We start from the raw sequence: 72089 nt of genomic DNA on the forward strand, positions 1-72089 counted from the left end.
CTGTGGTACTGAGGAGACCATTTCCATTTTACTGAGTGGACAATTAAGCCAGTGAAATGTTTTCCAAAAGTGACTAAGGAATAAGACAGGAAATACATTTCCAAATAGTAAAATCTTTTGATTCTTTCAGGAGAGATTGGGAAAGGCCCCCAGGCATCTTTAGTTCTTTCCTCTGTGAGCTTTAGCCAGGTGGGAGGCTAGACAAACAATTTCTCCAGCAAGCAAGTGGGCATAGGAAGTTAAGCAGATGGTGTATTTTAGCTGCTAAGGAAGCTAGCCAAGGCAAGAGCCTGAAGTTGAAAATTGAATCACTCCATTCTCAAGGGCAGAATTGTTCCTAAGTTCATGGTTGTCTCCCAACAAATGGATCAAGACAGCCTTTTATGTGTCTGTCAGTTGTGACCTTGCCCTAGCTCTCCCAGCTGGAGTCACTAATGTTCTCTACAGCAGGCTCAGCCAGTCCCCATCCCACCCCCTGTCCAGTCCCTGGGCCAAACCAGAGCAGGGCAAGCCTCGGCCTGTCCAGATGGCTGGCTGTAATTAGAGGGTGAGGACACCATGGCCAAACTGGAAGTAAATGCTGCAGATGCCTTTTCCAAGAGCGGCAGGTACTGCTTTAAACTAAGTGCATGTATGCAGAGTCAAAGGTTGCGTCTAAATGTGCATGTGTATGAGAGGGCTAAGCCTGAAAAGGCAGTTTAAAAGGGTTATCCGAAGATGGGGCAGAAATAGATATGCACAGTTGGAACTCTCAGGCATATAGAGACAGGGAGGAAAAAAAGGTAAGTGAGAGAGAAGTCTGGGACATTCCTGAGCTAAAGACTATTGCCTATTACCTTGGCTGGTACTTTAAGCCAAAGTTACCAGGTGGTCAGCTGCTTGCAAAAGGACACAGGCAGAAGAAAGAGAACAGGGCCCAGGTGACCAGCTGGTAGGGCCTGAAATTAGTCTTGTTACCATGAATTTACTGTCTGGTCTGCCTACCAAGAGCCTAGGGACACATCTGGCCTGTGAGTCCTTCTGAGCCTTTTCTGGTCTTCATCACCTTGGCCATGCTTTCTGCTGCTGTTATCTTGCAAATGGGACTCTAGATCCCAGAGCTTTTGTCTGGTGCCCAGATGATGCCCTTCTTAAATTTTCCAGGAGAAATCAACACAATATTGTAAAGCAATTATCCTTCAATTAGACAGAAATTAATTTTAAAAAATCTCCCAGCTCTTGGCTCCAAGGACCCTACTGCTTTGGTCTCCTCTTCATGGCATATGTTTTAAGTGGGCTGATGACCTGAGTGCTGTCACCTGAATGACTTTGATTGACAACTGTCCTTAAGACTCTAATTTCTGATTTCCATCCACCAGATTAGACCTGCTAGGGTACTGCCTTGGATCAAATAGTGACTCTATGTACACCATGTACTGGATAACTGAGGTCCTGATGGAGCCCGTCTTATAGCCCATTAGCTTTCCCAGCTTCCCTCCACTGCTGCTGGGTTCTTCCTTCTCTCTTCTGAAGAGGGTAATTGAAGTCTCAGTCTATCTTGTGCTTGAAACTGCTCCAGTTAGGATGGTGTTTTCTGCATGCCTCCAGCTCTTCCAGTATGAAAAACTTGGAATTCTCCAGGCAAGAGAAATCTGGAGTGGGTAGCCATTCCCTTCTCCAGGGCATCTTCCCGACTCAAGGATAAAACCTGGGTCTCCTGCATTGCAGGCAGAATCTTTACATCTGAGCCACCAGGGAAGCATGAATAACAATTCCATAGAGAGTCTTAGAGTCATTCCACAAAGAAGGAACTCATAAATGATAGGATATATTAAAGAAAAGCATTTTGTAAATTGAAAAATTCTATGTAACTTAGTATTATTAACGGTGGAGGAGGAGAGACCAATATAAATGAAAGGCATACCACATACACTTGATTCTTAGAGGATATTGGAATATAGTTACTATATTCTTATTTACAGACAGAGCCAATAAGGCTCAGGAAGGTTGAGTAACTTACCTAAGTCACTCAACTCATAAATGACAGATCTGGAATTTCAACCTAGATCTGTCTATTTCCAAAACCCATAATTTTTCTTCCATACAGGACTGCCTCTACATAGCCACCAGCATTGCATAAACTTAAAAACAGAAAACTTATGGATCAAAGAATATATAATAAGATACTAATTATATGGTAATGACAAATTGCAAAAGCAGTTTGGGAAGAGCAAAAGACTGAGATGATTGAGTATCTTTGTGGGTTTCTTAGAGGGGATGGGACTTAAGGTGAGCTTTGAAAATTGGCAGAATTTAGATGAGGGGGAGGGTATTTCTGGGAAGAGAATTGGCAGGGGTGAACCCAATGGGTGGAAATGGTGCTGAGAAGGCCTGTGACATCAGTTTGGTTGAATTGTATGGGACAGACAAGCATAGGAACATCAAAAACCAGGCCAAAGAGTTAGACATCATGGGGTAGCAAGTAGGGAGCCAGAATCACATGGAGACTCTAACTCAAAGCAGCCTCAGTCATTATAACGTTTCTTTTTACTCACAGCCAAGAGGGAAGGCTGCAGCCAGCTGGTGCCCCATCTCAAAACTTTCTCCCACCACATTCATTATGGTGAATCACTCATGAAATTAAGGTATGAGCTATGCGCATGATGATGAGGATGTGAAAGGGATAATGTTACACATCCAATATTCCACACACCAAGTTGCTGAAATTGGTTGTCATCTTCCAAACCAGACTTGGAGTAGAACTCTGCTCTCCCATTTTTACCCATAATTACAATTTTTCTTTGACAAACAGGGACTTCTACTTATTTTTCTGTTTCTATATTCTTTTCCTCTCAAACAAAAACATGATTGTAAAAATGAATGCAGTGTGGTGGAGAGTGGTGGAGAACAGAGAGAAAGGATGAAGCCAGAAGGGACTGGTCCCACGAGACGAACTGTTGGTTTGGCCTTCCTCCCAAAGTGGCAGCAATTCACTTGTGATATGTGAGTCCAGCCAAATGGAATCACATTTCTTGTTCAGAAAGACTGTTTGAGAGTTCTCATTTATTACCAAAGGAACAATCCTACTATGAGCTAAGTGTGATAGCTTTACTTCTAGTATTCAGTGGCAGAAATGAGGAAAAGGTTGAACTCATTTATAAAGCTCTCACTAGAAAGAACGCTCAATCTTGAATCAGCCCTTATTAATGTTGTAGGGCTGCCATAGAAAAATACCACAGTTTCTTACTGTTTTGGAGGTAGGTTTGTTTTTTCCTGAGACCTCTCTTTGGCTTGCACATGGTTGCTTTTTTCACTGTGTCTTTTCATGGCGTTTTCTCTGTGTATACACACACCTGTTGTCTGTTTCTCGACTTATAAAAACTTTAGTCCTGTTGGATTAGAGCCCCACTTTTACAACCTCATTTAATTTTTTTTTTTTTTTTTTTGCTGTTCTAGTATGCCAAGGTTTTCCCTCTTATTATTATTTGTTGTCGTTGTTCAGTCACTAAGTCATGTCCGACTCTTTGTGACTCCATGGATTGTTGCCTGCCAGGCTCCTCCTATGGAGAAGGCAATGGCACCCCACTCCAGTACTCTTGCCTGGAAAATCCCATGGACGGAGGAGCCTGGTGGGCTGCAGTCCATGGGGTCGCTAAGAGTCGGGCACAACTGAAGTGACTCTGCAGCTGCAGGCTCCTCCTATAGTTCATTTACAATGTGGTGTTAGCTACTGCTGTACAACGAAGTGAATAGGTTATACAAGCATTTACTCTTTTTTAGATTCTTTTCCCATATAGGTCATTAGAGTCTTGAGTTCCCTATGCTTTACAGTAGGTACTAATTAGTTACCTATTTTATATATAGTAGCAAGAGTGTTCCAGAAAAACATCTATTTCTGCTTTATTGACTATGCCAAAGCCTTTGACTGTGTGGATCACAATCAACTGTGGAAAATTCTGAAAGAGATGGGAATACCAGACCACCTGATCTGCCTCTTGAGAAACCTGTATACAGGTCAGGAAGCAACAGTTAGAACTGGACATGGAACAACAGACTGGTTCCAAATAGCAAAAGGAGTATGTCAAGGCTGTATATTGTCACCCTGCTTATTTAACTTATATGCAGAGTACATCATGAGAATCGCTGGGTTGGAAGAAACACAAGCTGGAATCAACATTGCAGGGATAAATATCAATAACTTTAGATATGCAGATGACATCACCCTTATGGCAGAAAGTGAAAAGGAACTCAAAAGCCTCTTGAAGAAAGTGAAAGTGGAGAGTGAAAAAGTTGGCTTAAAGCTCAACATTCAGAAAACTAAGATCATGGCATGTGGTCCCATCACTTCATGGCAAATAGATGGGGAAACAGTGGAAACAGTGTCAGACTTTATCTTTGGGGGCTCAAAAATCACTGCAGATGGTGATTGCAGCCATGAAATTAAAAGACGCTTAGTCCTTGGAAGAAAAGTTATGACCAACCTAGATAGCATATTCAAAAGCAGAGACATTACTTTGCCAACAAAGGTCCGTCTAGTCAAGGCTATGGTTTTTCCAGTAGTCATGTATGGATGTGAGAGTTGGACTGTGAAGAAAGCTGAGTGCCGAAGAATTGATGCTTTTGAATTGTGGTGTTGGAGAAGACTCTTGAGAGTCCCTTGGACTGCAAGGAGATCCAACCACTCCATTCTGAAGGAGATCAGTCCTGGGTGTTCTTTGGAAGGACTGATGCTAAAGCTGAAACTCCAGTACTTTGGCCACCTCATGCAAAGAGTTGATTCATTGAAAAAACTCTGATGCTGGGAGGGATTGGGGGCAGGAGGAGAAGGGAGCGACAGAGGATGAGATGGCTGGATGGCATCACTGACTCGATGGACGTGAGTTTGAGTGAACTCCGGGAGTTGGTGATGGACAGGGAGGCCTGGCGTGCTGCAATTCACGGGGTCACAAAGAGTAGGACATGACTGAGTGACTGAACTGAACTGAACTGAGTGTTTATACGTCAATCCCAATCTCCCAATTTATCACCCGCCTGCTCTTTCCTCATTGGTAACCATAAGTTTGTTTTCTACATTTGTGATTCTATTTGGGTTTTGTAAGTAAGTTTGACCTCATTTAATCTTAATAATCTCCTTAAAGACCTTATCTCCAAATATAATCACACTAGGGTTTAGGGATTCAACATACAAACTTTGGGGGAGGGCATGATTCAGTCCATAACAAACCTAATACAATTTAAATGGAAATATAGAATTATGGAAAGATTGAATACATGTACATAATTATTAATTAATTTCTCACATTACTTTGAATTGCAGTAGCTTATGGCTAGTGGATTTTCTTCAAGCCACCTAACAGTGAAAGGAACGTAGGGTGAGGGGAGAAAAGTGTGCCTGAGGCAAAGAGCACTATGGATACATGAGTGTGGTCCTAGACTTTCCATGTGACCTTGGGAAAATCACTTGACTTATCTATGTGTCAATATCCTTATCTCTTAAAGGAGAGTCTCTAAAAAAATAATAATCTCTAGGGTCATTTCTAACTACAATATTTATGAATTTGTGACTTTGCTTTACAATTTTGTCAATCAAAGGCTATTCATTCAGAGATGAAGGAGGCTATAAGTAGTGTCCACTTGCTGAAACTGCTTACACCTGAGCATAAATATTTGCATTTTGCCCAACAGCAATGTCTCTTCAGTAGAAGACAGAAGTGAGGTCTGACAGGTATCAGGTTCCTCTGGTCACCAGAGTCACTTTGGGTCACTGAAGTTGTGACTTGGTATCTGGGTAGTTAGGGTTGAAATTAGGGAGACATAAGTGCCAAATCTAGACTTTATTTGATGACATATATATATATCAGTTCAGTTCATTCGCTCAGTCGTGTCCAACTCTTTTCAACCCCAGGAATCTCAGCATGACGGCCTCCCTGTCCATCACCAACTCCCGGACTTCACTCAGACTCACGTCCATCGAGTCAGTGATGCCATCCAGCCATCTCATCCTCTGTTGCTCCCTTCTCCTCCTGCCCCCAATGCCTCCCAGCATCAGAGTCTTTTCCAATGAGTCAACTCTTCACATGAGGTGGCCAAAGTACTGGAGTTTCAGCTTTAGCATCATTCCTTCCAAAGAAATCCCAGGGCTGATCTCCTTCAGAATGGACTGGTTGGATCTCCTTGCAGTCCAAGGGACTCTCAAGAGTATCCTCCAACACCACAGTTCAAAAGTATCAATTCTTCGGTGCTCAGCCTTCTTCACAGTCCAACTCTCACAACCATACATGACCACAGGAAAAACCATAGCCTTGACTAGATGAACCTTTGTTGGCAAAATAATGTCTCTGCTTTTCAATATGCTATCTAGGTTGGTCATAACTTTTCTTCCAAAGAGTAAGCGTCTTTTAATTTCATGGCTGTAGTCACCATCTGTAGTGATTTTGGAGCCCAGAAAAATAAAGTCTGACACTGTTTCCACTGTTTCCCCATCTATTTCCCATGAAGTGATGGGACCAGATGCCATGATCTTAGTTTTCTGAATGTTGAGCTTTAAGCCAACTTTTTCACTCTTCTCTTTCACTTTCATCAAGAGGCTTTTGAGTTCCTTTTCACTTTCTGCCATAAGGGTGATGTCATCGGCATATCTGAGGTTATTGATATTTCTCTCAACAATCTTGATTCCAGCTTGTGTTTCTTCCAGTCCAGCATTTCTCCATGATGTACTCTGCATATAAGTTAAATAAGCAGGGTGACAATATACAGCCTTGACATACTCCTTTTGCTATTTGGAACCAGTCTGTTGTTCCATGTCCAGTTCTAACTGTTGCTTCCTGACCTGCATACGAATTTCTCAAGAGGCAGATCAGGTGGTCTGGTATTCCCATCTCTTTCAGAATTTTCCACAGTTGATTGTGATCCACACAGTCAAAGGCTTTGGCATAGTCAATAAAGCAGAAATAGATGTTTTTCTGGAACTCTCCTGCTTTTTCCATGATCCAGCAGATGTTGGCAGTTTCATCTCTGGTTCCTCTGCCTTTTCTAAAACCAGCTTGAACATCAGGAAGTTCACGGTTCACATAATGCTGAAGCCTGGCCTGGAGAATTTTGAGCATTACTTTACTAGCGTGTGAGATGAGTGCAATTGTGGGGTAGTTTGAGCATTCTTTGGCATTGCCTTTCTTTGGGATTGGAATGAAAACTGATTTTTTCCAGTCCTGTGGCCACTGCTGAGTTTTCCAAATTTGCTGGCATATTGAGTGCAGCACTTTCACAGCATCATCTTTCAGGATTTGAAATAGCTCAACTGGAATTCCATCATCTCCACTAGCTTTGTTCGTAGTGATGCTTTCTAAGGCCCACTTGACTTCACATTCCAGGCTGTCTGGCTCTAGGTCAGTGACAACACCCTCGTGATTATCTGGGTCGTGAAGATCTTTTTTGTACAGTTCTTCTGTGTATTCTTGCCATCTCTTCTTAATATCTTCTGCTTCTGTTAGGTCCATACCACTTCTGTCCTTACACAACCCACATAACATACCCTTTGTCAAAAGCCAAGATGCAGTCATTTTGGGCCTCTGTTTTTGTTTTTAATTATGCATTTTCCTAGACTTCTTTTTTTCCAATGGGCCTATGCCTCACAATTAGTATATACCAACTTTGTTTAATCAGGTTGCTCATTTTAAAAGATGTCCACTCTGCATGTGGTATCCACAGTGTTGCCGGTAAGTGATACGTGTAATTGATGATCAATATATGTTACCAAAATGTTTATGGTTATAATGAAAGAAAATGAGAGAAACACTCCAGGGTGGAAGGTTAGATGTACAGTGAATCTATAGTTAAGGCAAAAACATAATTTTTGCTATTCTTGTGAGATACACAAGAGGAAAAAAATGACACATGAGAGAAAAAAATATACACAGATAAAATTAAAACCAATACTGTTTAGTTTAGAATATGTTGAACTTGCATTTTGTTTGAAATATGCTCACTAGTACAAACTACTTACAAAATTAACCTGTTTAATGTTACACTTGTCGTGTCTTACTTGCTCCTATATTAATATAGTATAATAATATACATAATATAATGTTATATTTGCCATCACATGAGAATTATGGCAACCCAGTGTTTTATGAGGATAGAGTCCCAAAAGCTTCCTTTTTAATTACTGTAAAGCTTAAAATATAGATTTTCTAAGCAATCTTTAATTTATATTTGTGAAACCACAGTAAAAATGGATCCTTTAATTTAGCTCCAAAAAGTAATGTGCATTCTAGTAGAATTTCCTTCCATATTTCATCCTATTCATTTGTTGTTTACTTATTCAATAGAAACTATATGCCAAGCATCTGGCACTGCACTAGTAACTTATTACACTGCCCTTGATGTTCATAGGACCTAAAGTCTAACAAATAAGTAAACACATGCATAGAAATTAAGTGATGAGTGTAACAAGGGAAATAAGATGATGTGATAAACCAGTGGTTCTCAGAGTGTGGTCCTTAGACCACCACTACAGAACTTGCTAGAAATGGAAATTTCTGGGTCCTACTGAATGAGAAACTAATGTAACAATCTGTGTTTTAACAAGTTGTCCAGGGAATGTGATGAACAAAGCTGAAAAACCTCTATGACAGAAGGATTTCTGGCAGGACAAGAGGGAACTTTAGATAGAGGATTCAGGAAATGCCTCTCTGAGGACTTGGGACTGAGGTTTGAATATAGAGAAGGGGCCAGTTGAGAAAGCAACTTGGAGAGGCATTTTTCATAAAACATGACTAAGACCTTGAGGCAGAAAAGTTCAGTGAGTGTGAGACATAGAAAGAAGGCCAGTGTGGCTGGAACATCACGAGAAAAGTGGCCTGAGACCATGTTGAAGAGGCAGGCAGAGGAGGGCATGAAGCAGATGGTTGGTAAGTGTCTGGAAAGAAAAAACAACTACAGAGAGTGTGTAGCAAGAAGAACAAATCATTTAGGACTCTATATCATGAAATTCTCTTTACTTAAAAGAAAGATGAAGATTCCCTCTAAATGTGAGCCTTTATTTCTCTCTTCACTGACCTGCTTACTCATATATGTAATAAAAACCAAATTTATATAACTGAATGGGTTTGTTTTAATCTGATTCATGTTTAAAGTAGCATTTAGAATTCTCTTGCCATGAGTTTATATCATATATAATATACGGCAAATTTGTGATCAATATTTCAGTTGGTAGCAACTGAAGGTTTATTGTTCTTGAGGAACTCACAAACTGTTGGGACAAAAGTTTAGCAGCATGCATCTTTGGTAATTTCAATGAAGAATTGGATCTAGTTCTCGGTGCTTTTTAGAGAAGCAGCTTCACATATGATCTGTCTCCCCTATTCGAAATATATTCATTAGTGGATTGAGAAAATAAGATAATATGGCAGACAGACTCTACTGGGACTCTCATGATCCTAGTATTCATAGCCTTGTGTGGTTTCCCCTCCTTGAGTGTGGGCAGGACCTGTGACCTGCTTCTGACTAACAGACTATGGCAAAGGTGACAGGAGATTGCATGTATGTGACTCTCTCTCCTTTGGTGGTTTTGAGCAAGCTGCCATGGTGTGAGGTTCTATATGGAGAGATCCATGCAATAAGGAGCTAAGGGTAGCCTTGGGCCAACAGCTGGAGGGAGACTGAGGTCCTCAGTTCAGCAACCTGAAAGGACCTGAATGCTGCAGTAACTTTGTGAGCTTAGAACCCTATACTTCCTCAACCAAACCTCTGGTGAGACTGCAGCCCCATCAGATACCTTAATTGTAGCCTATTATTGGGAAGGCAATGGCACCCCACTCCAGTACACTTGCCTGGAAAATCCCATGGACGGAGGAGCCTGGTAGACTGCCATCCATGGGGTCGCTAAGAGTCAGATACGACTGAGCGACTTCACTTTCACTTTTCACTTTCCTGCATTGGAGAAGGAAATGGCAACCCACTCCAATGTTCTTGCCTGGAGAATCCCAGTGACGGGGGAGCCTGGTGGGCTGCCATCTATGGGGTCGCACAGAGTCGGACACGACTGAAGTGACTTAGCAGCAGCAGCAGTAATAGCTCATATTAGTTGAGTGTTTTCCTGGGCCAAGTGATGTTTTAAATACTTTCAGATCAGATCAGATCAATTGCTCAGTCGTGTCTGACTCTTTGCAACCCCATGAATCGCAGCACGCCAGGCCCCCCTGTCCATCACCAACTCCCAGAGTTCACTCAGATTCACGTCCATTGAGTCAGTGATGCCATCCAGCCATCTCATGCTCTGTTGTCCCCTTCTCCTCTTGCCCCCAATCCCTCCCAGCATCACAGTCTTTTCCAATGGGTCAACTCTTCACATGAGGTGGCCAAAGTACTGGAGTTTCAGCTTTAGTACCATTCCTTCCAAAGAAATCCCAGGGCTGATCTCCTTCAGAATGGACTGATTGGATCTCCTTGCAGTCCAAGAGACTCTCAAGAGTCTTCTCCAACACCACAGTTCAAAAGCATCAATTCTTCAGCGCTCAGCCTTCTTCACAGTCCAACTCTCACAACCATACATGACCACAGGAAAAACCATAGCCTGGACTAGACGAACCTTTGTTGGCAAAGTAATGTCTCTGCTTTTCAATATGCTATCTAGGTTGGTCATAACTTTTGTTCCAAGAAATAAGCGTCTTTTAATTTCATGGCTGCAGTCACCATCTGTAGTGATTTTGGAGCCCAGAAAAATAAAGTCTGACACTGTTTCCACTGTTTCCCCATCTATTTCCCATGAAGTGATGGGACCAGATGCCATGATCTTAGTTTTCTGAATGTTGAGCTTTAAGCCAACTTTTTCACTCTTCTCTTTCACTTTCATCAAGAGGCTTTTGAGTTCCTTTTCACTTTCTGCCATAAGGGCGGTGTCATCGGCATATCTGAGGTTATTGATATTTCTCCCGGCAATCTGGATTCCAGCTTGTGTTTCTTCCAGTCCAGCGTTTCTCATGATGTACTCTGCATAGAAGTTAAATAAATAGGGTGACAATATACAGCCTTGACGAACTCATTTTCCTATTTGGAACCAGTCTGTTGTTCCATGTCCAGTTCTAACTGTTGCTTCCTGACCTGCATACAAATTTCTCAAGAGGCAGATCAGGTGGTCTGGTATTCCCATCTCTTTCAGAATTTTCCACAGTTGATTGTGATCCACACAGTCAAAGGCTTTGGCATAGTCAATAAAGCAGAAATAGATGCTTTTCTGGAACTCTCTTGCTTTTTCCATGATCCAGCGGATGTTGGCAATTTCATCTCTGGTTCCTCTGCCTTTTCTAAAACCAGCTTGAACATCTGGAAGTTCACGGTTCACATATTGCTGAAGCCTGGCTTGGAGAATTTTGAGCATTACTTTACTAGCATGTGAGATGAGTGCAATTGTGCAGTAGTTTGAGCATTCTTTGGCATTGCCTTTCTTTGGGATTGGAATGAAAACTGATTTTTTCCAGTCCTGTGGCCACTGCTGAGTTTTCCAAATTTGCTGGCATATTGAGTGCAGCACTTTCACAGCATCATCTTTCAGGATTTGAAATAGCTCAACTGGAATTTCATCATCTCCACTAGCTTTGTTCGTAGTGATGCTTTCTAAGGCCCACTTGACTTCACATTCCAGGCTGTCTGGCTCTAGGTCAGTGACCACACCCTCGTGATTATCTGGGTCGTGAAGATCTTTTTTGTACAGTTCTTCTGTGTATTCTTGCCATCTCTTCTTAATATCTTCTGCTTCTGATAGGTCCATACCATTAAATACTTTACATAAATTAAATCATTTAATAATTACTACCATTTACAGTCGAGAAAGCTGAGGCACAGAGCAGTTCAGTTACTTGCCCAAGGCTGTATACCTAGTAGGGGAAATAGTTGGGATCCAAACCCAAAGTCTACATTTTTAACCACTGCACCACACATGGCGCCTCCCAGTCTGCCTCTTTATTACACCAGTTGTAACTATTTCGAAAGCTGAGGTTGGAGATGTCAACAGACCCAAGAAATAATTTAAGATATTCAGTGGGAATTTCTCTGAAATCATTTGAAGGTGTCCTATTTTTTCCTTTGATTCTTCAAGATTTATTTGAATTCATACATGTTATTGAGTCAGAAAGTGTCCATTGAGATGATTAGATAAGAATTTAAAATGATTATGATTTGTAAAGAGTGAATAAAAACTATAAATTATTAATGTATCTAATTAATAATAGCAAATTATATTTGCATAGCTCTAATCTTTGTAAAGCACTCTAAGATATGTTATCACAGTATTTCCTCACAGTAACCTTTTGAGAGAGAGTGGATATTATTCTCACCTATGAGATGCTAAAGCCCAGTAGCCATGTGGTCCTGTGAGAGTACTAATTACATAATCATACAATCCTAAAGACTAAAGAGGCTTCAGAAGTTGTACGGACAAGTGACTCAACTAAAATTATACCACAGAGGAGTAAATCATCCTTTATCCTTTTCCTGTCAAGGGGAGGACTTGACCCCTCAAGTCAGGGAGAGCGGAGTGAGCAGTATTAGAGTAAGAGGTACCAAGCCACAGCCACGGAGGCCACAGATAGAGAAGGAACTGGGTTCAAAGCGGTACACCTTTTTCTCTCTTGTCGAAGCATCTGAGATTGGGAATCAAAGATGGAGACCAACCATGCCTCACAGGTGATCACTCAGTCTCTACTCAAACACTGTGTGATCTACTTCCTCTCCTGCCTGGTCTCCTATCACTCTCACCCTTGCTGGTTTCATTTGGCCCCTGTGACCTCCTTGCTGTCTTCAGAACATGACAGACTCTTTCTCCTATCATGGTCTTTGCACTGTCTGTTCCTCTCTCCTAGAAAGTTTCTTTCATCAGACCTTCTCATGGCTTTCAGTTGTCTGCTCAAATATCACCCCCAAGACACATTCCTATCCCAAAAAAGCCCTCCTCTGCATCCTTTTATTCCCTTAATCTGCTTGATTTTCTTTCAAAGCACATATCACTACTGGAAACTATGTTTTTTGTCTGTTTGTTCCACTGGAATATAAACTCTGAGCGTGGGGACCTTGCTTTCTTGTTCCCTGTTGAATTTTCAGTTCTTAACAGCAGTGCCTGTGACATAAAAGATGCTCAATAAATATTTGTTGAGTAGGTGAATGAGTGAATGAACCCAGGGCAGAGTCCTGTGGCAGGACACAGGGCAACTTCTCTCAGCGTGACATGGGCTGATTGCTTAAGCAACTGGAAATCCATCAAAATAATATTACTAATCAATTTTCCTTTCAGGTTTGTAAGAAAATTTCTCAAAGATCTTGGGGAATCAAGATACTCCCCTCGCCTACTGTGTCAGTTTCCTATTGCTGCTGTAACAAATAACCACAAATTTAGTGACTTAAAACCACATCGATTTATTACCTTACAGTTTTGGAGATCAGAAGTCCAAATGGGTCTCACTGAGATAAAAATCAAGATATCTGTAAGGCCACGATCCTTCTGGAAGCTCTAGAGGAGAATTGCTTTCTTGCCTTTTCCAGCTTTTAGAGGCTGCTGGCATTCCTAGGCTCATAGCACCCTTTCATCTTCAAAGGCAGCAATGGCCAGTAGTCTTTTATATAGAGCATCACTCTGACACTGACTCTTCTGCCTCCCTCTTCCACATTTCAGAAGCTCTGTGACTATGCTGGGCCCATCCAGATAAACCAGGGTCATCTCCCCCATTCAAATTCAATTGATTAGCAACTTTCATCCTATCTACAGTCTTAATTTTCCTTTGCTGTATAATCTGATTTATTCACAGGTTCAAGAATGAGGTTATCTTTGGGAGCTATTATTCTGCCTATGGGCTTCCCAGGTGGTGCTAGTGGGGAAGAGCCTGCCTGTCAATGCAGGAGACATAAGAGGCTCAGGTTCCATCACGGGTCAGGAAGATCCCCTGGAGGAGGGCGTGGCAACGTACTCCAGTATTCTTATGTGGAGAATCCCATGGACAGAGGAGTCTGATGGACTACAGTTCATGGAATGGCAAAGAGGTGGACACAGCTGAAGTGACTTAGCACACACAGTCTGCCTGTACCTGCCAATCCATAATGTGATGTGTGTGCATGGGTGTCTCTTTTCAGTAATCAGAAGTTGTTCTTGGCGAATCATGTTAACTCAATGTGTGCTTCTGTCATCACAGGGATTGAACCCAGGTCTCCCACATTTCAGGAAGATTCTTTACTCTCTGAGCCACTAGGGAAGCCCTCTCTCATTACAACGTGCTCACAAACTCTCTAACATAAACATATATTTTTGCTAGACAACAACACTAGGTTCATCATATCAATGCTTCATCTTTCTAACTCTTTAGAAAGTAGGGATGGTGTTTGCCCCTCAGTCATCTGACTCTTCTCTTGTTCTCTGTGGTTTCTTAAGACCAGCGAATCTGGTGCTTTGATCATATCTTTAAGGTATTTCAGCATCCTGGGATGCAGTTCTTCAAAACATATTTTTCTCATTAAGGACACTTATACACTCTCTTCATCTGTCGTGGCTTTGTTTCCTCTTTGCATCGCTTGATCTGCCCACTCAGTTTGAAGATGATTATTCTTAGATCTGTCTACAGGCAAATAGAAGTAATTCCTGTTAACAAAGCAAAAGATTCCCCAAGCAAGGGTACTTGACATTAATCAGAGTCAGACCTCATCACATTCTATATTCCCCATGGTTTAGAGGACGTGTTTACCCGTGCCCTCCACTTTCATTTCCACAACTCTCTGTCTTATTTTTCTTGCTTGAAAGCAACTCCATGTTTCTTAACCATTTTCTTTTTGCCAGTTTCAACTCCTTCAGGTTTCATTTGAATACACTCTTTAGGATCTCTCTTTGGTATATTTGGTATTTATGAATCTTAAACACGGGAGCGAGAAGATCAACTCCAAGCCCTCATGAGCAAGGAATGGTCCATCTCAGGTCCCATGTGGCTGAGCAGGCTGTGGTCTAATCCTGCCACTGTAAGGGCTGGTCCATGGCACTGCCCAGCCAGTGTCTTTCATCCTCATGCTTTCCTTCTTCCTTCTCTCTTAGGAGCCCCTTTAAATACAAGCTCATCAGAGGGCCCCCCTTGGCAGTCACAAAAGATTCTTTAGATGTGCCTGCCTTTATTCACATCGAGATTTTTCATGCATATATGATCAGAATTACATTTTTCAGACTCCCCTCTCTCCTTTGAGCTATGTTCCCTTTTAAAGTCTCTGTCTATAGAATGATGCCATTTCTTTGATTTAGGGGAAGAAAAATGCATCCTCGTTGCCTAAAGAACACATTTGACTGTGCTCAGTCTTCCCTCCTTCAACTATTTTTAATTCTAAAAATTGTGCTTATTTCCTCTCATAATCCCCACCCCTTTCACAGGCCTCCCGTTCCTAACAAAAATTAAGTTCAGAGCAGCAGTAACCTCTGCCTTCTGGAAGATCAAACTGATGGAAAAGCACAGCCAGGTAACTATTTATCTGATTTCTTGATTTTAACACAATAAAACTGCCTGCCAATAGTTTGATGGTACATGTCCCATTTTCTAATTTTGTAATCTTTCTGAACCTTACTTTGCCCATCTATCAAAAAGAGGAAATATCTATCTTATTAGTTCTCTTAGGCTTTCCAGGGAGGATCAAATGAAAAAAAAAAATGTTAAAATGTCTTGGAAAGTGAAAGCTAAATAAACAGTTCTTATTTGTTTTCCCCAAGGTCCAAAGTATGTGAGGAAAGAACTTCAGAAGTATTATACATGAGCTGCCTGTCTGAGAAAAGGCAGGAGAACTGGATCCAAGTGCCTGACAATACAGAAATGCAGAGTTATTGCTTGCAGGTATTCATACCATGCTCTGTTGCGTGCCTACAATTCAGAAAGAATAAGGAGAACTTGGGGAAAGGGATGCAAATGTTGGGAAGTAAAATCTATGCAGAAAAATGAAACTGACAGGCCTCAACCAGGAAAAAAAACCTTTTATAAGATGACCCATTTTTTCAACAAACAGTTACTAAGTGTGTAGGGCTTCAGGGGAGGAGTAAAAATGTAAAAGGGATGACCTCTGCCCTCAATGAGTTATCCACTGAGTAAATACTTATTTTCATATTCCAAACATTTACTCAGAAAATGGTTTCAAGTATCTACTAAAGAAACACGAACATCTAACTTGTTGAGTATGGAGCAGTAAAGATAAAAACATGATATTTGTTTACCATATAGAAATATGTAAATAACAGCATAATGTAAAAGCTTCTACATCAGTCAGGATGGGCTGAGCTATGCTGTCATAAAAAGCAACTCCCAAATTTTGATCACATAAAATAATTTCTCCTTCATGCCACTTATCTTCTGAATATGGAGGATATCACCATCAAACCAAGTTTTAGAAGACTGCATCTCATTCCCATGGTTGCCAATATACAACATGGATAGGACCAATATTAATATGTTTACTATCCATGAATGAAGGGTGAAAAGAAATCACGCTCAATGTTTCCAAGTCAGAGTTTCAGGGTGACCTCCTAGAGCTACAGGAGGTCCATTGTTGAAGGCCTCCCTCTCCATCTGACTCTTCTCAGACCTCTCCCTCCATCCTGCCATGTGTAGAACTGGGCTCTTCGAAGTCTCATTCAGGCTACTCCCTCTGCCCAGAATATATCCCCTAACTCCCACAGCCACACCACTCCATAACTAAATCTAGTACTGGGCTAAGTTGGCAGCATAAATTAGACACAAAGGAGTACTTTCTTAAAAGAAATTCTAGTCTTAAAAAACCAGAAGAGTGGTACTCCTTTTAGCTGGAAAGTTCTAGTATGAGTCCTCCTGAATAGCATTTATCCAACACATCTCTTTGGGGCCCTGCTGGGTACCAACTGCCGTCCTGGGCACCAGAGATTCAATGCTGAGAACACTGATCTATTCTCTGCCTTCGTGGAACTTTGCACAGATGTGGACATTAGTAATTAGTCATATAATTAGACAAATGGATATTCCAAACTGCAACAGATGCTAGAAAGGAGAAAAATGGAGTGCTGTGTGTATAATGAAAATCCTGGGAAGATTTAGGCAAGTGGCATTTGAGCTGAGACCTGAGGGATGAATTGCAGTTAAATGAGGATAGGAGATGAACTCATGAGCTAGGTCAGTAATTTTTTTTTAACTTAAAAAAAAAAATGGAATCCAGACTAATCCAGACTAGTTCTATAGTTGCATCATTCTCAATCACTAGCTTTGAATTCTTCTTCTTTCTGTTGGAAAGTATGGAGTTATTAGCTGTGTACTCTGAACTGTACACATCCTTGAAGATACTTATTAAGGTGGGTTTTTTGGCCTGTGAATATCATTTCTCCCATGTGTCTCTATGACCAAAGGTTGGGAACTAGTGGAGAAGATGACTTATCAAAGGGAATTCCAAGCTGATGATTCTACCACGTGTCAGGAGAAAGGTCATTCACAGTAGAGAGTGTCAAATATTACAAAACATGATTTAACAATCCTTACTGGTATGATGTCAACAATAATAGAAGGATGATTGATTTATTTTTTAAATTTTTTCCATGAAAGATACTTTCATCAGCTTAGTGCTGAGGCAAAAACATCTTAAGTGCTGACATGATACAAATTAAATATCACTTGTTTTTTTAAAAGCTTGCTCTATTTCCTCCTCATATCATAATCCAATGTGTGCCACATGTACATGTATGTGATGCATTTTAAACATATTCAGCCTCATAACTTGACAGTAGGGAGGGATCTTGCAGTCATTTCTAAAAGCAGACAAAAGGCTGTTGGTTCTGCTCCGCACGATGGTTTGTGAAGACAGCATATCACACGCTTCCGTTGGTGATTATATAGCTCCATCTGTCTGACTCCGGAGGTTGGGAGACAAGATACAGCTCCCACCGTCCCCGTAAACAAAGGTAGACCATGCTGTCACCAGTCAGACACGCCAGCTAATTGGAGCTGTCGACAGACACAATATTCTGTGTCAACAGCTCTAGTAACAGTTTGAAACAGCAATGATATGTTGGTTGATGGTGAGGATGACACATGTGTCTCTAATAGCATGCTAGAAATCTGACATAACTGGAAAAGAATTACTAAAACGTGATTCCTGGCCTCTGGTATTCCTGTTGGTACTTCCCAGCCTCCACAGAGGTTGGGCAGGAGGAGTGGGGGTTAGGGGGAGAGGGTGGTTGTAACACATCTCTCTCCATATCACTTCACAGGCTGACAGCTTAATTTGAAACTCATAATGTCTAACTTTAAAATGCATCTTGCTAAAAAGACTTGTTTCAACAAGCCACCAAATCATAACCTCTTTGGGAAAATTAAAAAAGCAAAATAACTTATTTGTACAGCTTGTTAAGTTGAAACCAAAATAGAATGGAAACATTTTGTAAATTTACCATTTCTATAACTATATGTTTATACTGATCATCAGGAAAGTAATGCTTTGAGTTAGATGTATACAAATGCTCATGTGTATAGATGTGGCTTATTCTTCAACCTCGTTTCATGATAGACAAAATAGGCCCAAAATACAAACAGTTTTGACAAGGCTTTAGAACACAAATGCATGATGTACTTTAATCTCTGTGTAAATCTCTGTGTAAAGCTAAGAAGGCTTTACACCAGGTATTATATCAATAAAAAGTTAGAAAGTCCCTTGTAAATTTCTAATAATTTATTTATCCTCTAAATAATTTAATCATATGACTGACTAGGTTTGAACTTTAGCTTAGCCACTTACTAGCTTGGGTAAATTAGTCAACCTCTCTGGGCCTCAATTTTCTCATCTATAAAATGGAAATTAGATAATCTCCCTCATAGGGTTATAAGGATTAAATGGGTTATTGCATTTCAAGTGTGTAGAACAGTACCTTGTACCTCACATAGTAAGCAGTCAATACATATTATTATTATTATTATTATAGGCTCATTTCCAAGGAAGCCCTTTAGTGATTAATGAAAACAAGAAAAGAAATCCAAAACATTTCAAACACCAAAGAACAAAGGCTTGGGAGCCAAACAGGCCTGGATTTAAATCCTTGTTCGGACCTTGGGCAAGTCACTTAACCTTTCTGAACATTTTTCTTTGTCTGCATGAGTTGATAATACCTGCATAAGTGTTGATTTGAGGCAATTTGAAGCACAGAGCAATTCCCAATATATACTGAATATTTTCCATATCATAGCAAGAATTATTATTACTAGTTTGCATTATAGAACACTTATTTTCGACTAATTATCTTATTCTATTACTAATTCTTTGAAATAAAATAATGATAACCACTTTCCCAAGGAAATTATGGTGCTCAGAGTAGGTAAGCAGAGGGTCAGTGGGGATGGAGTTACTGAAGTTTGGTTAAGTTGCTGTTTTTCAGCTCTGGGACCAGAGTGATACTCAGCCATTTCCATTGCCTCTTGGCTAGGTAACCAAACAACTGAAAGCCTTTTCATTTATTTTTTTCATCCAGACCTGAAAATTTGATGTCTTCAGAGGCCTCTGTCCCTCACATTTATAATTACCAGGTTTCCCAGGTGGCTCAGTGGTAAGCAATCTGCCAGCCAACGCAGGAAATGCAAGAGACGTAGGTTCAATCCCTGGGTCAGGAAGATCCCCTGGAGGAGGAAATGGCAACCCATTCCAGTATTCTTGCCTGGGAAATCCCATGGACAGAGGAGCCTGGTGGGCTATAGCCCATGGGGTCACAAAGAATCGGATATGACTGAGCACATACGCACCAATCACTACTTACTCATACTTCATTGCTCTTTCCATATTCCTTGGCCCATTATAAAGACTAATAAACTGAGGCAGTAACACTCACCACAAAACCACCACCACCACCAACAACAAAAATGCACATCAAACTTAGATCACCTTGCTCTTTGAAGCTATGAGGAAGACAAAGAAAGAACCTTTCTCTGATAGGCAGGTAAGATCCTTTTATGATTAACAGGCCACAAAAGAGGATTCTGTGCAAAAGGAATTTCTGTGGCCAAGTCAATGGCCTATATCAACAATACATTCTTTAAAAATCTTACTGTTACCGTTTTACATGAATAATAAAAATAACCCAACACTATGCAACACAACCTTGTCTGGTTACCTCATGGCACATGAAACATAAAGTGTTTAGCCCTCACTTCCTAAGAAGGTATGGGGCTTTGCCCTCTGAGAGACTAGATGGGCAGCTGAGCTGTGACCACAGGCTTGTTTTCTAGAATTAACAAGTCCCTTTTTGAGAACATAAGTAGAAGCCTTGGCTTTTTCATCACTATGCTCAGATCACTTGAACCTGCTAGCCTAGCTTCTCATCCAGTGCCTCTGCCGTTCACCGCCATTACTAGGACCATGTGTGTGATCCTTTACACTTCCCCCCCTCTGAGCCTTTAGCCATGGCCTGAGCCTGATGCACTGCTTCTTTCATGTCTCTACATGACCAAAGTCAGAAAACTCCATCCATTCTTCAGGGACCCTCTTGCAGAGGCTCCCCTTCAGAAAGGTTTCCTTCATTGTCACTACTCTCGTCCCAGGTGGTGGGTAAATTTCTCCCTCTTTTGAATTCTTCCTAATATGGCACTTATTATTTTCTTCCATGCATTTTAATTAGTTATATACAGGCTTTTTTTCCCCCTGTGCTGTCAAATCCTTGGTAGTAGAATTCAGGCCAGATTCGTTTTTGTTTTCTGTATAGAACTTAGCAAGTAGTAGATACTCTCCATATTTCTTGGTTATTTGAATGAATGAATTCCTCTCATCTCTTCATACTTCACATATTTAAACTGCCGATGAATGAATGGATGAAACTAAAATCACGCAATATTTCCAGGAGAAGGAAAGGCTTATATTGAACATGCTGCTGCTGCTGCTAAGTCACTTCAGTCGTGTCCGACTCTGTGTGACCCCATAGACGGCAGCCCATCAAGCTCCCCCACCCCTGGGATTCTTCAGGCAAGAATACTGGAGTGGGTTGCCATTTGAACATGGTGGTGATTTAAACAATGGGGCTTTAGGTACTTTTTTGACATCAACCTCATTTCTTCTCTAGGCCCTGGGCTACTTGGAGATTGGTTTGCAGCACTGTATTTGCTTTAACCAACTCCATTATTAAAGTAATCAAGGTGTTTTAACTTGAAATCTATCATAAAAGAATTTTCCCCATATGATTATGAAGACTCATTCACATCGGTGATATCTTTGCTAATTCCTCCTATAAAAGTAGCTAAATATGCATAAGCCTTAACAAATCACCTTGCTTTTCTACACATAATCTCTAAGTCAAGAATCAATTACAGGTAAGCAGCTTTTCAGGCAATGAAGCAGAGGTGCCCATGGCACACCCTATGAGGTGCCACTCAACAGGGCACAGTGTAAATGGCACCCTGGCATTATACAGACCACAGCCTGTGTGGCTGCATGAAGTTCTCCAAGTTGCGAAAACTTCAGAGAAACAACCATAGTTTATATAATACAGAGTGTTTTCACTCTTTACTATTTCAAATCCTAAAAGATGATGCTGTGAAAGTGCTGCACTCAATATGCCAGCAAATTTGGAAAACTCAGCAGTAGCCACAAGACTGGAAAAGGTCAGTTTGTATTCCAATCCCAAAAAAAGGCAATGCCAAAGAATGCTCAAACTACCGCACAATTGCACTTATCTCACACGCTAGTAAAGTAATGCTCAAAATTCTCCAAGCCAGGCTTCAATAGTACGTGAACTGTGAACTTCCAGATGTTCAAGCTGGATTTAGAAAAGGCAGAGGAACCAGAGATCAAATTGTCAACATCTCTTGGATCATAGAAAAAGCAAGAGAGTTCCAGAAAAACATTTATTGACTATGCCAAATCCTTTGACTATGTGGATCACAACAAACTGTAGACAATTCTTCAAGAGATGGGAATACCAGACCACCTGACCTGCCTCTTGAGAAACCTGTATGCAGGTCAGGAAGCAACAGTTAGAACTGGACATGGAACAACAGACCGGTTCCAAATAGGAAAAGGAGTACGTCAAGGCTGTATATTGTCACCCTGCTTATTTAACTTATACGCAGAGTACATCATGAGAAATGCTGGGCTGGAGGAAACACAAGCTGGAATCAAGATTGCCAGGGGAAATATCAATAACCTCAGATATGCAGATGACACCACCCTTATGGCAGAAAGTTAAGAAGAACTAAAGAGCCTCTTGATGAAAGTGAAAGTGGAGAGTGAAAAAGTTGGCTTAAAGCTCAACATTCAGAAAACTAAGATCATGACATCTGGTCCCACCACTTCATAGCAAATAGATGGGGAAACAGTGGAAACAGTGAGACACTTTATTTTGGGGGGCTCCAAAATCACTGTAGATGGTGATTTCAGCCATGAAATTAAAAGACACTACTCCTTGGAAGGAAAGTTAGGACCAACCTAGATAGCATATTCAAAAGCAGAGACATTACTTTGCCAACAAAGGTATGTTTAGTCAAAGCTATGGTTTTTCTAGTAGTCATGTATGGATGTGAGAGTTGGACTATAAAGAAAACTGAGCGCTGAAGAATTGATGCTTTTGAACTGTGGTGTTGGAGAAGACTCTTGAGAGTCCCTTGGACTGCAAGGAGATCCAACCAGTCCATCCTAAAGGAAATCAGTCCTGAATATTCATTGGAAGGACTAATGCTGAAGCTGAAGCTCTAATACTTTGGCCACCTGATGCAAAGAGCCAACTCATTTGAACAGACCCTGATGCTGGGAAAGATTGAAGGCGGGAGAAGGGGACGACAGAGGATGAGATGGTTGGATGGCATCACCGACTCAATGGACATGAGTTTGATTAAAAACTCCAGGAGTTGGTAATGGACAGGGAGGCCTGCCATCTGTGGTCCATGGGGTTGCAAAGAGTGGGACACAACTGAGTGACTAAACTGAACTGACAGATTTTCACACTTACATCAAGGAAAATGAATAAACCAGTCTTATTATATTTGAGAAATAGTTTCATAATTTTAAATAATTTTTTATTATGTTTGATTACAACTCACTATGGGGCATCCCAGGTGATGCCAGTGGTAAAGAATCTGCCTGCCAATACAGGAGACACAAGAGACACAGATTTGATTCTTAGCTAGGGAAGATTGCCTGGAGGAGGAAAGGGCAATCCACTCCAGTATTCTTAACTAGAGAATCCCATGGACAGAGGAGCCTGGAGGGCTACAGTGCATGGGGTTGCAAAGTACAGACAAATGAGTAAACCATAATTCCTTATCTTAGAGATTATCACTCCATTCATATTAACCCTTTTATTGCATTTCCTTCTGGTCCATCTATATGCACATATGAAATATATATATGTATATATATATATATATTTGTATCCTATACTCTCTCTGCTACTTCTTAAAACTTTACATTATGTAAAATAGCATTTCTCAAACTTACCTATTGACTAAAATAACCTGAAGAACTTATTTTAAATACAGATCTTTCAGAATTCTCCACATAAGAACCAATTCATTCAGTCTGAGTGGGGGCCTCGAGTTGGTATTTTTAACAGCTACTTCCTGCTACATGATTTTTATGTTCAGACGGTAAATCAGTAATCAGAAATACTGATTTAGTACGTACATCCCCAGGTATTCAGATGATTTCTGAACAGAAGAATACTGTTCAACCTAATTCTCCCAACCCTTTAAGCCAAGGACAGTAAGTGCTAAGGAAAACTGAGTGCACTGAGCAAATAATAAAGTGACTCTGATGACCCAACTCTTCTTAACATCCCAGCCCTGGCCTCAAAGGGAGTGAAATCCACACAATCCCCATGAGGTAGGATGGGCTACAGATAATGTGGGTCATTTATATCCCTGGAAACCAGATTCCAGAGACCTTCCATGAAATCTCTTGGAAAATGTCTCTTAGGTCAGAAGGAAGCCATATGTGCTAGTCTGCCTGTTCACTCCCAACCGATACCTGTTGTTCTGGCACATGTTATTAACAATATAATGCCTTCTCTCACTCACTAATAGTGTTCCACTTTGGGCAGTAATTTATATGAACACTAACCTGTAGAGTTACCGCCACCCTCCTCTCTAATCCATATATTAGAAATGAGGTTTACTCTGTATTGGCTCCTTCATATCTAAGATGTTTTTCTTCCAAGTTGAGATCTTATTAATAAATCAACTGCTCTCTTGTATGAAAGGACAACATTTAATAAGACTGAGAATCAAACCATTCTCATGATTAGATCTTCCTGGCCAGTGAAAGCTATTATTTTTACTTTTTTTTTTAAGACACTTGCAGTTCATAAACCAGTTAAGATGTGCTCTCTTTTCCTTATTACTCCCAGGAAGATAAAACAAATTTCAAGAGATCTTCTAAACACTCTGTCACAAAAAGTTCTGCAAAAATTTCATTTTAATTGCTATAAAAGCTTCCACTTAACATTCACCTATTATAAACAATTAGCTTTTTTATTTTCAGTATGATAACTATAATTGTGATTAGTATCTCCATTCATGGATCTTCAGTCATTATTTCTTTAGGGCAGAGTCCTAAAAGATAACTATGGTATTTTAAAGCAACTTTACTTCCTCAAGAGAACCCTCCCCTTTTCTTCAAATGTTACAATGTTAATGTTACAAAGAATTCTGGACAAAATTAATGGAATAACCTGCAAAACTCTCATGGCCATGCCTAAGAATGTATGACTGATAAAGAGGAGAATGCAAGCATTTCGGCTAAAATCTAGGACAACCAAAACATCAGTCTTGCCTTTAAAACAACAGTTAGGTGCCTGAATTGCTGCCTGATACTGAGCCATGGATCTGAAGCTCCTGCTCCTTCCTTCGACTTCCTCAGATGGAACAGGAAGGAATGGTTGGATCTGCTCTGAACTAAGTGCACTAGAGACTAGTTGCTCACCATCATCTGGCTGATTGCTGAAGATAGCATTCCATGGTCAAGGAAAAATTAAGATGAGGTGACACTCAGAATTAAGAAAATAAAGTGAGAGTTAAAGAGACATGGTGCTTCCTGCAACCAGTTAATAAAAGGAAGACCCACTTAAAAAAATTTATTTATTTTAATTGGAGGCTAATTACTTTACAATATTGTAGTGGTTTTTGCCATACATTGACATGTATCAGCCATGGATGTACATGTGTTCCCCATCCTGAACCCCCCTCTCACCTCCCTCCCCATCCCATTCCTCAAGGTCATCCCAGTACACGGACCCTGAGCACCCTGTCTCATGCATCAAACCTGGACTGGTGATCTGTTTCACATATGATAATATACACGTTTCAATGCTACTCTGTCAAATCATCCCACCCTCACCTTCTCCCACAGAGTCCAAAAGATTTCTATACATCTGTGTCTCTTTTGGTGTCTTGCATATAGGGTCATCATTACATCTTTCTAAATTCCATATATATGTGTTAATATACTATATTGGTATTTTTCTTTCTGACTTACTTCACTCTGTATAATAGGCTCCAGTTTCATCCACCTCATTGGAACTGATTCAAATGTATTCTTTTTAATGGCTGAGTAATATTCCATTGGAGTTTCAGCTTCAGCATCAGTCCTTCCAATGAACACCCAGGACTGATCTTTAGGATGGACTGATTGGATCTACTTCCAGTCCAAGGGACTCTCAAGAGTCTTCTCCAACACTACAGTTCAAAAGCATCAATTCTTTGGCACTCAGCTTTCTTCACCGACTCGATGGACATGAGTTTTGGTAAATTCTGGGAGTCGGTGATGGACAGGGAGGCCTGGCATGCTGCAATTCCTGGGGTTGCAAAGAGTCGGACATGACTGAGTGACTGAACTGAACTAAATATTCCATTGTGTATATGAACCACAGCTTTCTTATCCATTTATCTGCCGATGGATTCATTCACTTTGTCTTTCTACAAACATTTATTGAGTATCATCAGTTTGTAATATATACAAATATCAAATCATTGTCATACTCCTTAGATTAATGTAATGTTGTATATCAATTATGAGAGTCGCTCTGTCGTATCCAACTCTTTGTGACCCCATGGACTATACAGCCCATGGAATTCTCCAGGCCAGAATACTGGAGTGGATAGCCTTTCCCTTCTCTAGGGGATCTTCCCAACCCAGGGATGGAAGCTAGGTCTCCTGAATTGCAGGTGGATTCTTCACCAGCTAAGCCATAAGGGAAGCACCAGAATACTGGAGTGGGTAGCTTATCCCTTCTCCAGGGGATCTTCCCAACCCAGGAATTGAACTGGGGTCTCCTGAATTGCAGGCAGATTCTTTACTAACTGAGCTATCAGGGAAGCCCTATGTCAATTATACCTCCATAAAAATACGTATATATTTATTGAGTAATATTACTGTTCAAGGTAATGAAAATAAAATAGTGAACAAAACAAAAATCACTAACATCCTAGAGACTATATTCTAATAGGGGAGATAGATTGTAAACAAGATAAATAAGTAAAATATTTAAGATATTAGTAATAAGTGCTAAGGAGAAAAAAATTAAACAAGGAAGAAGAATATGAAAAGTTGGGGTTTAAATTCTAGTTAGGGCTTCCTGGGAAGATCCACTGAGAAAGTGAGTTTTAAGTAAACACATGTAGGAGAGGAGCTAGCAATGTAGGAGCTAGCTATCTGGGGGAAGAATATTTCCAGAAGAGACCATAGGAAGAGCAAAGGTCCTGGGGCAGGATGGAGCCTGGGGTATTCAAAGAATTGCCAGGCCACTGAGGCAGAGTGAGTTGGGGTCAGAAATGTATGGGGTGAGGAGTAGTTTTCTAGATCATCAGAATGATGTTTTGGTTTCTATTCTGAAAGAAATAGGGAACCACAGCAGGATATTTTGGTGGAGCAGTTGTTAAGATTTTGAGTGGAAGAGTAACATTATTTGACTTATACTGAAACAATCACACTTTTGCCTTGAGAAGACTTGATGGGCATGGGGGATAGGAAGAAGGGAGATCAAAAGATGAAGAAGGGTGGCAGACAGAGAAACTGCTTGGAAGATTATGTGCAATAATACCAGGTGAGAGGAGATGGTATTTGTATAATATTGTGGAAGTAGAGGTGTTGAGAAGTGGATAAATGTTGGATCTGTTGTAAAGATGGGGCCAAGAGAATCTGCTGATTGATCAGATTTGGGATGGGAGAAAAAGAGAGGCATCAAGGATGACCCTGCAATTCTTGTCTTGAACAGGGTGCTATTAGCTGAGATGAAGTCTATAAGATGAGGCAATTTGTAACATTGGGTGGGAACTCTGTGTACTAGTTTGGTGTGAGATGTCTGTTAACCATCTGAGTGTAGACTTCAATCGGGCAGTTGAATAGCCAGGTATGGAATTCAGGAGTGTGGTCAAGATGGAGGAGTTGGGTATGGGAGCCACCAGTATATGGATACTGTGTAAAGCTGTTGGACTTGATAAGAATCTCGCAAGGATATGTTTATATGGAAAAGATGACCAAGGAGGACATACCAATGTTACAGTGAAATCAGAAACTAAGTTGTTAAAAAAAAAAAGAAGGTACTTGTCTTGTGTATGTGGGTTTGTCAGCTGGCATGTGTACCATGTTAGAATGTTTCTCAGAGGTGCTGTGTGCAGGTGGGCGATATGACTCACCTATGTCCTCCATGGGGCCTAGCAGAGAGACACTATTAGTAAGCATGAAAGAAAGAGTTGAATTGGCTGGAATAAGTATCTATACATTTAAGATTTAGCTTCACTTTTTCTACCTGAAATTCCTACATTTCAAGTCTTAACGTTCAAACCAGTTGCTGGTAAAATCGTTTTAGTGCGAAGACATATCTCTAAACCACAGCATTAAAGTGTAAAACAATTAGATATTTTCATTAAGCTGTCCAGGAATTTAGGAGCTGCTACAATCTAAATGTTGACTATTTTTAAAGAGGGTTTAACCTAGGCTGACCCTAAATGACTAATGATCACATTTTAGAAGCTTTTAAATGAATTATAACATTTTTAAAAGAGCACACATGACCTGAAATAGTATAGAAATATTCAAGTATTCACATATAGGTGAGTACTAAGAAACTCTAAACTTTAATTGGAACATGAAACACCTGCAAAAAACACAAAAATTACAATCTCAAAGCAAGCATCATTTAAGGAGTACTAATTGGGGTCACAAAAATCAAAATCTATTTGATTGGTTCAGAACCAATACATTGAATGGTTTTGTTGTAACGAACAAAGTGTAATTACTCAAGGGCCTGTGTTCCCCTGGAAAATCAGCCTCAGCTGGTTCATAAAGCATAAGTCTGACTCTGGGTTTGGGGGGGGTAAATTGTATTCCTAAGATGAAATAGGGAAAAATATTTTTTAAAAAATTAAAAGAATAGGAATAGAGAAAATGAAAAAAATAAATCGATAGAGTTAGAATACTCATAGTCTGTTTCAGTGTAACTTTATGGATCAACTCTTTATTCAATGCCAATTCTCTACTTAAGATATTATAAGACTGATAAATTTATAGAGTGTAATTTATTACATTTGAAAACAATACATGTTCTTGGAAATATGTTAAATTCTTCAGTTATTCATTGAATTTTTGTTAAGTGGATGTCTACCTAGAAAACATTTTCGAACTCCAAAGATTAATAAATGGAGTTAGACAAGACAAAAATAACAGAGAATATTTCTTTCCATCCTCAAACCTCCCTCAGCCACTAGACTCTAAAGCACATATTGACATGGAGAGGGTTATGTGTGCATTTTTAGCATAAGTGTTCATTCATGATGTCAGAAGATCTAAGCGGAGATTCCAACTAAACTATTTTCTCCCTGGAGTTGTGCAGCAGGTTCCAGAAGGCCCCAGGAAGAATCAGTATAAACACTGTGACCGTTATTTACTCTAACTGGGACTCCAGCAGCTGGGCTGTTTGCATGATATGCAAATGAGCACATCATTCAAGGAAGAAAGGATGAATGCTCTGGCACTTGCAGGGCAAACATTAACTGCTATGGGAAAAAGGCCAGCAAAAGAGAAAGCAGACAGAAGCGAGTGGGTGGTGAGGGGCAGGACAAGAAACATCTTCCAAAGAGGCAAAATGCAGGAGGCAGACACTGCTTGCTGGGAACCGTTCAGCACTCTCAGCCTCAGTAAACAACAGATGGGTGTGTGCTGCAGCCCATCTCCAGCGGGAACAGTGAATTTCCTCTCCACCCAATTTCTTGCTTGGGACTGCATTCACAAAACCCTTTATATGTGGAAGGCTACTAAGAGATACAGAGGAAAGATACCAATGGAAAGAGCAAAGACTCAGGGGATTAAGAGGGCATAGAGTAATATTGGGAAAAACATGGCTAGAATCAGACAGAACTTGGCAAAAGTTTCAGTTTTACAACTTAACACCTGTGGATAGCTGTTAAGAGTCTCAATTTCTCTTTGTCTCAGTTTTCTCATCTGTAAAATGGACATAATAGAATTATCTCAGAGTAGGATCATTGTAGGACTTAATAGATCTTTTTTTATGTAAGGTGGGCTTCCCTGGTGGCTCAGATGGTAAAGAATCTGCCTGCAATGCAGGAGACCTGGATTTGATCCTTGGGTCAGGAAGATCCCCTGGAAAAGGGAATGGCTACCCACTACAGTATTCTTGCTTTGGGAATTCTGTGGACAGAGGAGCCTGGTGGGCTACAGTCTATGGAGTCACAAACAGTTGGACACAACCTAGGCTTCCCTGGTAGCTCAGGTGGTGAAGAATCCGCCTGCAATGCAGGAGACTGGGGTTCGATTCCTGGGTCAGGATGTTCCCTTGGAGAAGGGCATGGCAACCCACTCCAGTATTCTTGCCTGGAGAATCATCATGGGCAGAGGAGCCTGGCGGGCTACAGTCCATGGGGTTGCAAAGAGTCAGACAAGACTGAGCGACTAAGCACAGCACAGTAGAAGATACCTCCTACCAACATAACACTAACTGGTCAGTGTTAGAGCTAGGACTTGAATTATCTGGGGCTTTTGACTTCAGAGTGCATCAGATTTTAGGAAGTCTGGAGATCCAGAGATTGTGGAGATGCCAAAGAAATAACCTGATGGCCATTCTATATTTAAAGGTTGATCAATTCAATAAAGAAAGTTCACATAGTTCAGAAGTGAGTCTATCTCCAAAAACATAAGTCATAAGACTTGTGAGTAAAATCCATTTTTTAAAAAACTCCAGCTTAACCAAGTCTGGTGGAAGCTTACAGGCTCCAATGCATTTGTTGACTTAATTAGATATGTGCATAGAGTGTGAAGTACAAGAATATCAGTAGACTGAGTGTCTGTGTACCCACCAGCATAATCTGGGCACACCTGCCTCTCCTCCCCACTTAGAAGTAAACCCCACTGAATTATACATTATAACTCTTGCTTGTCTTTAAACTCTTACCTGATATTTTGTAGCCCTAAATAATATGTTATTTGGTTTGGCAAGTTTTCATACTTGAAATAAATGGATTCATACTATGTTTTTGGTTCATTAGCTTTTAGCTTATTACATTTTAAAATTCATGTTGCAGGCCATCTACTTTGATTGTTATATAATATTCTCCTATATGACTATTCCACAATGTATTATCCAATATCTTCTCTTGATGTACAGTTGAGTTTTTATTTTATTGTTGTGTTTTCTACCATTATAAGTTGTACTCCTGTAAGTATTTTTGTACCTGTCTCCTGTTTCATGAGTTTCTCTGAGACGTTTATTTCCTTAGATAATATGAGTGTAGGTGGTTGAAAAAAACCATGTATTTCTCATTTGTTGAGTGTCATGTTCTGTATAGAGTATATCCATTGGGAACAAGGGTTATTCACACTATGTTAAACTTCTATAGCCTTACTTAATTTTTGTCTGTTTGATCCATTATATAGAACAGTGTATTGTTTCTCCAACTACGATGGTGCATGGATTCTTGCAGCTTTATCGATATTACTTTATGTATTTTGAGGCCATGATATTATAGATAGACAAATTTTAAAATGTCATATTTTCCTAGTTAACTGAACATTTTTCATAATGAAGTTGTCCTCAATCTTAAGTTTCCTTAAAGTTCATTTGGCTGGGTTTTGGAATATTTTGCCTAGATAATTTTGTGGGGAGTTTCATTTCGAATCCCTTTACTTTCAGTTCTATACCCTTACGCTTTTTAAGGGTCTCATAAGCATCATATGTTTTGTGTGTGTGTGCCCAGTTGTATCTGACTCTTTGTGACCCCTTGGGCTATAGCCCACCGGGATCCTCTGTCCATGAGATTTTCAGGCAAGAATACTGGAGTGGGTTGTCATTTCCTCCCCCAAGGGATCTTCTTAACCCAGGGATTGAACTCGAGTCTTCTGGGTCTCCTGCATTGACAGGAGGGTTCTTTACCACTGAGTCACCTGGGAATTGGGTTTTTAAAAAATCCAACCCAGCAATCTTAAAATAGGCATATTTCATTCATATTGCTAATATATTTGAATTTATCTCTTCCATATTATTGGTACTTTCTATTTGTCTTTCCTTTTTGTTTCTCTCTTCTTGACTTCTTTTAGGTTAAGTATTTTTCTCTTTCCATTTTTCCCTCTTCTAATTTAGATGTATATTTTATTTCTATTTTTTCAGTGATTATCCTAGTATTTTAAATGTGTTTTTACTTTATTAAAGCCTACAGTTATTAATAATAAGTTTACCCTTCTCTTAAACTATATAACCATATAGTTATATGCTTCTCTTAAACCATAATTATGCAAAACAAAGAACATTAACTCCAACACAACTTTCCAAATTATATTTTCTTATTGTCCTATGTTTTACTTCTACCTTTTAACCTTATAAATTGGTGGTTATTGTTGTACAGCCAATGTTTGCTTAAATTTACTTACTATTTACCACTTTGAAAAATTCTTCCCTATGGCATCTAAAAATTCCCACATGGGATCACTTTCTTTCTGACTGAGGTATAGTCTTTAGATGGTATATTCACTCTATATACATATACCTATATATATATGTGTGTATATATATATATTTGTCTGAAAATAATTTTTTCACCCTTGTTTCTGGGGAATATTTTCATAAGGAATATAATTCCAGGTTTTCTCAACACCTACACAGCATCACTCCACTGTTGTCAAACTTCCATTATTGCTGCTAAGAAGTTGGATGACAGTCAACTTCTTACACTTTTATAGGTAACCCTTCTTTTGTCTCCAGCTAACACTAAAAAAGATCTTAAAGACCCAGATGACCATGATGGTGTGATCACTCACCTATAGCCAGACATCCTGGAGCATGAAGTCAAGTGGGCCTTAGGAAGCATCACTATGAACAAAGCTAGTGGAGATGATGGAATTCCAGCTGAACTACTTCAAATCCTAAAAGATGCTGCTGTGAAAGTGCTGCACTCAATATGCCAGTAAATTTGGAAAACTCAGCAGTGGCCACAGGACTGGAAAAGGTCAGTTTTCATTCCAATCCCAAAGAAAGTTCAAACTACTGCACAATTGTGCTCATCTCACATGCTACCAAGTGATGCTCAAAATTCTCAAAGCTAGGCTTGAACAGTACATGAACTGAGAACTTCCAGATGTTCAAACCTGGATTTAGAAAAGGCAGAGGAACCAGAGATCAAATTGTCAACATTCATTGGATCATAGTAAAAGCAAGAGAATTCTAGAAAAAAATCTACTTCTGCTTTATTGATTATGCAAAAGTCTTTGTGTGAATCACAACAAATTGTGGAAAATTCTTAGAGAAATGGGAATACCTCCTGAGAAATCTGTATGCAGGTCAAGAAGCAAGAGTTAGAATCGGACATGGAACAACGGACTGGTTCCAAATAGGGAAAGGAATATGTCAAGGCTATATATCGTCACCCTGTTTATTTAACTTATATGCAAAGTACATCATGTGAAATGCTGGACTGGATAAAGCACAAGCTGGAATCAAGATTGCCAGGAGAAATATCAATAACCTCAGATATGCGGATGACACCACCCTTATGGCAGAAAGCCAAGAGGAACCTAAAAAGCCTCTTGATGAAAGCAGAAGAGGAGAGTGAAAAGCTGGCTTAAAACTCAACGTTCAAACAACTAAGATCATGGCATCCAGTCCCATCACTTCATGGCAAATAGATGGGGAAACAATGGAAACCATAATAGACTTTATTTTCTCGGCCTCCAAAATCACTGCAGATGGTGACTGAAGCCATGAAATTAAAAGACACTTGCTCCTTGAAGAAAAGCTATGACAAGCCTAGACAGTATATTAAAGAGCAGAGACATTACTTTGCCAACAAAGGTATGTCTAGTCAAAGCTATGTTTTTTTTATAGTAGTCATGTATGGATGTGAGAGTTGTAATATAAAGAAAGCTGAGTGTTGAAGAATTGATTCTTTTGAACTGTGGTTTTGGAGAAGACCCTTGAGAGTTCCTTGGACTGCAAAGAGATCAAACCAGATAATCCTAAAGGAAATCAGTGCTGAATATTCATTCGAAGGACTGATGCTGAAGATGAAACTCCAATACTTTGGCCACCTGATGCGAAGAACTGACTCCTTAGAAAAGACCCTGATGCTGGGAAAGATTGAAGGCAGGAGGAGAAGGGGACAACAGAGGATGAAATGGTTGGATGGCATCACTGACTCAATAGACATGAGTTTGAGCAAGCTCTGGGATTTGGTGATGAACAGGGAAGCCTGGCAAGTTTCAGTCCATGGAGTGGCAAAGAGTTGAACATGACTGAGCAACTGAACTGAACCATTAAGATACATTTTTTTTTTTTTTTTTTGTCTTCATTGTTCCGCATTTTCACTAAGGCTGGTTTAAATATTATTTTTTACTATTATTTTTAGGTTTCTCTGGGCCTCTCATATCTAAGAAATGTGTTTCTCATAATTTCAGCCATCAATTTTTCATGTATTGCCTCATGCACACATTCTTTCTCTTCTCTTTTCTGAAACTCTACCTACATATTACTTAACTGCTCAATACTTGGAGCTCTCTGTGCTGCATCCTATATCATTTCATAAGATCTTTTTTCCAATTCATTATTCACTTTTCAGCTATGTATAATCTTCTCTTAATTGCATCTATTGAGTTTCTAATTTCAATTACTATATCTTGCTCTTTTAAAGGGGCTTCCCAGGTGGCACCAGTGGTAAACAGCTGGCCTGCCAATGCAAGAGACATAAGAGATGCATGGTCGATCTCTGGGTTGGGAAGTTTCCCTGGAGGAAGGCATGGCAACCACTCCAGAATTCTTGCCTGGAGACGTCCATGGACAGAGGAGCTTTGGTGGTCTACAGTACATAGGGTAACAAAGAGTCAGACACGACTGAAGCGACTTAGCACGTATGCTCTTTTAAAACCGTTGTTTGGAAATGTTTTAAATTCTTGATCTTTACTCCTAACTACAGCCTTTTCCTTTATTCCTTTAAATATATAAATATATTTATTTTACATTTGTTTCAGACATTTCCAATTGAATCTGAAGCTTTTCCTGATCTGATTATGTTGGTGTCTTGTTTTCACACATAGTATATAATTTTTGACTCTGAATTCATGTTTATCAGAAGTTCAATCTTTGGGGATTATTTGGGTCTGAGTAGCTGAGGTAGGTTTTTCCAAACCATTGTATGTCCTAGATATGTGGGCTGGCTTACCTGGTACCTCTTAACACATAATTATTGGCTTTTAGGCTTGCAGCCAACCCAGATAGTATGGGTAGGACTTCAAACTTGGGCAAGTAGCTGAGGTTACTCAGCTCCTTGAAAGAAAAGCTATGACAAACCTAGACAACATATTAAAAAGCAGAGACATTACTTTGTCAACAAAGGTCCGTATAGTCAAAGCTATATTTTTTTTCCAGTAGTCATGTATGGATGTGAGAGTTGGACCATAAAGAGAGCTGAGTGCTTTCCAAGGATACTCAGATTTTTTTTCCCTTCTCATCACCAAGACTTGAAAGAGGTCATTTTTCATACCATTTCCAGGGAATTCAAGTTTTTACATTTTTACTCCTAATCTGAAGCTATAACTCTTTGAGACTCTGGCTTTATGTCAGAGGTCTCCTAATTAAATCCCCCTCTTTGAGTAGGTCCTATGTTTGTCTCCTGTCCACAGTGTGAAAATTAAAACTCAAAGTCACTGAGGTTCAACCGGCTTCAGGGTGTTCTGCTTGCCTCTCTGAGTTTCTTCTTTCACTTAGTGTTTGATCTTTCAGGAATCTTTATCTTCTTACTATCTCATCAGTACCTTTAAAAATATTTTTAATATATTTTGTACAGCATATATTTAAACAAGAGAGTCAGCCAAGATCTCTAGGTGGCAATACTACTAGATGTGGAAGGTATAATGAATTTCCAGTAAGTAGGAGATGAAATCTGTCCTTCAGCACTTTAAGATCTGTCATATATTTTCTTCCTTAATTTTTGTTGTCAGAAATGTTTTAGATCTAAATACATCAAAATATATTAAGGCGGGTATCATTTTTGTTATAGAAAACCCCATAGTAGCTTTATAATTCAGTATCCAAACACTTTGATGTTGCACAAAGTAAAACAAGCTTTGAACCTCTGGAAAAAGCTTACCAAAGGCTTTATCATCATCATGGCCTTTTAATATTTTGTACAAACTTAGCCCTCTTTAGAATTAATATCAAGTTGATAGATGTGTGATATTTGTGTTGATCTTTTAAGTCTCGGGTCTCTAAATGAGATGTGCATACCTCTTAAGAGTGCAAAAGTTTATCCCCTGAGATACAGGAAGAAATTACTAGAACTTTCATTGGCAAATATTTTTAATCTTAAAAATCAGAAGGAATTAATATTTACTAGTGTTTAGTACGAAAATGGACACATATCAGTAACTAATCTGGATATCCTAAAGGAAGAGAAAACAATTCACAGTATGGAGAATTAGCAGTGGACCCTCTCTCTTTCTCCCTGACTGGACACTGCAATTTACTACAGTATACATATACACAGTTCAGTACATTTCCAGACTATAATTTCTGGTTGAAGTTAACCATCTCAAAATGGACATGTAGCTTTTAAAGTTTTTCTGTGGATCAAAAAGAATATTAATTGTTTAAGTACATGTAGACAATAAGGAAATGACAGAGATGATACTTCTACTCCTAGTATAAACTCTTTGCTGACTATATCACAAAGAAAAAATTAACGATGATCTTATGAGATCTAACAAGACATTTTCTCTCTCCAGAAAAAGAAAGTACTGTCAAGAAGGCTTTTTGAAATCTGAATTTGCACTCATTGTTATTAATAAATTTGTCATTGTTGTTTAGTCTCTAAGTCGTTGTCTAATTCTTTGGTAATCCCGTGGACTATAGCTGGCTAGGCTCCTCTGTGCATGGGATTTCCTAGGCAAGAATACTGGAGTGGGTTGCCATTTCCTTTCACAGGGGATCTTCCCACTCAGAGATTGAACCCATGTCTCCTGCATTGGCAGGTGGATTCTTTACCACTAAGCTACCAGGGAAGCCCTTATTAATAATAATCTTGCCTTAAGTGTATTTTTCACTGAGACATAAGCTAAAGATAGTTGTATTTGTATGTTACGTATTAATAAAATAAATAAGTACAAATTATTGTTATACATACTTAACAATTGCTTATTGTTTGGAATGTTTGAAACTTACTACCTAGGCATCTCTTCAAGAATTCCACACACACGCACCCCTACATAATTATTTTCTAATTAGTGTATCTTACATAAGCACTGCTCTTTAACTGATTCACTATTATCCTTTAGAATGATTAATTTGGACAAAGATTCACTCCACGTTCACATGCAGTGATCACCACTCTCTACCCACTTTCAATTATTTGATGAGCTCTACTTTATTTTCAAAACTTTTTACCTCATCTTAGGAGTACTTTAGCAATTCCATTGCTCTTACAGTTAGTTGGACATGATGGGGTAAATAATTCTGGTAAAACATCTCAGAGCTATGCACAAACATTGAGAATAACAGACCAAGATAAAGTGTGCTGCTTTCACAAGACCGCTAATGCCATCAAAGTTGAAATCCTCACATATGAAGCCTGGTATAGTTCCTGTTTGTGAATGCTTTTAGATTGGAAATTTTTAAGTAAAGCACTTTCTTTTCAAAAGTTCTGAGAATTCAAAAAGCTCTGAGAATCTGTGAAAAATTGCGTTTATTGATATAATGCACCCACCTTAGCCAAACCCAATTGCTGAAGACTGTTTTTTAGCTTGTAAAGAGTATGTACTCCCTGCCATTCCAATCTCTGTGAAGAAAGCAGAAAAACCAGTGCAAAACTAGCCAGAATCAGAACAAGAAAGATTGTCCCCCCAATCAGCTGCCTCTTTCCCCCTCATTTCATGAGTATAAATGCAATGTAAGTTACTCTTGGATTTCAAGAGAACAAGGGTTATTTATTCTGAACATAATAAACTTATGATCTCCTGAATCTCATCATCGTTAATTTGGACAAAGATTCAGTTTCCATCACATCATGCTGCTGTGTCCTGAAGTTTCATAATCATTTTGTCTATTGATTGATTTCTTGATGATAAATCAAATACATGAGATTCATTGGTAACATATTAGATGCAAATAAAACATACACAAAAGGTAGATATAAAGAATAAAGTTATAACTGAAAGTTTAAATGACTAAAATATTAACTAAAATACCTAGAAGTTATAAATGAATCACTGTGCTGTACACTTGAAATTAGCACAATATTGTATATCAACTACACTTCAATTTAAAAAACAATAAAACAACAATAAATCAAATAAAAGTTGAAGGGCCACTACTTTATTATTTTGCACATTTCTGGTGCATGGCCTACTTTAGCAGTTGTTGTTGGGAGGGATTGGGGGCAGGAGAAGAAGGGGACGACAGAGGATGAGATGGCTGGATGGCATCACTGACTCAATGGACGTGAGTCTGAGTGAACTCTGGAAGTTGGTGATGGACAGGAAAGCCTGGCGTGCTGCAATTCATGGGGTCGCAAAGAGTCGGACACGACTGAGTGACTGAATTGAACTCAACTGAACTGAAGTCAAGTCCGACTCTGCGACCCCATGGACTGCTGCAGACCAGGCCTCCATTTAGCAGTTACTGGTGGATAAAGTTTGACAGACTCAAAGAGACTTTTCTGGCTTCTTGGCTTCCTTTGCCTTTTTTACTACCTGAGGATAAATAATCATAAGTGACAGACACAAATTTAAAAGAGCTTGCAAAGAACATTGGGGAATGGTGGAAGGTGGCATAGTATGTAGTTTTAAACCAAAGAATAATCCCAAATTCAACCAGAAGTGGACCTTAGAAGACATCCCTACCACTCACCCTCTTAATTCCTTTCACCTTCTCCTACCAAATACTTTCAAGTTTTCACTACTACATGGGAATTCTCCTAAGTGTTCATTATCATGAAACCAAAAGCAATTCTTTAGAGACTTGCTGTCATTAGTAACATTGTGTCTTTTTATAAGGTTGCTATGGCTCAGATCAGACTAATGGGTTGTGAGCCAAGAAAAGCACAACAATCCATAATACATGGTACATGACAATCATAAATTGAACGCTCAGTTCATAAAACTACTCTAGGCATAATGATTATTAAAATTCTAACTATGAGAGAATGCAATGGCAATAAAGGGTATGTGGGAAGGGAATAATACAGAAGAGATGCTCAAAGCACATGAAGATATAGAATAAATCATTTCTTTTGTAACTGCTGTATTTGCTGCTCACTGGTGCCTGCTCCTCATTGTCACTACACCTGGCAAATGACAGGACGTGATTTATAATCAGCTGATGAACACAAATATGTGTTTTGTGTTGGAGTTTCCTCCTCCACCTCTTCTCTTCTTTCATTTGCTTTCTTCTTATCCATCTTTTATTTATTTATTTGAATGGCTATTTCTCACATCCTGCCAAACATACATAAAGCCTCTTACTTGGGCTTTTTCACCAAAAAAGACACCTTTATAATAGATACAAAACTGAGATCAGGAATACATGAGAAGATACATATTAAAATAAAATTAAAAGATTACTCTAAAAATGTGCTAAACACTTCAGTATTCAAATATGTTGAAATACCTTAAGTGAGAGCATCTGGGTAACCTGCAGCATCCTGATACGTGATAACTGCTGCAACTATCCTTCAAGTTATTTTCACTGTATCTTAGGTGGGCATGTAGGCCACAAGGCTTCTTCAGATACAAACTGATGAGCAATTACTGATGAGAGAAAGGTCATAATAGGTTTACAGAAATCTGGGCTGGCTTTGGGACCATTTAGAGGAAACCATTTGGCCATATTGTTAGAAAGATTATAAGGAAATAGTTTAAGGTAGTTAGAGACAAGCAAACAAAAGACAGGCAAACAGAGCTATGTAACTTCTACTTTCACCTCCTGCCTACTGCATTACTTCTAGCATTATAGGAGAAATAACATGACTGAAAGGTTAAGGAATGGGCAAGGTTTACCTGGTAGAAAGTAGATTGAATACTGTTGGCTAAACCTTCTTGAAAATGACAAGTTGTAACATTTAATAAAATACCAACTGAAAGTAAGAAGTTGGAAAGGACTCAAATTGCATTTGGTCATGGTTTATTTCCTCCTTCCTAAGTGTGTATCTTTTATTAAGAGAGAAAGATAAAATTGAGATGGAGGAATAGGGTGGGCAGGGCTTAGTGGAGAGGGAAAAAGACAGAGGGAATTGTTTACTTGAAAACTAAATGTCTATGATGATACTTCTGCCACTATATTTGCTCCAAATGCTATATAAGAAATTGATAAGTTCTAAATTGTATTCAATCAATAAATATTTATTGAGCATTTATTCTGTGTCAAAACTGACTTTACAAAGCTCAAATATCTTTCCTTTTAGCATGTAAAACTTCTTTACCTGAGGGCTGCAGGACTTTTAAAGGTTTATATAAATGGTACTGGTCTCAGCAGACTTAAAAGGTCTGACACCTTTTAACGTGTCTACCATTCCTTAGACTAAGCAGACTGGTGAGATTAAGAAACTTAAAAACTTAAAAAGAAAGAAGGAAAGAAATAGAAAAGTTACACACAAATACATACAAAAATACCAGAAAGATACTTTGTGATTTGACAAACAATAGTCTCTTTACTATTTGCTGGATATTTGTAATATTAATAAAACTATTTAAATTAATTCAAAATTTCTCCTCTGTTTTCATACGGCTTCTAGTTTTCTAACCAAATGATTTTCATAGGTTTTATATAAGCAATTTAACATTGGGGTCTTTACTGAAATCCCACAGTTCTCTTTTTCACGTCCTCTGGCACACTTCAAAATTGGGCATGTTCCTTTAATAAGTAGGATTGGTAAGTGTCTTGGTGTACGTCAGTCAGAGGGAAACATTTATATGACTGATTTTTTTTTAAGCAAATGATTGGAACAAAACAAATATGGCATACTTCTGATCTGAACAAGTAAATAGAAAAGATTTTGGCTTACTCATTTTTAAAGGCTGGGAAGAATGGTGTATTGAGTAGATTTCTGCCTTTCTTAAATGAACTGTACCACTGAATAACAAAATGAGAACAAATTTCTCTGTATGAAATTATTTCAGTTATTAAATGGAGAAGGAATAAAATAATTATAATACACACTTTGCAATCCCTAATAACAAATCTAAGTAATGCACAGCAATTTGTGTTAACATCAGAAAGTAGGCAACCAGCTTGGACACAGTCTCATGCCCCCTGACTTACATGACCTGCCATGATTTTGTAGCAGAATGTGAGGTAAAATATGACTGTCTGATGAAGCGTATACCTTTCTAAATTTGTTTAGTGCCATTAGAATTTTGTATATAGTTAATGGAGTAATTTTCCTTCGTGTCAACAAGAATGGGCACTGAAGATGGTGTGTTCTTCATTAACATATTTCATTTCCTTGCTGTTTTGTTAAATCTTCACTGAATGGATAAGGAACAATCCTTTAAGAGGAACAGTAGAACCTAGGGTTAATTCCATGAAATTAATCTTACCTATGCTCTATTTCTGACATTCTGGATGATTTTTACTACTCCTTATCTTTACGTATCTTTTAAAGGAGAATAACTTTCTCTGAGTCTGGACTAAATTAATTAATAGTTTTCAAATCTGTCCTTTTTTTTCCTCTTTGCCAAAGACACAGATAATTATGATTATGGGTTTTAAAGGTTCTAATAAGAAAAAAATCTCTGTACTTTTAATACTGTCTCCTTATTGCTTGACATTAAAGTTTTCTCATGATAGAGCTGAGCCTTGGGCCCTGAGAAGAGTTCCATTTGAAAATAGAACCCTGAATTTAAAATATCCCTAAGGTTATTAATTTCTACTTAATTGTTATTGTTAAGGCAAGAGAGGAATTTACTCTTACATATACTGTAAATCACTACTGGACAGCTGATTAAGCTTCTCCTTACTTCTGCCTTTCTTCAGGCCAAAAAAAAAAAAACCTTTTTTTATTAATTTCCTTTCTTTTCCAGTGCTGTTTGTGGTATGGCAAGGCCTCCTCAGTCACCCTCAAGCCATTTTCCAATTGCCACTCACTTTGGATTATTTTCTTCTGCTACCAAGTTTTTAAAAAAGAACATATTGGTAGAAGGTTGGGGGAAATCCATGGTAAAGTAGCTGGTTCTCCTCCAAAAAGCCACACCCACTCTCCTGCACACTGCTGACTTAAGTCATAAGACAACGGCCCACAGTCCATTGGTCCATTGGTGCTGAGCACTTAAGGGGAGAGAGCTCTGGCTGTGGTATCGGAAGACCTTCTCTGTGTGGCAATCAACCTCGTGATCTTGAGCAAGTCATTGCTCCTCTGAGTTTCTTTTTTTTTTTCTCTGAGTTTCAGTATCTTGCAATGCGAGTTAAAGAGAACACTCTTCCAGGTGGTTGTCAAAAAATTTGGCGAGATTCATTTGAATAATTTCTAATGAGGTGGATGAAACTGGAGCCTATTATACAGAGTGAAGTAAGTCAGAAAGAAAAATACCAATACAGTATATTAACGCATATATATGGAATTTAGAAAGATGGTAACGATGACCCCATATGCAAGACAGCAAAAGAGACACAGATATAAAGAACAGACTTTTGGACTCTGTGGGAGAAGGTGAGGGTGGGATGGTTTGAGAGAATAGCATTGAAACATGTATATTACCATATGTGAAACAGATCGCCAACCCAGGTTTTAGGAATGAGATGGGAAGGGAGGTGGAAGGGGGGTTCAGGATGGGGGACACATGTACACTCATGGCTGATTCATGTCAATGTATGGCAAAAACCACTACAATATTGTAAAGTAATTAGCCTCCAATTAAAAATAAATTAATTAATTACAAAAAAACTTTGACAAGATTCAAATGAGCTAATGTGCATTCTGCACACTTAAGATTGCTAAAATCAATGTACTATTGTCATCATTTCCAGGGTTTCATTTAGGAATTCGAATTGGAAGTATTTTAATCAGTCTCCCTGGTGGTTCAGCAGTAAAGAATTCACCTGCAATGCAGGAGACACGGGTTGGATCCCAGGGTCAGGCAGATCCCCTGGAGAAGGGAATGGCTACTCACTCCAGTGTTCTTGCCTGGAGAATTCCATGGACAGAGGAGCCTGGTGAACTACAGTCCTACAGTTCATGGGGTTGCAAAGCATTGGACAAGACTGAGCAGTAACACACCCCCACACAATCCAATATCCTGAACCCTGTGGTCTGAAAGATGATTTCAGATCCAAGCAATCATTCAGTGCCTTTCTCTCTCTCTCCTCTCTCTCTCTCTCTCTCTCACACACACACACCCCATTTCCGTGGGGATGGAGGGAAAGAAGCCTATTAAGAGCATTTTTCGAACTTAAAGGATGTTCCCTTCAACATCAGCCACACTTACTTGCCCTCCAATCTCCAGAACCACCACCTCATCGGCTGGCCCCAGACCCCATCTCCATCTCCATTAGCCCTCTGAGCTGAATCTCTGATCTCAGTCAGCACATCCAAGATTCCTCACTCATGCTCAAAAAGCCTTTGTCTTTGAAATGTCTCCTGTCCTTGAGGGAGCGGCGCTGCTCCCCTGGGGAGGTCTCCTCTGTCCCCCCTCTCTCACAGAGACCCACTTCTTTGCCAGAATTTCTTCTCAGAGGACACTAGCTAGAATATCAGCACATCTGCATCTAATTAAAATTCCACTTTTCTCTGACTCAAGTATCCTGAACACACCCAGACACCAGAGTGATTTTTGCAGAGTTTGCTGCAAGTAAATACCCTTAGTAATATTGTCCCAGTTTGCTCCTTTCTTCTGCCACTGAGGCAGCCCCCTAGATTGCTGGTTGACAAGCTTTTTGTTTTACATGAACACTTGTATAGTCTTCATTTAAATTCATCAGCTGTTATCATACCATAGATAATCTCTCTCTCCCTCTCCTGGCCACACATTCTCTTTTGCCAAATGAGCCAAAAGTATGTTGCAGATTTCATGATACTTTACCTGTAAATACCTCTCAAGTATGTATTTCCTCAGTATAGGGACATTCTCTAGTATAATCACGTACCATTACTATAACTGAGAAATCAATAGTAGCTCAGTACTATTGAGTACTGTTGAGAAATCAACAGTAGCTCAGTACTATCCGATTTTTTAAATTGGAATGAAATTTCATTTCATTTTATTGGAATGAAAAATATCAGTTTTCATTCCAATCCCAAAGAAAGGCAATGCCAAAGAATGTTCAAACTACTGCACAATTGCACTCATCTCACATGCTAGCAAAGTAATGCTCAAAATTCTCCAAGCCAGGCTTAAACAGTACATGAACCATGAACTTCCAGATGTTCAAGCTGGATTGAGAAAAGGCAAAAAGAAACCAGAGATCAAATTGCCAACAACTGTTGGATAATTGAAAAAGGAAGAGAGTTTCACAAAAGCGTCTACTTCTGCTTTATTGACTACACCAAAGTCTTTGTGTGGTTCACAACAAACTGTGGAAAAATTCTTCAAGAGATGGGAATACCAGACCACCTGACCTGCTTCTTGAGAAATCTGTATGCAGGTCAGGAAGCAACAGTTAGAACTAGACATGGAACAACAGGCTGGTTCCAAATTGGGAAAGGAGTATGTCAAGGCTGTATATTGTCACCCTGCTTATTCAACTTATATGCAGAGTACATCATGTGAAATGCCAGGCTGGATAAAGCACAAGCTGGAATCAAGATTTCTGGGAGAAATACCAACAACCTCAGATATGCAGAAAACACCACCCTTATGGCAGAAGGCAAAGAAGAACTAAAGAGCCTCTTGATAAAAGTGAAAGAGGAGAGCGAAAAAGTTGGCTTAAAGCTCAATATTCAGAAAATGAAGATCATGGCATCCAGTCCCATTACTTCATGGCAAATAGATGAGGAAACAATGGAAACAGTGACAGACTTTATTTTTTGGGTTCCGAAATCACTGCAGATGGTGACTGCAGCCATGAAATAAAAAGACACTTGCTCTTTGGAAGAAAAGTTATGACCAACCTAGACAGCATATTAAAAAGCAGAGACATTACTTTGCCAACAAAGGTCCGTCTAGTCAAGGCTATGTTTTTTCCAGTAGTCATGTATGGATGTGAGAGTTGGAGTATAAAAAAAGCTGAGCACTGAAGAATTGATGCTTTCGAACTGTGGTGTTGGAGAAGACTCTTGAGAGTCCCTTGGACTACAAAGAAATCCAACCAGTCCATTCTAAAGGAAATCAGTCCTAAATATTCATTGGAAGGAGTGATGCTGAAGCTGAAACTCTAATACTTTTGCCACATGATGCAAAGAACTTACTCCTTGAAAAAGACCCTGATGCTAGGAAAGATTTAAGGCAGGAGGAGAAGGAGACAACAGAGGATGAGATGGCTGGATGGCATCACTGACTCAATGGATATGAGTTTGAGTAGGCTCCGGGAGTTGATGATGAACAGGGAAGCCTGGCGTGCTACAGTCCATGGGGTTGCAAAGAGTCAGATACGACTGAGTGACTGAACAGTACTATTATCCTACATGCTGTTTATAATTCAAATTTCCTTTGTTATCCCCCAAATATCCCTTGTAGCTCCTTTGTTTCCAGATCAAATGCAGTCAAGTTTCTAGCACTGCATTTGCCTCTTGTGTTTTTTGGGCACTTCAAAAGATTCACGAATTTTGCCATTAATCAATATTTCCTATTCATTTTAGTGGCAAGAAAGCTTAGACCAAATTTTCTCCTAATCCCCATGCTATGGACTGAATTGTGTCCCCCACAAAAAAAAAATTATATGTTAAAGCCTAACCCTGGCTCAGTCATGTCAGACTCTTTGTGACCCCATGGACTGTATAGTCCATGGAATTCTCCAGGCCAGAATATTGGAATGGGTAGCCTTTCCCTTCTCCAGGGGATCTTCCCAACCCGGGGATCAAACCCAGGTCTCCCGCATTGCAGGCGGATTCTTTACCAGCTGAGCCACAAGAGAAGCCCATATATTTGGAGATAGATAGAGCTGCTAAAGAGATGATTAAGTTCAAATAAGACCATTGGGATTGGCCCCAATCCAATCTGGCTGTTGTTCTTTCAAGAAAAGATTGGGACATATAGGGAAATACCAGGGATGTGTGTGGGCAGAGGAAAGACCATGTGAAGACACAGCAAGAGGGTACCATCTACAAAACAACGAAAGAGGCCTCAGAGGAAACCAACTTTGCTGATACCTGGATCTTTGAATTCCAGCTTCCGGAATTAGAAGAGAATATGTTTGTTTATGCCATTCAGTCAATTGTGCTTTGTTATGGCAGCTCTAGCAAATTAATGTAAATTTTGATTGCAAAAAGTGGGGCACTGCCATAACAAATATCTAAAAATGTGGAAGTGGTTCTATAAATGGTTCATGGGTAGAAACTGGAAAAGTTTTGAGGTGAATGTGAGAAAAAGTCAAGATTGCCTTGAAGAGATTATTGGCAGACATGGACATTAAAGGTGATTGTGGTGAGGTCTCAGACAGAAATGAGAAATGTGGTATTAGACTCTGGAAGAAAGGCAATTTTTTATCATAAAGTGGCAGAGAACTTGGCTGAATTGTGATCTAGTGTGGAAGGTAGGATTTGTGAGTGACAAACTTGATTATTTAGCTGGGGACATCTCTAAGCTAAGTATTGAAGGTATGACCTGCTTTGTAGCTCCTTTTTACAGTAAAATGCAAAAGGGGAGAGACAGATTGAAGGAATTATTAAGCACAAAGGAACCAGAACTTGAGAATTTGGAAAACTCAGTTCAGTTCAGTTGCTCAGTCATGTCCGACTCTTTGTGACCCCATGAATCGCAGCACTCCAGGCCTCCCTGTCCATCACCAACTCCCAGAGTTCACTCAAACTCATGTCTATCAAGTTGATGATACCATCCAGCCGTCTCATCCTCTGTCATCCCCTTCTCCTCCTGCCTCCAATCCCTCCCAGCATCAGAGTCTTTTCCAGTGAGTCAACTCTTTGCATGAAGTGGCCAAAGTATTGGAGTTTCAGCTTTAGCATCATTCCTTCCAAAGAACACAGCCTATCTCTGTTGCAAAAATCTGATAAAGTGTGTTTTGAAGAGAATCAGTTCAGTTCAGTCACTCAGTTGTGTCTTACTCTTTGTGATCCCATGGACTGCAGCACGCCAGGCTTCCCTGTCCATCAGCAACTCCCAGAGCCTAGTCAAACAAATAGCAAGGGTGTTGTTACTAGACAATCACTCCCTAAAGAGACCAAAGGTCAGCCATAATTATACACACAATCCCTCCCTTTGAGCCTCCCTGTCATCCCCCAATCCCACTCCTCTAGGTTATAATTTATGGCAGATTAAAGTTGTTGTACAGCAGAGATCAACAAAACATTGCAAAAAATAAATTATGTCTTCATCTCCATTGCTGCCATGCAACTAGGTTCATCAGTACCGTCTTTCTAGATTCCATATATATGTGTTAATATACAATACTTGTTTTTCTGTTTCTGACTTACTTCACTCTGTATAATAGGCTCTAGGTCGATCCACCTCATTAACACTGACTCAAATGTGTCCCTTTTTATGGCTGAGTAGTATTCAATTGTATATATGTACTACAATGGAGATGCAGACATAGAGAACAGACTTATGGATATGGAGGGTGGGAGCGGGGGAAGGAGAGAGTGAGACAAATGGAGAGAGTAACATGGAAACATATACGCTACCATAAGCAAAAAAGATCACCAGTGGGAATTTGCTATATGACTCAGGGAACTCAAAGCAGGATTCTATGACAACCTAGAGGGGATGGATAGGGTAGGAGGTGGGAGGGAGGTTCAAGAGGGAGGGGACATATGTATACCTATGGCTGATTCATGCTGGTGTATGGCAGAACCAACACAATATTGTAAAGCAATTATCCTTTAATTAAATTTTTAAAAAGAAAAATATTTTAAAAATAAAATCACTAAAAAAATGAGAGACCAAGGGTGTGACTCATGTATCCACTCAGCGCATCTCAACAGAAGCCAGAAACAGAGATGGAATGCACAGAAAAACACTTCCAGCTTATACAAAAGGTGACAGAGATGCAACAAAATGAAAGAAGGCTGTTGGACTTGAACTATAACATCAACTCTTCCCTAGGTCTCCTGCTAGACCACCCTGCAGATTTTGTACTTGCTAGTCTCCATATTTGCCATAACATAGTCTGTTAGCCAATACAGACACACACACACACACACACACACACACACACACACACACCCCATTGGTTCTTTTTTTCTGGAGAACCTTGACTGATAAACCCCATAAGTATGGAGACCTATAGTTTTAACCTGGCCTGATTTCTCTTTTGTGTCTTTGATATGCCCAAATCTTTATTTTTTATTTATCCATATTTAATATAACTTATTGCATTCCATCGGAAAAGGCAATGGCACCCCAATCCCATGGATGGAGGAGCCTGGAAGGCTGCAGTCCATGGGGTCACTGAGGGTCGGACACGACTGAGCGACTTCACTTTTACTTTTCACTTTCATGCATTGGAGAAGGAAATGGCAGCCTACTCCAGTGTTCTTGCCTGAAGAATCCCAGGGATGGGGGAGCCTGGTGGGCTGTTGTCTATGGGGTCACACAGAGTCGGACACGACTGAAGTGACTTAGCAGCAGTAGCAGCAGCATTGCATTCCATGTAACTGTGTGAGCCAGTTTATATCCTCTGGAATAAAAAGATTGTAATAAAACCATGAACAAGCAAACCATGAACAAACTACCCCTTCCATGTGATCAATCTTTCCTAGGATTTCTAGTCTTTACTTTCATGAATAGATAATAACAGGAATTCTGGTATAGGTGAAAAGTGTGTGAAACTTTTCACTAAGCTTTTCATAAGATTAGTTTGGATTCTCTATAGCAAATGTCCTAATGTCATTTTCACATGACCCTATTATTCCCCCATTTGTTATCCTTACTTATATTTTTATGTTTTTAACTAGAGGATAACTGTTTTACAATATTGTGTTGGTTTCTACCATTCAACAATGCAAACCAGTCATATCCTTACTTATTTTTAAGTAAAAGATTACTGCTTGGTGCTAGACTAAGATTTTTAAATATCTTCAGAACTGGCTTCTAATTGCCATTATTTATAGGAAGATGAAAGTTGGGTTTTTTTCATATAAGAAGTGTAAGATAATGTTGGGAGAGTCACAAAAGAAATGAGAGAGTCAGTTCATTGGGAGAAATAAGGAAGAAGAGTACAAGAAACAGAGGATTTGGGGGGAGGTTTTTGGGAAAGCGAAGTTCACAGGTATATTGAGAGGCCTGAAGTTCTGAAATAACAGAGGGGATGTTCATTACCCTTACAATGTCTAGTTGCCAGTACTGGCTGAGGCAGCCTACCTCAAGTCAGCATTTGGGAGCGGCACACACATAATGGATCGTTACACAAATTCGTTTCCAAGGTACTCGTGGAGTAATACAAAAGTACTCCTCTGAGCAACAGCTATTGCCATTTGTTAATAATCAATCAGTCATTAGACTGTTCTGAAAAAATTATCATAACATATAGTGTGAAAAAATGCCCTCTTTAAAAAATAATAGCTCACAGAAATGCTCTGATAATTTACTCTTGGCAAAACGGAGCAGGTTTGCTACTGCTAAAACTTCAAAATAGTTTTGTCTTAAATCACATGTGATCTTAAATGGGGGAATGGGACCAGGGAGCCACACCCAAGCAGATTTTGTGAAGGTGCTCTGCTTTCTTTTTCCAATATTTCTCTAGAATTTTCAACCTCATTGTATGTGATAATTCCTACCTGACTGTATTGTACTAAACCATGTTCTTTTCTCGCCTCCAGCTGTGGTAATGGGAAATAAACAAGGCTGATATTTACAATTCCATTTTCTTACTTACTGAAAAATTCTGTGATTTTGTTCCCTGATTGGATTCACACAATTACTGGTTTGCTATTTTCCAGGCTATTGAGCTCAGGTTGCAACGAGATCAGAAATTCGACAGCCAGGGTTGCTCACTGGAACGATGCCTTCCTGTGGCATAATTCCCACATTATCATCACTGATTTCCAATCACAAAGGGCAACCTAATTTTTAGATTTTAGAGCTCACTTACATATTTTATTATACCTAATGTGGAAGACTTATTTAACTACAGAGGAACAAGTGAATATTTGTTCATCCATGTGTCATCCAAATTGTCCTTGGGATGTATTTGCTTCTTCCAAAAATGGGAAAACTATATGAATCCCCATATATTTCATTCTGAGGCTTTGGTGTGATAATTTTAGGCAGAGAGATGATTTGGCAGTAATGTTGAGTTTCAAAATACCATTATGTCATCCTGTGATATACAGAAAACTTTTGTATTAAGTGCCAGAGACCAGGGCCTGTTATAATATTTGCAAAGATGGCTGTTGTCAAATTGCAGTAAAAGGGTGCTATTTTTCAAACTTACCATTTACTTTGGTATTAAGAGAGAAACTTTGGGAAGACTTATAGGTGGCAAGAGTTATGGGGCATTACTGTGTGTGTGTGTGTGTGTGTGTGTGTGCACGCATGCATGCACACGCACGTGGCCACATGCATGACTGTATGAAAGTCTGCTGTTGCTGCTGCTGCTAAGTCACTTCAGTCATGTCCGACTCTGTGCGACCCCATAGACGGCAGCCCACCAGGCTCCTCCATCCATGGAATTTTCCAGGCAAGAGTACTGGAGTGGGGTGCCATTGCCTTCTCCAGTATGAAAGTCTAGAGATCACTAAATGAGTTAATGTTGCTGAACTAAATATACATCTCTGCCAGCAGATTTACATTAAAATCTGGAAAAAAATAAACTTAAAACTAGAGGCTGTTACAAATAGAAATGAAGTCAAGTTGTGATCTCCAGGACTCAGAATTGTCATATTGTGTTGTTTGGTCCATGAGACACTGGAGAACATGGTGCACTTTTGTTGGTGTTACTAGGCTGCTTTGTTTGAGAATTCTGAGAATTTGTTCAGTATTCTTTGAAGTACTGAGCAACATTGGTTCATCTCAAAGATCACTTGTGTCTAGTAGCAAAAGGTCCAGAAGTCAGCCTCTGATATTTGTAACTTTAAACTTGCAAAAGAAGTGAAATGTGTTCATTCTGGGGCTCACCTTAGGATATATAAATGTTCTCCTATGTTCTTGAATCAGCATGATTTTACAAAGTTTTCAGTGACTAGACTGAGAAAACCACCAAAAATGCTACAGAAAATATTTAACACTCACCTTTTTACTTTATTTAGTGTGCCATAGTGTGAACTCTGAAATGCATTTAATATATGTTAAGAGCTGTCTGATACATTTAGAATCCTCACTTCTTATTTAGAGCTTTCATGACTTGAACTCTTCTTACCCGATTTTTCTGAACCCCATCCCTCTTTCCGCATATCCAACGCTTAAAATTTAAATCTTAAGCTACTTCTTTTTACAAAGTTCAAGACTTTAAAAATCTTACATTCTTCAGTAAAAACACTACTATCCAAAATGGTTATGTCATTTACACACATTAAGTCTCCTAAAAATCAGTATTTCCCCAAATGCAAGATTGAAAGCCAGAATTTCTGAATTGGTGGCATTCCCTTCAGCTTTCAAAGTTTTGAATTTGTTGCTCACTCTGCATTTGCAAAGCTTTCGGTTCAGTTGCCCAAAAATGCATTGAAAAAATAAATCCTTTTTATAAGTCCCATTAGACTCCATTATGAGTCTCTCGAAACAGAGTCAGATTTCCCTGAGAGTGCATTTTTCCATTGTTTTAGGGAGAAATGGATAAAATAAGAAATTGGAGGGGAAAATAAAAATAACTAAAATTAGCTTTATGAAACCATAATTTTTAGAATGCATTTTCAAAAACTTTGCAAGAAACGTCAGTTCTTCACTTTTCAATTTAATGAGAAAGAGTAAATCTAATATATAGTCTTCACAATTTGAAGGTGTCATTAACGATACTGCTTACTAAGACAGACTTTCTGCCATCCAAATTCTGTACTTTGTGTTCATTGTGGGATGATGGTGTATCTTGAATGAAGAAGACTTAGAATCTGCAGTTAACCACTTATATTGAAAAATTAGGTCTGTATTTGTGAGATCTGACAAGTAGCTTTAAGAATAAACATCTACTTGGAGCAAGAACTGTGCTTTATTCATAACTGTGTCCCTATCCTTAACTTCTAGCCCAGGATCAGACTCAGAGCAGGCCCTCAATAGCTATTTGTTGAGTGAATGAATCAGTCTTGTTTTTATTTATAACTGTATATCAGACATCTAAACCTAATTATTAGAGCTACCCTCTTACTTGAGGATATATGGATATATTTTTCCTTTAACATTTTACACAAATTTCACATTTTCTTGGCTTGGGATTAAATTCAAAAGTCTAAAAATTGTTAGAAAATACTATGGTTTTAAGGGAAGACTTCTCCTCAGGCAATTTCCCAAGTCTTTAGAGTAAAACTTTTCATCCAGACATTACCAGACCTTTTAAAACCCTGACATGACACTCTCCTGTGTCAATTTTCATGCTTCATCATGAGAACAAGATGGGTGATGTTATTAAAGGACTTTCTGTTAATTCATAAGCTTTGAAAGCCATTGGGTCCCAAGGATAATGATATTACCTCTAAATTTTGGTTTTTGATCTACAGTACATTTATCATGAATTTGCACAGAATGAAAGATGAGCATTAAAATAAAATCATTTTTGCATATTAAAAAACTAAATAAGTTGAAATAAGATAATCTAACATTTTTCTTTGGATCAACTATTAGCCAAATGCAAAGTATGGCAGTCACAGGATCAAACTCTCAATTAAAATTTTAAATCTCAATATGTTAACTCTCTTAGTATTAACATATATATTTTTTTATTTTATTTTATTTTTAAACTTTACATAATTGTATTAGTTTTGCCAAATATCAAAATGAATCCGCCACAGGTATACATGTGTTCCCCATCCTGAACCCTCCTCCCTCCTCCCTCCCCATTCCATCCCTCTGGGTCGTCCCAGTGCACCAGCCCCAAGCATCCAGTATCGTGCATCGAACCTGGACTGGCAACTCGTTTCATACACGGTATTTTACATGTTTCAATGCCATTCTCCCAAATCTTCCCACCCTTTCCCTCTCCCACAGAGTCCATAAGACTGTTCTATACATCAGTGTCTCTTTTGCCGTCTCATACACAGGGTTATTGTTACCATCTTTCTAAATTCCATATATATGCATTAGTATACTGTATTGGTGTTTTTCTTTCTGGCTTACTTCACTCTGTATAATAGGCTCCAGTTTCATCCACCTCATTAGAACTGATTCAAATGTATTCTTTTTAATGGCTGAGTAATACTCCATTGTGTATATGTACCACTGCTTTCTTATCCATTCATCTGCTGATGGACATCTAGGTTGCTTCCATGTCCTGGCTATTATAAACAGTGCTGCGATGAACATTGGGGTACACATGTCTCTTTCCCTTCTGGTTTCCTCAGTGTGTATGCCCAGCAGTGGGATTGCTGGATCATAAGGCAGTTCTATTTCCAGTTTTTTAAGGAATCTCCACACTGTTCTCCATAGTGGCTGTACTAGTTTGCATTCCCACCAACAGTGTAAGAGGGTTCCCCTTTCTCCACACCCTCTCCAGCATTTATTACTTGTAGACTTTTGGATCGCAGCCATTCTGACTGGCGTGAAATGGTACCTCATAGTGGTTTTGATTTGCATTTCTCTGATAATGAGTGATGTTGAGCATCTTTCAATGTGTTTGTTAGCCAAGTGTTAACATATTTTTAACACTAAGCATAGTGAGATAGAATCATGGAAAACTTAAATAATTGTTTCAATAAGGAAAGGGATTTTGATAAATAACAAACAAACAAAAACTCTGTTGGGTAACAAAGGCTTTAAGGTTGATTTGGGTTTGTTTTTCTTTTTTTTTTTCTACTCTCATGTATTAGAGTCCCTGAATAACAAAACTAATATCTTATTAATATGAAACCACTAATGCCATAATGAGTGTTATGAAGTATTAAAATCATTATCCACTGAGATAATGCTAGATAATCACTAAGCTGAGTGAATGCTTCATTCTGAATCAACAGTGTGCTCAGTACATCCATTTGGGAAGATTGGTCCCAAGTGGTTAGGGCTGATTTTTTTAGTATGTTTCCGTGACAAAATCTCTAAATAGGAAGAAATGACCATCTTTATTTTATCTCTTAAGGAAATGATATGCAAAAAGCATGATCCATTTACCAGGGCTTCATGGTACCAGAAGAATACTCAAATTCAGTTAGGATGGCTTATTTGGTTCAAGAAAATTGGCAGTTTATTTTTTTCCTTTACGTTTTAGTCTTGTAGCTATGTAGACAATTTAAGGCAGAGTACTGCCACTTGAATTCAGAAATTAGGCAACACAAATGTAAGCCCACAGAAATGCTAAGAGCTACATCCATGTCAAGCATAATTAATGCCATTTATTATGACTAATAATTTGCTTAGTATCACTGATATCTCTCAACAGACCTGATGTACACTTTCAGGTCAGTAGAAGAGCATGTAAGAGCCAGCTCAGCCCTGTCCTCCTGGTACCTCCATTTCTTCAGGTGAAATGATCCTTTGCTCCACTTAGCCCTAAAATCTTGGATCCAGGAAGTCAGAAAGTAAGGGACAGCCATGACCTTCAAAATCAGTAAATTTCACCTGTATGCAAATTTTGGAGGATAACTGCTCCTGATACTGCCTTAAATATTATATGTGTGTGTATGAAAGTGAAAGTTGCTCAGTTGTGTCTAACTGTTTGAGACCCCATGGACTATAGAGTCCACGGAATTCTCCAGGCCAGAACACTGGAGTGGGTAGCCATTCCCTTCTTCAAGGGATCTACCGAACCCAGGGATCAAACCCAGGTCTCCCTCTTTGCAAGTGGATTCTTCACCAGCTGAGCCACCAGGGAAGCCCATGTGTGTGTGTATAGTTAGTTAGTTCAGTCGCTCAGTCGTGTCTGACTCTTCATGACCCCATGAATCGCAGCATGCCAGGCCTCCCTGTCCATCACCAACTCCCGGAGTTCACTCAGACTCACATCCATCCAGTCAGTGATGCCATCCAGCCATCTCATCCTCTGTCGTCCCCTTCTCCTCCTGCCCCCAATCTCTCCCAGCATCAGGGTCTTTTCCAATGAGTCAACTCTTCACATGAGGTGGCCAAAATACTGGAGTTTCAGCTTTGCATCATTCCTTCCAAAGAAATCCCAGGACTGATCTCCTTCAGAATGGACTGGTTGGATCTCCTTGCAGTCTAAGGGACTCTCCAGAGTCTTCTCCAACACCACAGTTCAAAGGCATCAATTCTTCGGCGCTCACCTTTCTTCACAGTCCAACTCTGATGTCCATACATGACCACTGGAAAAACCATAGCCTGGACTAGACGAACCTTTGTTGGCAAAGTAATGTCTCTGCTTGTCAATACGCTATCTAGGTTGGTCATAACTTTCCTTCCAAGGAGTAAGCGTCTTTTAATTTCATGGCTGCAGTCACCATCTGTAGTGATTTTACAGTCCCCAAAAATAAAGTCTGACACTGTTTCCACTGTTTCCCCATCTATTTACCATGAAGTGCTGGGACCGGATGCCATGATCTTCATTTTCTGAATGTTGAGCTTTAAGCCAACTTTTTCACTCTCCACTTTCACTTTCATCAAGAGGCTTTTTAGTTCCTCTTCACCTTCTGCCATATGGGTGGTGTCATCTGCATATCTGAGGTTATTGATATTTCTCCTGGCAATCTTGATTCCAGCTTGTGTTTCTTCCAGTCCAGCATTTCTCATAATGTACTCTGCATATAAGTTAAGTAAACGGTGACAATATACAGCCTTGACGTACTCCTTTTCCTATTTGGAACCGGTCTGTTGTTCCATGTCCAGTTCTAACTGTTGCTTCCTGACCTGCATACAAATTTCTCAAGAGGCAGGTCAGGTGGTCTGGTATTCCCATGTCTTTCGGAATTTTCCACAGTTGATTGTGATCCACACAGTCAAAGGCTTTGGCATAGTCAATAAAGCAGAAATAGATGTTTTTCTGGAACTCTCTTGCTTTTTTGATAATCCAGCAGATGTTGGCAATTTGATCTCTGGTTCCTCTGCCTTTTCTAAAACCAGCTTGAACATCAGGAAGTTCACGGTTCACATATTGCTGAAGCCTGGCTTGGAGAATTTTGAGCATTACTTTACTAGCGTGTGAGATGAGTGCAATTGTGCGGTAGTTTGAGAATTTGGGGCATTGCCTTTCTTTGGGATTGAAATGAAAACTGACCTTTTCCAGTCCTGTGGCCACTGCTGAGTTTTCCAAATTTGCTGGCATATTGAGTGCAGCACTTTCACAGCATCATCTTTCAGGATTTGAAAGAGCTCAACTGGAATTCCATCACCTCCACTAGCTTTGTTTGTAGTGATGCTTTCTAAGGCCCACTTGACTTCACATTCCAGGATGTCTGGCTCTAGGTGAGTGATCACAGCATCATATTATCTTGGTTGTGAAGATCTTTTTTGTACAGTTCTTCTGTGTATTCTTGCTACCTCTTAATGTCTTCTGCTTCTATTAGGTCCATACCATTTCTGTCCTTTATCGAGGCCATCTTTGCATGAAATGTTCCTGTGGTATCTCTAATTTTCTTGAAGAGATCTCTAATCTTTCCCATTCTGTTGTTTTCCTCTATGTCTTTGCATTGGTCACTGAGGAAGGCTTTCTTATCTCTTCTTGCTATTCTTTGGAACTCTGCATTCAGATGCTTATATCTTTCCTTTTCTCCTTTGCTTTTTGTTTCTCTTCTTTTCACAGCTATTTGTAAGGCCTCCTCAGACAGCCATTTTGCTTTTTTTTGATTTTCTTTTCCATGGGGATGGTCTTGATCCCTGTCTCCTGTACAATGTCACGAACCTCCATTCATAGTTCATCGGGCACTCTATCAGATCTAGGCCCTTAAATCTATTTCTCACTTCCACTGTATAATCATAAGGGATTTGATTTAGGTCATACCTGAATGGTCTAGTGGTTTTCCCTACTTTCTTCAATTTCAGTCTGAATTTGGCAATAAGGAGTTCATGATCTTAGCCACAGTCAGCTCCTGGTCTTGTTTTTGTTGACTGTATAGAGCTTCTCCATCTTTGGCTGCAAAGAATATAATCAATCTGATTTCAGTGTTGACCATCTGGTGATGTCCATGTGTAGAGTCTTCTTTTGTGTTGTTGGAAGAGGGTGTTTGCTATGACCAGTGCATTTTCTTGGCAAAACTCTATTAGTCTTTGCCCTGCTTCATTCCATATTCCAAGGCCAAATTTGCCTGTTACTCCAGGTGTTTCTTGACTTACTACTTTTGCATTCCAGTCCCCGATAATGAAAAGGACATCTTTTTTCGGTGTTAGTTCTAAAAGGTTTTGTAAGTCTTCATAGAACCATTCAACTTCAGCTTCTTCAGCGTTACTGGTTGGAGCATAGACTTGGATTACTGTGATATTGAATGGTTTACCTTGGAAACGAACAGAGATCATTCTGTCATTTTTGAGATTGCATCCAAGTACTGCATTTCGAACTCTTGTTGACCATGATGGCTACTCCATTTCTTCTCAGGGATTCCTGCCTGCAGTAGTAGATATAATGGTCATCTGAGTTAAATTCACCCATTCCAGTCCATTTTAGTTCGCTGATTCCTAGAATGTCGACGTTCACTCTTGCCATCTCCTATTGGACCACTTCCAATTTGCCTTGATTCATGGACCTGACATTCCAGGTTCCTATGCAATATTGCTCTTTACAGCATTGGACCTTGCTTCTATCAGCAGTCATATCTACAACTGGATATTGTTTTTGCTTTGGCTCCATCCCTTCATTCTTTCTGGAGTTGTTTCTCCACTGATCTCCAGTAGCATTTTGGGCACCTACTGACCTGGGGAGTTCCTCTTTCAGTATCCTATCATTTTGCCTTTTCATACTGTTCATGGGGTTCTCAAGGCAAGAATACTGAAGTGGTTTGCCATTCCCTTCTCCAGTGGACCACATTCTGTCAGACCTCTCCACCATGACCCGCCTGTCTTGGGTGGCCCCACTGGCATGGCTTAGTTTCATTGAGTTAGACAAGGCTGTGGTCCTAGTGTGATTAGATTGAATAGTTTTCTGTGAGTATGGTTTCAGTGTGTCTGCCCTCTGATGCCCTCTTGCAACACCTACCGTCTTACTTGGGTTTCTCTTACCTTGGAGGTGGGATATCTCTTCACAGCTGCTCCAGCAAAGCGCAGCTGCTGCTCCTTACCTTGGATGAGGGGTATCTCCTTACCACTGCCTCTCCTGCCCTTGAAAGTGGAATAGCTCCTCTAGGCCCTCCTGCGCCCGCACAGCCACTGCTCCTTGGATGTGGGGTTGCTCATCTAGGCTGCCGTCCCTGGCCTCGGGCATGGGGTAGCTCCTCTGGGCTACCCTACGTCCGAGGGTAGAATATACAATGTTAAAAGTGGCTTAACAAAAAGTGACTTAATGTTATTCCTCTCCCTATACTCAGAAGTTATTAATATTGTATTTTGTTTAAATATTCTAAAAATTCTAAGACATTTAAACTTTTTAAAGAGTAGCATAAAAATTAGATTTCAACTTTTCTTTTGAGATTATTTATACTACAATGAAAATGTACCTGTTTCTCCCCTCAAATTTAAAGCTGTATGAGATTACAGAGGGAGAAGAATGACATAATTGAACCAGTTATCTCGAAAAGTTCAGGCCAAAGTTGCTTTTCTCTCAATTCTTGGAACTCTTCCCATTATGCATATGTTCAATCTAGAAAAACCTTTTTTCCTTATTATTATGTGTCACAGAGCCTCTCCTAAATATATAGATAAAATGTATACATTCATTAGGTATTTCTTGAATGTCATTCAGAAAAATCTTAAGTGCAGTTCACTTGCTCAGTCGTTTCCGACTCTTTGCGACATCATGGACTGCAGCACCCCAGACCTCCCTGTCCATCAACAACTTCTGGAGTTTACTCAAACTCAGGTCCATTGAGTTAGTGATGCCATCCAACCATCACTGTCATCCCCTTCTCCTCCTGCTCTCAACCTTTCCCAGCATCAGGGTCTTTTCAAATGAGTCAGGTCTTTGCCTCAGGTGGCCAAAGTATTGGAATTTCAGCTTCAACATCAGTCCTTCCAATGAATATTCAGGACTTATTACCTTTAGGATGGACTGGTTGGCTCTCCTTGCAGTCCAAGGGACTCTCAAGAGTCTTCTCCAACACCACAGTTCAAAAGCATCAATTCTGTGGCACTCAGCTTTTTCTTGGTGGCTCAGAGGTTAAAGCATCTGCCTGCAATGTGGGAGACCTGGGTTCGATCCCTGGGTCAGGAAGATCCCCTGGAGAAGGAAATGGCAATCCACTCCAGTATTCTTGCCTGGAGAATCCCATGGACGGAGGAGCCTGGTGGGCTACAGTCCACGGGGTCGCAAAGAGTTGGACACAATTGAGCAACTTCACTTCAGCTTTTTCTATAGTCCAAGTTTCACAGCCATACATGACTACTGGAAAAACCATAGCTTTGACTAGTTGGACCTTTGTTGGCAAAGTAATGTCTCTGCTTTTGAATATGCTGTCTAGGTTGGTCATAACTTTTCTTCCAAGGAGCAAGTGTCTTTTAATTTCATGGCTGCAGCCACCATATTCAGTGATTTTGGAGCCCCCAAAATAAAGTCTGTTCTGTCACTGTTTCCATTGTTGCCCCATCTATTTGCCATGAAGTGATGGGACCAGGTGCCATGATCTTAGTTTTTTGAATGTTGAGTTTTAAGCCAACTTTTTCACTCTCCTCTTTCACTTTCATCAAGTTGTTCTTCACTTTCTGCCATACAGGTGGTGTCATCTGCATATCTGAGGTTATTGATATTTCTCCCAGCAATTTTGATTCCAGCTTGTGCTTCTTCCAGCCCAGCATTTCTCATGATGTTCTCTGCATATAAGTTAAATAAGCAGGGTGACAATATACAGCCTTGACGTACTCCTTTCCCGACTTGGAATTAGTCTGTTGTTCCATGTCCAGTTCTAACTGTTGCTTCCTGACCTGCATACAGATTTCGCAGGAGGCAGGTCAGGTGTTCTGGTATTCCCATCTCTTTAAGAATTTTCCACAGTTTGTTGTGATCCACACAGTCAAAGGCTTTGGCATAGTAAATAGAGCAGAAGTAGATATTTTTTTGGAACTCTCTTCCTTTTTCAATGATCCAACGGATGTTGGCAATCTGATCTCTGGTACCCTCTACCTTTTCTAAATCCAGCTTGAACATCTGGAAGTTCACAGTTTACATACTGCTGAAGCCTGGCTTGGAGAATTTTGAGCATTACTTTACTAGCGTGTGAGATGAGTGCAATTGTGCGGTAGTTTGAGTATTTTTGGCATTGCCTTTCTTTGGGATTGGAATGAAAACTGATCTTTTCCCCTTCTGTGGCCACTGCTGAGTTTTCCAAATTTGCTGGCGTATTGAGTACAGCACTTTCACAGCATCATCTTTCAGGATTTGAAATAGCTCAACTGGAATTCCATCACCTCCACTAGCTTTGTTCGTAGTGATGCTTTCTAAGGCCCACTTGACTTCACATTCCAGGATGTCTGGCTCTAGGTCAGTGATCACACCATTGTCATTATCTTGGTCGTGAAGATCTTTTTTGTACAGTTCTTCTGTATATTCTTGCCATCTTTTCTTGATATCTTCTGCTTCTGTTAGCTCCATACCATTTCTGTCCTTTATCGAGCCCATCTTTGCATGAAATGTTCCCTTGGTTTCTCTAATTATCTTCAAGAGATCCCTAGTCTTTCCCATTCTATTGTTTTCCTCTATTTCTTTGCATTGATCACTGAGGAAGGCTTTCTTATCTCTCCTTGCTATTCTTTGAAACTCTGCATTCAAATGGGTATATCATTCCTTTTCTCTTTTGACTTTTGCTTCTCTTCTTTTCAGCTATTTGTAAGGCCTCCTCAGACAGCCATTTTCCCTCTTTGCACTTCTTTTTCTTGTGAATGGTCTTGATCGCTGCCTCCTGTACAATGTTACAAACCTCAGTCCATAGTTTTATGTTGAAAAGAACATAGTTCTTATACTGAAATTGGTGCTTCATTCTGATGGTAAACACCTTTAATCAACCTCATAAAATACTGTTGATCTTAAAATGGATTCTGGAATGTAAACATTTCAGGGTTTTTTCCCCAGTAGAATGTGTTCTCTGCAATTGCTCAGAAATCAGAACTGAGAAAAAGGCTAAGCTCCTTGTTGAATACTTCCAAGTATTGGATTAACAGGTAAAATGAGAATCACACTTTAAATAACTGTTGAACATGTGGGAACACGTGGATACATCTCCAATGCTTTGAGTGATGTAGGTTTTACCACTTCCTTTTACAGTGTAACTTTATGTTTTTGACACAAGAAAAATAACCCCCTAACAAAAACCATTTGCTTTTAAGCAAATCCAGTCTATTTTGAGAGATTTGTGCTGGGCTCTAACATCTGACTTTCTGTAAATGACAATAACAACTTTAGTTAATTTCCTTCTCCCTCCCAAGATTCTGCCATGAAGCTCACAAATTCTGAAGGCATTTGAATATACTGTGATATCACATTTTTAGCTGCCAACCTAGATTTAACTGAGTACACATTTTGTGTAGACTGGCTGAAAGTACTTGGCTCAGGCACCTATCATGTTAACATTTTTTCTTTCTCCTTCCTCCCTCCCTTCCTTTCTTTCCTCCTTCCTTCCTCTCCTCCCTCCCTCCTCCTTTTTTTGCAAGTCTAAGTAAAGGGTCATTATCCCTGTCTAGACTCTTCTCATAATCATCTGTGCTTTTCAGAACAAATGTTATTTTGAAGAACTGTGCCCAACAGTGTTCACCTTGGTCTCTGATTTCTCTGCTTTGTGGCACTCAGCCTGCATGTGAAAGATTTTAAATAAATATATGCTTTCAAACATTCTTTTTGTGAGGTGACTTTGGGGCCACTTGAACTTGGATTTAAAATATCCTTGGCAGAGAGGGAAGGGGGTGGAGGGAGGAAAGACATAGGTAAGGAAGATTAAGCACAAACTTCCAGTTGCAAAATAAATGAGTCACAGGTATGAAATGTACAGTGTGGGAGATGTAGTCAGTAACTGTGCGATATCTTCGCATGCTGACATATTGTAACTCGGCTCACTGTGGTAATCATTTTGAAATGTCCTGAAATATCAAATCATTATATTGTTTAACAGGAACTAACATAGTGTAGTAGGTCATTGATATCTCAAAAACAAACTCCTAGAAAAAGAGATCTGTGTTCATCAGTAGCAGGAGTGAAGAAATGAGGGCAGTCAAAAGACACAAACTTACAGTTATAAGATAAAGAAGTACTAGGCATGTGATGTACAGCATGATAAATATAATTAATACTGTTGTATGTGATGTTACATATGAAAGTTATTAAGAGAGTTCTAATCACAAGGAGAATTTCTGTTTCTTGGACTTAGTATCTCTATGAGATGATGAATGTTCACTAATCTTCTTGTGATAATCATTTCATGATGTATGTAGGTAAATCATTATGCTGTACATCTCAAACTTATACAGTCTTGTTATGTCAGTTGTATCTCAATAAAACTAGAAGTAAAAGCAGACAATCAAATAGCCTTGGCATGAATTTATTTTTTCAGATGGAGCTAGCTAACCAGATCAAGTAGAACAGATTTCCAGGATGTTTCATCCAGGAATGGGGAATGGGAGAACTTTGCCCAGAGAGCAGAGAGTCCACAGGTGGTGATGCGGAGGAGCTAGAGACAGCACGTTTTCAGCAACTGTAGTCACCTTGTGGCTCTAGCAGTTTCTCTGTTCTGCTCACATTGTTCATTGTGCGTGTGTGCGCGTGCGTGTGTTAGCATTTTCCCATTACCAGGTTTCTCTCACACACTGCCATTAAAACCAATCTCAACATTCTTCAAGAAGCCAGAGGGATGCCTCAACCTGTCAAAAGGTCTCGAGGGCAGATGTACGTGCGTGCCTGCTAAGTCACTTCAGTCATGTCTGACTCTGTGGGACCCTATGGATTGTAGCCCAGGCTCCTCTATTCATGGGATCATCCTGAAAAGAATACTGGAGTGGGTTGTCGTGCCCTCCTCCAGGGCATCTTCTCGACCCAGCAATCCAACCCACATCTTTTATGTTTTCTGCATTGGCAGGTGGGTTCTTTGCCACTAACGCCACCCGGGAAGCCCAGAGGGTAGACGGAGATTGCCTAAAGATCAGAGTCACTTGATCCATATTGGTGTTTTAAGTGGTGCTTACATTCTTTTGCTGTATAAAAGGAGAGAGTCATCTAGATAGTCAGAATACCCTTAACCACCCACCCCAGCGAGGCAGCTGTCAGGGCCCAGGGACTGCAGTACCATTTTTTTGTGTTGTGTGTCTTGTAATTAGGGTGACCAGCATTCAGTACTGTCTGATAGTTCCAATTTAAAATATTTTATTCTGTGTCTCCACAAGTACATTTATGATTAATATTTCAAGACACAAAAAATAGGCACCCTTTAGCTCTTGAAATTGAATAGAGTTCTAACATGAAAAAGTCCTCTCCCTAGAGGAGTGACTTAGGACTTGTCCCCTGGCCTTCTAGGGTTGGGGGGGAGCGGTCCTGCTGTTCCCCGTGGGACAAGGAAGCCCAAATAGAAGCAAAGATAATCACATAACACTTAGGGGCATCATAGAAACATCTTAGAATTGGACAGAAAGACCTGGGTTCAAATCCCCACTTTTCCACTTACTACTATGTGAACTTAGCCTTGTTACTTACTCTCTGAGCCTTAGTTTGTGGGTCTCTTAATTGGGAATACCTACCCATGCCTCAGGGGGTTACTATGAACACTGAATAAGAAGATGTATGTAAAGAACAGTGTCTCTCATACAGTCAGTGCAAACTTAGAGCTATATTTCACTTGCTGGGATGAAAGTATTTCAAATTTATGAAGAATTTAAAAGGCCTATTCAAAAAGAATATGACAGAACTTTTCAGTCAGCTTTATGCAATCTCACTACAAAAATGGAGCCTCTTCCCAACTCCATCTTCACCTGCTACATCAGAAGAAATTGAATGTCTTAACCCCATTTAGTCTTCTGCCCTTTCTATGCCAGTACTAACACAGGTGACCACTTTATACAAACACGAAAGTTGAGCCATAGGGAAGGGTTCAGTGGTGGTTGGCAGACTCAGAAGTAATATTCTGTTTCTCTACAGGGTTAAATCCTCAATATCCTATTAATCTCACCTCCCCCATGCATACAATCTTGTAATGAATCCCAACTCCCTGTAGTCACAGACATATCCTATCTGAAACTCTTTATGAATTCAGACCTGGGCAGCTAGACTCACCCCGCACTGAAACCTCGTCCACGGATGGCTTCCATGCTGAAGCAAAGACTTTACAGAGTGTTTCAATAGCCGAAGGGCTCACTGTCATGCTTGTTAGCGTCTTGCTCCAGTACACAGAAAAATTGATTCTTAACAGGCCAAATTATTTTTGTATTTTTCTTTTTTCATGCACAGTAACTCCATTCTTTTACCTGGTCAGTTCCTTTAAGAAAGATTCGGTTAAGGGAGCTGCATCTTATTATCTTCTGCCACCAATGCATGGTGCAAAGACAGTTTAATTCTTAAGGAGAGAATCATTTAAGTGTGACCTATTGTGTTAGTCTGGATGCTTTTCATATTAAGCACTGTGAGTTAAAGAGGACTTTAATTTGTTTAAACCACATTGAAAATTTACATTGAACTTGAAGTGCCCACTGCCTTTTTCCAATCAGCTCAACTATTCCCAGATCTTCTAAGGTGAATTTTAAATAATACAAAACCTTTAGCTAATGTTACTAAAAGGGATACCCAAACCAGTACAGTGGCTCATAGGAAGATTGTTATATGGCTGAAATGACTTCTCCAAAGTGTATACTAGTTGCCTGAAAAACATTTCACTAAACTGAGACTCTTGGAACTTAACTTTAGCATTGATCCATGTTCATGCATTAACAGCATTATTGAGGCCCAAATGCACAGTAACAGTATAATCCCAGAACTCTGGCTCTAGAGAACAGGTTTGAGGCCATACTATAGTCTCATGCTGGCTAGATTTGTTATTAATAGCTGCAAAAAGAAAACCATGAAACCCATATAGAGAAGGAGTGTTAGAGATGCAACTGATAATGGATGTAGACGCTACCTGCCCACAAGCCATAGTAGTAATGGTATTGTTAGTTGCTCAGTTGTGTCCAACTCTTTGTGATCCCATGGACAGAAACCCTCTAGGCTCCTCTGTCCATGGGATTCTCCAGGCAAGAATATTGGAGTGGATAGCCATTCCCTTCTCCAGAGGAACTTCCTGACCCAGGGGTCAAACCCAGGTCTCCTGCATTGCAGGCAGATTCTTTACCATTTGAGCTACAGAGAAGACCTTGCCCACAAGCCATAACTGACTCTGAAATGTAGAAAGGTGAACAGTGCTGTGCTCGGTCACTCAGTTGTGCCTGACTCTCTGCAATCATTTGGACTGTAGCCTACCAGGCTCCTCTGTTCATGAGATTTTCTTAGGTAAGAATACTGGAGTGAGTTGACATTTCCTTCTCCTGGGGATCTTCCCCATCTAGGAATCAAAACCGCATCTCTGAGTCTCCTGAATTCACAGGCAGATTCTTTATCACTGTGCTACCTGGGAAGTCTGATTAATAATATTATATAACAAACAATTGGAGAAGGCAATGGCACCCCACTCCAGTACTCTTGCCTGGAAAATCCCATGGATGGAGGAGCCTGGTGGGCTGCAGTCCATGGGGTTGCTAAGAGTCGGACATGACTGAGCAACTTCACTTTCACTTTTCACTTTTCACTTTCACGCATTGGAGAAGGAAATGGCAACCCACTCCATTGTTCTTGCCTGGAGAATCCCAGGGACGGGGGAGCCTGGTGGGCTGCCGTCTATGGGGTTGCATAGAGTCGGACACGACTGAAGCGACTGAGCAGCATAACAAACAATAAAAATAACAGATATTTTCTGAGCACTTATTATGAAAGATGTTTTCTCAACATTATCTTATTGAATCCTCAACGAGCTTAGAAAGTACACATTATTTTTATTCCCATTGGAAAGAGAGTCTCTGACATGTACACGTTGCTATATTGAAAATAATTAAATAAGGACTTACTGTATAGCACAGGGAACTCTGCTTAATATTCTGTAATAACCTAAATGGGAATGGAATTTGAAAAAGAATAGATATATGTATGTGTATAACTGAATCACTTTGCTGTAGACCTAAAACTAACACAGCATTGTTAATCAACTATACTCAAATATAAAATAAAAATTAAAAAAGAGAAATATTTGCTTTGTATCCACTGAGATACATTGCTATCTTATTTCTGTCTACACGCATACTCTGAATTTAAAGAATGACCATGTATATCATCTAATTTAAAAATTAGTTTAAAAAAAAACAGAGTCTCAGACAGATTCGAATTACCCAAGATTCTAGAGACAGGAAACAGCAAAGCTAAGATTCAGATCCATTTGACGTCAATGTCCACGGCTAGAACCACGATGCCGGACTGCCAGGGTTCTGGAGAGAGTGAGCTCCGGGATGGATGTGGTAGTAACCTGGGTTTCTGTTTGCAAACACTGGCAGCAGTGGGCTAGATCAAAAGAGGTACATGGCCCTAAGTCATACATCTAATAACCACAATGAGGCTTCATCCAGCATGATCCTGCAGCAATTTGTCAAGTATGTTTCTTGGCCAAGAAGCACCCTGTCGCGCGCATTGTGCTTTACAGTAATTTTCCATAGGGCGCTCCTTTGATTCTGATCATCTATTGTGATGGAGATTAACATAAAAACCATATTTAAAGCAAAATTGTTTGGGGGAGTTTGTGGGCTTCTGGGTTTCCTTTTAAAGCCTCTGTGGGCCTAAACGTGCCTGTGCCAGCTGCTCAGGTGTTGTATTGTATTATCCTTCTGCTTGTTCTGATACAGGTGGGGTGAATGGGAAGGGATACACATTCACGAGGGACCCTGCAATGTCTCTGCTTTCAGCGATCCGTTTGTAAAGCCCTCTCGTGTAAAGGACACTTCTGCTAGACTTCAGACAAAAGGATTCTGAGCTAGGATTTGATGGAGATACTTTACTGTATCTTTTACTCTCCCACAAACTAAGGGTGGCTTACCTCTCTCCATTCAGGTCTATGCTTACTTAGATAGACTGAATATTGGAAGAATGGTTTCTATTGCTCTGAGCCAAAAGTAACGAAATAATTAAAGTAAGAGCATTTTTTTTTAATTAACTAAAAACAAACTCAGAAACCAACACAATTAGGGTAAGCCTGCTCTGTGTCCAGTGATTCTGTTGGATATGAAAGAGATTTTAAAGGTATGGAGTGACACAAAAATCTAGGAAAGAGGCTGACCTGGAATAGATAGCCAGGAAGCTGGCCATGAAGTTTAATTTCCATTTCCCATCTTCTAATCTCCTTCACCCTGTCCTCAGCTGGTTCCATGAAGACCTGGAACAGAGTGAGAGGAGCAGATAATCCTCCATTGTTTTCTCTTCAGCCCCCCTGTGCAGGGCTTGATTTATTTTTTGCCAAACTCCAAGGCTACCACGTTGTGGAGAGGGGGGTGGGGAGGAGTTGGGGGGGCTGGGGCAGTGAGAGGGGTTTGGGGGAGGCTTTTTGGATCCTCAGATGCATCTTAAGCCCTGCAAATACTACCTCTCCGGTTGCTTCTTTCAGGTGCCACACCTCTAGCTGAAGGTCAATAGACAATTTTCCCTGAATGGGAAGCACAATGAACACACTTTATAATTATAATGCCTGAGACAACAGCTAACAGTAGGCATCACAGGCTAGCCATGCTCCTTCAGGCTTTTACAATACAGTTTGGTGTTTTGCGGAGTTCAGCCTAGGAGCTCCACCAAACTGTCCAGCAGGGATCCCTGGCCCAGTGTGGTCTGCATCTCATCACGTGACTGTCCGTCTTGTTCTTCAGATCTTGCCTGATAAGTTGAATGCTGAGAGGGCATTTCATAATCCTCCTATTAGCTTCAGCACCTATTTCTCTCCATCAGAGGATGCTGTTTTTTCTTACATGGAAACAAAACAATTTCATAATTATTTGTTGTTTGTTCTTCTACTTTGTATGGCCTCTTTTCGTTTTTTTTCTACTAGAAGATAAAGTCTAAAGGCAGGACCATGTCCATCTTGCTCACTACTGTTTCCCAGGGCATGGGATTATGGCAGGTGTCCAGGAAATATTTTCCTCAAAATAATTTTAAAATGACCCTTATGAATTATATTTCTATGTTATTTCATGTCTGGTTTTTATATACACTGTGCCATGTGAGTCTCACAATGACACCATGAGACAAACCAGGAAAATGTTACCTTACATTTATAAATAGAGAAACGAAGTGAGATAAGGCTCCTAGAATCCCCATCCTGGTGTAGTCTCCTCCACCACTATTGAGTGCTGATATGTATAACCAATGGGATGATGGAAAAATGATGAGTGTAACTTGTGAGGCCAGATCATAAAGATATTTAGGTTCTGCCTCACATTCCTTGAATTACCCACATTAAAGGAAACCAATTGCTGCTTAACAAGGACACTTGATCCTATGAATTACATAGGAGGAATTGAGGCCACCTGCCACCAGCCCAGTCCAACATATAAGCCATGGAAGTGAGCAGTCTTTCAAGAAGATTCTCCAGCCCCAATCAATCCTTCAGATGACAGCAGTCCTGGCCAATATCTTGGCTACAGCCTCATAAGAGACCAACCAGATTCTGGACTCACGGATACTCTGATAAAAATATGTATCATTTCAAGCTGCTAAGTTTGGAGGGGGAGGGCAATTTGTTTTGCAGCAATAGATAGCTAATATTTCAAGACTCAGAGACAAACAGCAATTCTTCATCTTCTTTCTCTTCTTTCTCCTTTAACTCCAATCCCAACCTTCCTGCCTCTGCCAAAGAAATTTGGGATATGTGCGTAGTTAATAGAATACAATGTGTAATTATATTATTCCAGTTTCTCTCATTACAGCCACTTCTAGCAGGTAAATAATGACCATTCATATCACTTGAAGAGAAGAAAACCAAAGAAGGCTACTCAAGAAACTAGGCAGCTTATTTCCGTCAAAGTCAACTGTCCAACCTTTGTCAAGACCTCAACAACTCTGAACCAAGACTAGATGCCCCAGGGAATCCTTCTAAATGTTAAAACCTATTTAAAGGCGTTGATGGTGGAGGGCAAGGGGTGTTGTATAAGTTAGAAGGATACCATTTTAATTTGCAAACAGAGCTTTTAAAGAAAATGCATGCATAATGGACTTGATAAAATATCATTCAACTATTTACATATTGGGAGTCTGAACAAAGTCATATGTATTAATAAATATGCTTGACAAGATAATCTATCATGACATGTATCTGAATATATACCTCCAGGCAACATCCCACCAGTTACTCCCTGATGCTGCTCTCCAAACAAAAGAGCTCACATACAGTCCTTGAAAGTAAAGCCCCCTTGAGATCACTTGATCTCTCTATGCCCTTTCTGCACAAATCTCCCTCGTGACAGCCCCTAAAGTGATCATCCGGGCCCAGCTTATACTTTCTTATCTGCCTAGAAGAGAAGATGGCTAAGTTGTGTGCGTTTATGGAGAATTGCTCTGGAGTGATTCCCAGTGATAATGGCTAAGAGACGTGGAATTTTTTACAGTTATATCTTTTCTGATCACAAACATATTTGCCACTATTGAGAGATGAACTATATGAAAGACATGAATTTACTGTTTATAGTCATGCTCCTTCTGTCCTAGTGACACGGGTTCTTCTGGATGAGTGGGTGAGGTTGTCTCTGTGAGTGTTGAGGGGAGAGGGTGCCTCAGGGCCCTGGTTACTGTGTCTGGTTTCACTCTATCAGTGCCATTCTTACTGGTACCCCATGAATTCCAGATACCTTTGCTCATCCCCAGGGAGATCTAGTGGCTAAGAGAAGAATCCCATCTACCACTGGTAGACTGTGTTATCTGATACACATTATTTAATTTCTCTGAACCTCAATTTCTCACCACCAGAATTATATCATGACCACAACACAGGGTCTTGTATATGTGAAAGAATTTTTTTATGAGAGGTAGATACATGAAGTATATCATAGCAGTTGCATGTCTCAGTGAAGTTCTAAGCAAGAAGTATTCATGAATAAATGGTAGACTCTGCTGTAATAACCATGGGAATGTTTGTTAATTCTGAAATTGCTATACTTGTATACTAAGACTGAATAAGTAAGTAAATGGTTAGTGCATGATGGGGACCAGATTTCTCATAGATGGAGTAGGAAGTTACAAATAAACAAAGAGGAAAAGCTAGAAAGAATCATGTGGTACTGGTTAGATTCAGAGACATCAGTATAAACTTATCTTCAGCACACAAAGATATAGATGGATATATACAGAAATAATTACAGGTACGTGTATCCATAGGTTAGTATAGACACATTTCCTCACTCTATCCACTGAGAGGACCTAGAAGCAATTACACCCCAGAAGCAATGAGAACACTAGTACTCATATCTTGATTTTTTTTCTTTTTAAATATTTATTTGGCTGTGTTGGGTCTTAGTTGTATCATGCGGGATCTTTAGTTGCAGCACGTGGGATCTAGTTCCCTGACCAGGGATTGAACCTGGTCTCCCTGCATTGGGAGATGGAGTCTCAGTCACTGGACCACCAGGGAAGTCCCCACTTCTAAAAGTGGTATTAGAAGTGAGTTCTAATACCACTTTTCAATTAAAGGAACCAGGGCTCCTTGGAGAAATGATTGATTTTAGGGCTGGGACAGAAAATAACACAAATATACAAGAAGGCCTATCCATTCATAATTCTATATTTAGAAAGAAGACCCTAAAAGCCATGGTTAAGAGATATCTTTGGTAGACAGTGGTAGAAATAAATTAAAAACAATTTTGGTTACAATAAAAACAATTCCTCTAGTTTAATCTAACCTGGCTAAACTGTAATTTCTTCGAAGAATTTGTCAGGGGGTGAGATGAAAGGGTTAAGTCCATGAAACACCTCAGTTTTCAGCCACTAACTGTGGTATCCTGGGTAATTACTGCGGCTTACTTGAGACCACACCTTAGATAAACCTGTAGCACTGGAGTTTTCTGCAAACATTTTCTTTCCTGCAAGCTGTGGCTTGTCCCTTTCATATATTTGTCCTAGGTTTTCAACTTGATTTTCCAGTGGCTAGTTTATACTTGGTTGAGCCAACAAATCAGGGTCTGTTGATTTAGCTTCATATCTTCTTGGTGCTTGCGTGAGACAACCATGCCAGCTATGTGGTAATGAACACAGTCAGGCTGGATGAATTATTTTCCTATGAGGGGAATAAAGTTAAAAAAAAAAAAAAAGGAGGAACTGGTTCAGGTAAAGGTTATGATTTAATTTCCCTTGTTTCATCTATTGCTTTTAAAAATAATAAAGACTTTCCTTGTGACTGAAATTTTATTCTCATTTCACTTTTTAAATGAGCATTTGATTTTCTCTCATTTTAAGAGCCCAGTACAAGAACAGTAGAGTCAAAGGACAAAGTAGGTACTTGATGTGACAAAGAAAGAGTGTTCTTGAGGAGGCCAATTCTCCATCATAGTGTTCTACAAAAAGTGGAATTATACTAAGAGAACCATCTTGAGGTCATATCAGTCTATAAAGAGTACAAAGCAAAGTAATTTGTGTTTTAGGTTTTAGTGGGTATAAACTACAAGGTACTTCTTGAACCTGCATATCCATTTAAGAAAAAATAGTCATGATATCTAGTCAATGGGGACATATCTTTGCCCATTGGAGGGTGAGGTGGAAATGATATTCCCTTCTCACCATTTTCCTGCACATCATTGCCATCAGATCTAGGAGAAAATGTAGTGAGCAATTGCATTCTAAGTAGATTTTGAAAGTTTCAAAAACTTTCAGAGTCTTATGAGGTTAGCAAGAGTGGTAGTATTGTTTTCTTAGTTTGCATATAAGATAAAGAATTGGGGCCAAGATATAGGCATTTGAAATGACATGCTCAAAGTCCTGAATGAAGCTAACAGTGATAGCAGGATTACCACCCAGGCCAACTGTTCTTCAAATGCCCTGCAGCCACTTTTTGGGTAATCATCAATGTCAACATCACCCAACAACACTTCTCACACATGCATTAGTGGAATTACTTTAACCAACTAGTTTGATCATTATCTTGCTGAGGAGGCAAGTATTTGGGAAATAGAAATTTTTACTGGGCTGGAATGGAAGGAGCCAGAAGACTTGGCGGAGGGGAGCAGTAGGGGAAAGAAAATGTGTTTATCAACTTTTTATTTTTCATTTCAAAAGGAGTAAATGCTTATAGCAACAAGCAATATAATCCAAAAATATACAGAGATTTTAAAGTGAATAATATCCTGCCCACTCCCTCCTAGACTAGCCAGTATTAACAGCCTGGTCCATATCTTTT

Source organism: Bubalus kerabau, chromosome 2 (genome assembly GCF_029407905.1).
Source record: "Bubalus kerabau isolate K-KA32 ecotype Philippines breed swamp buffalo chromosome 2, PCC_UOA_SB_1v2, whole genome shotgun sequence".
Taxonomy (NCBI): Eukaryota; Metazoa; Chordata; class Mammalia; order Artiodactyla; family Bovidae; genus Bubalus; species Bubalus kerabau.